This window comes from Ictidomys tridecemlineatus, unplaced genomic scaffold (assembly GCF_052094955.1).
Source record: "Ictidomys tridecemlineatus isolate mIctTri1 unplaced genomic scaffold, mIctTri1.hap1 Scaffold_576, whole genome shotgun sequence".
Classification (NCBI taxonomy): domain Eukaryota; kingdom Metazoa; phylum Chordata; class Mammalia; order Rodentia; family Sciuridae; genus Ictidomys; species Ictidomys tridecemlineatus.
In genome coordinates this window covers 70,994-142,732 of record NW_027523884.1, presented here as the reverse complement: position 1 = coordinate 142,732, position 71,739 = coordinate 70,994, and the positions used below count along the sequence as shown (strand labels likewise).

General features: G+C 42.3%; 2 protein-coding genes, 1 long non-coding RNA gene and 2 pseudogenes across 5 annotated transcripts; 2 read left to right on the top strand and 3 right to left on the bottom strand.

Moving 5' to 3' along the window:
• Positions 1-9,423: 9,423 nt before the first annotated feature.
• On the bottom strand, positions 9,424-11,948 carry LOC144374085 (uncharacterized). Its single transcript, XR_013433592.1, has 3 exons — positions 11,777-11,948; positions 10,489-10,694; positions 9,424-9,552 (listed from the first exon to the last, which is right to left on the bottom strand). It is a non-coding gene; the product is annotated as an uncharacterized LOC144374085 (long non-coding RNA).
• Positions 11,949-12,183: 235 nt separating this feature from the next.
• LOC144374089 (poly [ADP-ribose] polymerase 1 pseudogene) lies at positions 12,184-17,659 on the top strand (annotated as a pseudogene).
• A 3,757-nt stretch (positions 17,660-21,416) lies between these two features.
• Positions 21,417-31,533, bottom strand: LOC144374086 (intelectin-1a-like). Its single transcript, XM_078037036.1, has 7 exons — positions 31,476-31,533; positions 29,839-29,940; positions 28,107-28,354; positions 27,626-27,784; positions 26,533-26,653; positions 24,553-24,656; positions 21,417-21,588 (listed from the first exon to the last, which is right to left on the bottom strand). The coding sequence occupies exons 1-7, from the start codon at positions 31,531-31,533 to the stop codon at positions 21,436-21,438; spliced, it is 945 nt and encodes a 314-aa protein (XP_077893162.1). The 3' UTR covers positions 21,417-21,435.
• Positions 31,534-44,095: 12,562 nt separating this feature from the next.
• LOC144374088 (intelectin-2-like) lies at positions 44,096-56,974 on the bottom strand. Of its 3 annotated transcripts, none has more exons than XM_078037039.1 (7): positions 56,902-56,974; positions 55,475-55,585; positions 53,586-53,833; positions 52,657-52,824; positions 52,155-52,275; positions 49,486-49,589; positions 44,096-44,248 (listed from the first exon to the last, which is right to left on the bottom strand). In XM_078037039.1, exons 1-7 carry the CDS (start codon positions 56,957-56,959, stop codon positions 44,096-44,098), a joined length of 963 nt encoding a protein of 320 aa, XP_077893165.1. In that variant the 5' UTR covers positions 56,960-56,974. The 3 variants fall into 3 exon arrangements, with proteins under 3 accessions (XP_077893165.1, XP_077893166.1, XP_077893164.1); XM_078037040.1 differs by having other exon boundaries at positions 55,475-55,582; XM_078037038.1 differs by having other exon boundaries at positions 55,475-55,553; positions 56,885-56,959.
• Positions 56,975-70,403: 13,429 nt separating this feature from the next.
• LOC144374091 (starch-binding domain-containing protein 1 pseudogene) lies at positions 70,404-71,523 on the top strand (annotated as a pseudogene).
• Positions 71,524-71,739: the final 216 nt, after the last annotated feature.

Sequence of the window (71,739 nt, the reverse complement as noted above, 5' to 3'; positions counted from 1 at the left end):
TCTACAGGTGCTGCTCTCTGCCTGTCATGTACTGTGTGTCCCCAAGTCTCAGTTCATCCATTATTAATCATCTGTCATTGAAGACACTCAGTAACATACATGAGAGATCCTCTTGACCTGAAGGAGAAAGTATCTTAAACCAATATACCTGTTTGTGAAAGCAATGGTGAAACAGAGAAAAAAAGGAGATTAGACCCTGAAGGATTGAAAATGGCCACTGACACAAGAATCTCTTCATGGACTCTTGGCAACATGGACAGTTTCTTCACAAAGGTCTTGTACAGCATGCTTTCTACCAGCCACTCTGTCGTTACATAATTTTGGTGGGAAGGAGAACTCCTTTTATATGTCCAACCCCTGAAATCCTGGCCCATTCCTTTTCATGAAAACCTATTTAGTATCATTATATCAAATCAAATTTCCTCCCCTTCAATCTACTTCTTTCAGTTCCTTGAGGCTGGATCCCTCAATCATTGGGTACAATATTTATGTCCACTGTGTCTAAACTCCAGCCCGTCCTACATATAGTATCTATTAGGAAAAGTGGCCAAATCTGTGAAGTCCCTTGGGAAAGTCTCACCTTCCCTCAAGGATATTACATTTAAACTACCTTGAACTCAGACTGAAGGGCTTTGGGGTAGTTGGGTCTCAAAGTGGCTGTAATTCAATGTAGACTCACTCTCTCTACCACTTCCGTGAATGACTACAGAGCTACTACTACCCTCTAGGTCATCTGCAATAAATATTTTAAATTGGGTTAGAATTTTCTCCTGTTTTTGGTTGCCTGCTTTTATCAGGGAGGAACCTTGCTGACATTTTTCAAGGCTCACAGTAGAAGATCCTCTGCAACTATTGGAGCCATTTATCAAACTCTAAAAATATTGTTGCATGCCATTAGTGGGCAAGATGCAAAAGTCCTCAACAAAATATCAAGTTGCAGCTTAGTTATATTCATGTTGTTTCTGCAGGGCTTTCTGTGTACACAGAGGATAGGTCCAAGCAGAGAGGTCAGCACCACTACTGTAGTTACAGCTGTGTCCTGTTCACAATATACTCATTAGGGTCAGTGAACCCACACAGGATGAATATTAGTACGATTAGAATGCTCTTTTTCTTCATTTCAGATTCATGTTTAAAGGTGAATGTGTCCATCTCTATTTGGAGCAAATGGATGAGGCACTGGCTCTTCCCAGGGACAAAGTATACTGATTAATAGCTCAAAACCCATGTGAGAGGCCTTATGAATTCTTTGTTCCAGAGAAGCAATGTCTGTTTCTCTTTGAAATTGTCTCAATAACATTTGTAACATACAGAATTAGAAATGGGTGAACACCCAACCCAGCCTCCTCTTTGAAAGATCAGGCTGCACAGCAGTAAAAATATGTTGGCTGAGGAGTCAGGCAGACATGGGCCCTGTGTTCCCACCACACACTAGTGGAGATTTGGGGGCAGTGACCATGCTGAATCTCAGTGTCCTCAGCACTGCTGTAGAGACACCACCAACTGTGAATAGTGTCTCTTGAGGATTTAATGGAGTAGTCTGTATACAGAGATGCCTTGGCAGTGGTTACAGTTCACACATGTATTTTATTTCTGTTTCTGAAATGTTGTGACACTGAGATTCAACTTTTGCATCACTGCACCTCAGTGGAAATGGGAAAAAGAAAAAGATGGTTACACCTGAAAAGGCACTGACTAAAGCAAGGGTTGGAAAATAAATTTAGTCAGTTAATTTTACTATAAAACATTCTGATACAGTGAGACATCAGACTTCTGCTCTTCCTAAAAACTGATTTAATGAGTAAAGACTCCCAAGAATTTCAAAAGTTTATCTGAGGAAAAGTTGAACTCTACCTTGAGTGAGAGGCAAGAAGAATTTATTTTTTTCTCTACATACTCTATAAAGCTTCTACCACTCATGGCTCTTGTTCAACAAGAGTGACATTCCTGGGAATTGTGGAGAGAAATGCTCTCTGCTGGCTGAATAACTGGGTCAGTTCCCCCATCATGTACACTGGCCATTGACAATTTACATGAGAACATAACTCTCAGATGGAACACATGATTCAACATGTAATCTATGGAGGAAAGAATCATTTGTGCTCCGTTGGGTTGAAAACTACACCAATGTATGGTGGAACAGAAACAGGAATGATTAATTGAAGGATAGCCTTCTCAAAGGAAGTTGAGAAAGTGTGTTAACACTCAAGAACCATAAAAGACCTCCACAATGATTTTTGAATATTCTATCTCATGACAAGAAGAGAGGATTTCATTAGAAAATAAATGCAATTTCCAAGGACACTGCAGAAGGAATGATTTAACCCCTTTAAAGACTGAGGTCTGACCAATCCCTCCTGGAACAAGTTGTAGTGATGTCTGTGAGATGCTTCTAATCCCCTCCTCCTAAGTTTAGTCTACCTGCAACTGTGGCTGGCACATTGCAGACCAGGATTCAAAAAAAAACTGACCTGGCAAGAAAAATAACAAAGCTTCAGATCCACCTGACCTCTACACCTGCTGAGGAACAAAATGGTCTCCTGGCTCTTCAGGCATATGTCTCAGCCTAGATAGTGGAGTTGAGTGCAGAGAATTTGTGATTTACCAGGGAGACAAGTTGCATTCATCTGAATCAGGATAAGAGTACTCACTGGTTCCATCCACAGTAGAGCTGACTTTAGGCTCATGTGATGGGAACACAGAGCTTATGACAAGTTCTTGTGTGTCACATGAATTAGGATGACCAGAGTACTGAAAATATTTTTCATCCAGCTGGAGGTCATTCTCTTCCTCTTCGTGAAATTCACTGTTGAGATTGCTGAGACAGCTGAGGCAGGGAAGAACAAAAGATGAAATCACAGTGATTTAGAAGTTACAGTCTCCCAGCTGGTCCTGATTCAAAGCTGAAGGGTGGAGTCCAAAACAGGTGCCTCCCTTCAAAAATGATCCAGAAAACCACTTTCATCTCAAGGACATAGTTTAGGTGCCACGGTATGAGAGAGACCAAGGGCCACCAGTGCTCAGTGTAGTGATAACAAGATAACAAGCTAATGAGGAAGGAGGCTTAACTCACCTATAAGACACAGTCACAGAAGGATCACACAATGAGAAGCAAAGCAGGGGCCAACCTTGTGCATAAAGCATGGTGAATTTTAGACACAAGTGTCTGATCAATAGTCTCCTGAATTCAAGAGTCTCAGAGAAATTTTGCCTTCTTTGCACATCCATATTATGACATGATATCATTTTTATTCTATCTATTTTTCTTGCTATGGAATACCTGTTGATGAGCTCAGGCTAACAGTACAGAAATGATTTTTGAGTCTCATCCTGAGTTTGACATTTACAAAGGGAACATATGATTTATTTAAGATCTAGAAGTGCCCAAGGCTGCTCAGTTATTCTTGAGAAGACTTACTCTTACAATACTATAAAGAAGACAAAGAATTTTGCTGATGGGTTCCATCATCTTGGGTTGAATCAACAACTTCACTGCAATCAGCACTCCTACTGTGCCTTTAAGAAACTGACTACATTTGACCTCATGCTCTGTACTTTTAGGATTCCTGCACCCCTTTTATTTTATCCATTTTTTTCTTGCCCCTGGTCATTCATTGTTACCTGAAATAAAGTGACTCTTCTTTATCATTGTCCTCATTGTCATGGTGTTCTGTAAACATATTCAGAAATGCAGAGGTCATTAAATAACTCCCCTTCACTCATTCCAATACAGACACCTCCCGCAGAAGAAGACATAATTTATGTATATATAATTCAGGGAGCAACTAAGGGACTTAACCTGGGAGAACTCACATGTTGAGTTTAAAGAAATGGTTTGAAATGCTATGCTGATCCATCATGCACAACGTCTCTGACTGGGGGGATCATTATGGAATGCTCTTCATGTAATTGGACAAAGTCAAAATGCATTTTGGTCTCCTGATCCCTAGATACTCATCCAGGTTCTTCTGGATTTCACTAACTGCAGCTTCCTTCCTTCCACAAAGCTCATTCCAACACTTAGTGGCTCTGGGCCCCCTCACAATTCTCAAATAGAACCAGTTTCATTCTCTATGAAGAGGATTAAAAGCCCTGAGCCTCATTTTTCTCAATACTAGGGATTTTTTTTTTTTAAAGATTGCAAAGTTAACTTTGGCAGTGTACTAGAAGGAAATTCCTTTCAGAACTGTTCTGGTATAAATATTACTACCACCTGATTCTAGTATTTTAATGGAAGCAAAATTAACCATTTCAATGTTCTCTCTCTTTTATGTTTTTGGTACCGGCGATTGAACTTAGCGGCACAGGACCACTGCACTACATCCCCAGGCCTATTTTGTATTTTATTTAGTGATGGGTCTGAGTTGTTTACTGCCTTGCTTTTTCCTGAGGCTGGCTTTTTAAACTTTAAATTTTTTTTTTTTAGTTTTAGGTAGACACACAATATCTTTATTTTTTTATGGTGCCGAGAGTTGAACTCAGTGCCTCATGCATGCTAGGTAACTGTCCTACCACTTGAGCCACATCCCATGCCCTCTGAGTTGGCTTTAAACTCAAGATCCTCCTGCCTCAACCTCCTGAGCAACTGAGATTATAGGCTTGTGCTTGTAATCAAAGAATTAAACATGAGCAAGAACACTTAGGAGAGATAAGTTGTCCTAGGTTGTAAGAATAAGGTCATGCAGAGCCCTGATATGCACACACATAAATGGTACCTGTGAGTAGGTTACAGTCTCTACAACTTCCCTGATCTTGTTAGTTCTAGTTTACCATCCTGAATTTGTCACTGGACCATCAGAAGTATTATTAATAGAAGTGCATTTGTGTTTTAATGGGGTAGTCATGAGCTGCAGCTAGACAAAGGGAAACTTCATGCTCACCCAAGAGATCAGCACTGAAGCAGGTGGGCTGGTGGATAGCTGATGTTTCAGAGTGACTGGGGCAAGTGTTACAGCCCTCATTCAATATGTCCTGCAGGATTTCTTTCTCCTCCTGTGGGGCTTGTCTCAGACTGGAGGGATAAAGAGTACAATTAAACGAGAGGATTAAATATGAGTCCCAGTTGGTCTAAATAGAGGCCTAAGGGAGTGGTCACAGAAGGGCAAGAGGGTACTCCTTTCAAAGAGAAAGAAAATGATCCTCCTAGGATGTGGGCAGGGTGCACATGTCTTTATGACAGGAGATAGGAAGAGGGGCTCAATCTACTGACTAGAAAAGAGCTGAGGACAGAGACTCCACTCTCCCTGTGTGATACAACCATGAGCCACAGCATACACAGAAAATGAACTTTATGTGTGTGTTTGTGCGCACATTTGTATATGTGTGTGTGTGTGTGTGTGTGTGTATTCCCCCCACCCAAGGCTATGACATCCCTGCCAAAAAGTCTTATCAACCAGAAAGAAATCGATTTATATCTCATATTAAATGGACCCATACAAGACAGGAGATGTAGATTCTGTCAGGTTAAAAAAAAAATTAGTTAGTTTGATTATTTCTAGTTGGATAAAGACAGGAACCACAAGAAAAGAAAAACACCTCCTTAAAAGATGGACTTCTTCCATGGTTGAGGAATGCAGTCATACCAGCAGCTTGTGTTAGCCTTTGCAAGTGAATAGTGTGGACATTTTGTACCTCTTGGTTTGCTCATCTGGGGACCCTCCTCATATTTAACCCATCCTCTTCCAGGCTCTTAACACTCATTGTTACCTGGGAGCCAGTAATTCCTGTTCTTTTCCACTTTCCTCCTCTGCACCACTCCCTGAAATCAAATTCAGAAATGTCCAGTCAGTCAATGAGTAGTTTCTACATCACTCACTACAAACACAGGGGAAGCCTGAACTCAATGGAGAATCATTAGTCCCAGACCTTTACCAACACGGCCGTTATATGTCTGTGGATCTGATATGGTACAGACTGGATCCTAATACAAAAGATTTGAGGTATTCTTGAGGATGAAAAGGCATTTTCATGTCTCCAGTAGAAATCAGTAACTGGGAATTAACTTATGCCCACCCTACACTTCCCTGTAAACTGAAAGTTGCTATAGTCTTTGTGTTTCATTATTGCACTGTTAGTAAACTGAAGGCAAAATAACAATATCTTTACTTCTAGAAATGATGGATTTCCTTTTGATGAAAGAAAAGAGGAGAAAAAGTTTTGGAGAAGATCTTTTTCTCAGAGGGGAAACAGACAATCATACCTCACTTTAGTGACCATAAACCTATCTGCAACTTACGATATTTCTGGAACTCGTTGGCCAGGGTATACACGGTAGATTGACATAAGATGAATTTTTCTTCCAGATTACGGAAATTCAGTTTGTGTTCTTGTAATTCGGCTTGTAGTCCCCGAATGATTTCTTTCAATTTCATCTGAGGCTCTCCGTCAAGGTTCATTTCAGCCCCTCCATCAGGGGAAGGGCTGAAGAATACTGCCATGTTTGTACAGTAAATGTACAGCCAGGACCTGCAAAGAGGAAACCCAAACATGTTATGGGTTAAAAACAAGTGAATCCAAGAGCTGGATGCAGTGGCAAACGCCTATAATCTCAGAGGCTCAGAAGGTGAGACAGAAGGACCTAGAGTTAGAAGTCAGCTTGAGCAATGACAAGGTGCTAAGCCACTCAGTGAGACCCTGTCTCTTAATAAAATACAAAAAAGGGCTGCATATGTGGCTCAGTGTTTGAGTGCTTCTGACCCAAATATTTAAAAAAAAATAAAAATAACCCAAGTAGAATTCATTGGGATTAAGGGAAGACAGCAGCTGTCACGATTGACTTACTGTTGAGAACTAAGTACTCAGCAGTCCACAACACTTCAAACTCCTTCACCTTTCAAACAAGGATTCACAAACCTGAGTCTATAGCATGGACTCAAGACAGAAATGAGGAGGTAGGGCTGAGTGCGCTAGGTAACAGTCTAACAGAATCAGAAGGTGGGAGATGTCATGGAATGTGGGAGCCTCTGCCTTCCAATGGCCTCATGATGGCTGACCCACTGGTTTCCTCAGAAGGTCACTACAGATGTAGACCACCACTCATTGGGCAGTCTCAGTACTTGTGTACCCTCATGCCAATGTTACCAACTTTTCTTTGTTCTCTTCTCCAAACACCATATTTCACATTACTCCTACAGGTATATCTTGAGAATCCTCGAAGTAAAAATGGTTTCCCAACAAGTTAAAATTATCTACAGGACTACCCAGTGGTCACCTCATTATTTCCTTAATAATAAAGGGGATCATAAGGCTTTTCCTCAAGGGAACAATGCAAAACTGTCAATGTAACATAGTCATAATGTTCTTCTCTGAATATGCAGCCATTATTTCAAAATCCACTAAAAATACAGAACAAAGAGTAAACCATGAGTGTTTGAAATTGTGTTCTGCACTCTATTAATATTATTTTGTTATACTCCATTTTTATTGTGGCCTCTTTTCTCTGTTTAGATGCTACAGCTATCATGCCATGTGCATTTTAAGCAATATTTTGGAGAAGAGAAAACATAACCAGAAAAGATAAATCTCCCTTGGCCCACAATTAAATCAGCCTGCAAATTCCTTAAAAGTTTTCTTTCTTAGGCCATGCTCTTTTCAATTTCACAAACTTGCACCTGTCACACTCTCCTTCCTGAAAGTATGCTAGGTATTTGCTGCCTGCCATCTTAAAGGCACATGCCTGGTTCAGGAAGGAACATTTGGGATAGTATGACCTCTGCCTAGTGGGTGAATCTACTGTCCTCCCACTTAGGCAGTCTCCATCATTCAAGACCACACACAAGACGCAGATACCAGGAGAGCAGGTACAAATATCACTTGCCTAATGGAATCTCTCATGAGCTGGGCACCTTGGAACATCTTTCTGTGAGCAGGGCCTCTGGGCACCTTACAAAATGCTCTGCCAACTTGTGCTCTTCAGCCAGTTCCTCTCGATGACCCTCAGGGTCATGCTGGATGAGGAGGTCCTTGATATGCCTACTGAGGAAGAAAGAAGCATCTTCATCTTCCTGCAGCTTCAGGAGGCCAATTCTGGTGCCTGAAATTCAATCAGGAAATTAAAATCCCTAAGGTAGGATACAAGGAGAATTTTATAACTAGAACTCAATGAATGATGGGATAGTAGGATTTGGACACAGATTTCTATGACAATATCTCTTTGAAGCCTTCAAACCAATATTCTGGTACTTTTGGAGCAATTGTTCACACATTCTTGCACTTGCCAGTTTACCTCCTGCAGACTACTACACACCCAATGTTGGTACTTCATGTACTTTCTTGGTACTTTTCTTTTGATACTATTAAAAAATACATTTGTACATGTGTATATATTTATACATTTAGGCATATAAATGTATATGTATACACATGTACACGTACATATGTATAGATAAAAACATACATAAGTACAGATATATATCTAACTGCATTCCTTGCTTTGAGAGCCCTACTACAAAAGATGAAGTATGTGGAAGGAAGTCTGAATTTAACCCTGCATTTAGACTCTACATGAGAAGGTGGATGGGACCTGGGTACAGGAAATCCCGAGACTAATTCATGCAGAGTAACTCTACAAGTACCAAAAGGAAAACAACTTATGTGGGGAATGACATTGCTGTTTGGGTGAATGGAATTGGTAGTAATCAGCAGCTTGTGTGTACATGGTCGTGTTTCTCTCTGTCCTTCCACCTGGGTTGAGCTTGGAGACAAAGTGCTGTGCCAGCCTGTTCCTATCAGCAATTTGCTCTCAGAGGACCTTCCCCAGGGGACTGTCAGAGTCTTCCATGTGAGGAAGTCCTTGAGATGCTGACTGAGGAACAATTAGGCATCTCTCCCTTCTGGGGACTGCTGGGGTAACTGGGTGACAGCTCTCAAGCCTGAGCATGACTTAGAACAAAGAATTTCCTGACGCAGGTAGAAAGGCATGCATCAGAATGGATGCAGTATTGAGAAGCGATAAGGACTTGAGAGAGGTGTTTCTGAAGATATCATGAGGAGTCCTTCAGTGCAATTCTGACTCATTTAATGCCAGAAGCCCATGAGCATTCATAGTTTACTTGAACTCTATTTCAGTAAGTTCAGAAATAATAAGTTTTGACATTTAATACAGGAATATTGAAGAAAGCAAGCAATATCCTTTAAAAACACGCTTTGAAACTCTGTGCAATACGCACAAACATACAGAAGACCAATTTTTCCCTGGATCTGGAGGGAAGAATCTATACAATCAACATATCACATTGGTTAGCTCAGCACCCCTGGATGATCAGAATTACCTGGGGGCATTTGGCTCTTGTCCTTCATCCTTACCATGTTATTTATTTCCTGCCAATAAAACCAGACTGGGCCAGCCACATTAAACTACTCCTGCTTTACACATTGCAAACACGAGCATATCAATGTTCTCTGGGTACACTGGGGTGTCCTGAGAAGAATACTGAAGGAGAACTTAAAAGAAGGTACCCTGCACTTACCATAAAAACTGGCCTTGTTTTGGAGACCAGGTGAGTAGGCAGTCCTGTTCTGATAAATTATTGACCCAGATCCTGTCTCTGAACTCTGGAAAAAAGTCAAGCATGCACTTTTTTCCCCCCAAGAGATTCTGGTAAAAGTGCCTAGCTGCCTTCTAAAACACATGGGTAAGTTCCCTCAGCAGACACTTTGTTTCATGTTGGTTCAGATTAGAAAAGACACTGAAAATAGATTTAGATGGAATATGCAAACTCTCACAAAGGAAACATTTATTGGTGTGCCATTGACACAGTATCCTTGGCTATTAATGGATTTTGCAGGTGACAGGGTAAAGCCTTATCTTCAGGGAAAATGCCATACATAGGCAATGAGAATTTGGGACTGGAGCTTAGAGCCAAGCAAACATGGTACCATCTTGAAACATATAAGCGATTTTGCTGTCCTTCTTGGATAGCCACAAATGTTCAAAAGACACTGCGGAGAATTGATATTTTAACAGGACAAGTAGAGGAGAGATAAGAGGACCCACTGCAAAAGAGTCTTTTGGATAGATGATTAGGTACCTGCATGTTAAAGAACTAAATGAGATTCTTTGAATACATTCACTCTCCTCATCCCTGCCTGCAATGTTCCATAACTTGCATTTGCCAGTGAGTGCCAGGAGGGACAGGTGGGGCTAAAAGTTGGAAGAGTGCAAGCTACCTGACCCACCCAATGCCTGTACTTCAGACCTGGTCCTAGGGTTTGACTCATACCAATGAGTAACTATGGGACCTGCCTGCAGGGAGATCTCTCTACCCACATAGAGGGTTTAAATTGAAGAATAGGGAGGCTACCTGGGAACCCACCAGGAGCCACCTTTTTCTTTTTAATTTTTTTTTAATAATTGTAGATGGACAGTTTTATTTGTTTTGTTTTTATGCTCTAATCTCTTTAGTTTTTATGCAGTGCTAAGGATCAAACTCAGTGCCTCACACACATAGCCAAGCACTCTGCCACCAAGCTACAGCCCCATTCCACCACCTTTTTCATGGAAGCAGTGTATTCACTGGCCCCATCCAGAGTAGAGTAAACCACATGTTCCTCAGAGAGGGAGGCTGGACTCTTGCTTGGGAGGCCAGAAAAGTGAGACAAGTCATGACAGCTGGAATGAGCCCAAAGCACCTCTTTCAATGAGTCCATCAGCACTTCATTCATATCCTCCTCCACTTGCAGCTCCATGCAGAGACCTGTATGATATACAAAACAATTACATGGCTGCATTTTCTTAGTTTCAGAAGAGTATATCACTGCAGTGTTTTGTACAAACACTAGTTTTTCCTATACTTACACACAAAAAGCAACCTTCAATGACAATAAATATACTCTACGTGAATGGCAGTAGTGATAATGATTTATATGCTACATTCAAAGTTAGTAACATGAAACGCAAAAGTACTAAAAGAAATGATCTGAGCAAGTTTGACAGCCAGAATCGAAGATTATTGTCTTATATCATCTTGTTATTCTGAATAATTGTAATATATGTGTGTGAGGTTGTATATTCTGAACTTAGTCCTATCAACAAAATTAATTATTTGACGGAATTAATTATTTTGAGTTTCAACATGCACAGGCAGGGATAGAAACATTTTTATATGCAGATCTAGCTTCCAGGCCACAGGTCAGAACACCCAGCATCACATTTAATTCCCATTAGTAGTCCAGTCATTATTTTATTATGATTATACAGTCTTGTAAAATGTCCTTTTTTATGAAATGCAATCAATTTTCATCTAATAACATTTTAGATGCCAAGTATTTAGAAGTGACTCTGAAGAACAAAGTTATTTCCTGAAAATGTTCATACTAACATACAAATTAGCACCAGACTGAAGACAAGGACAAAACAAAATCAAATATAAAGACTGGATTTTAAATGCCACTACTAATACCAGATTAATTTTGAATATTCCTATTTGTACTGGAGTATTCATTACAAAAAGAACATTTCTAGTTTAACATCTTCAGAATAAAGTTTTAAATACCAATCCTTAAAATAGTTCATTTGAAAATATATAGAGAAATGTAATAAGCATGCATAAATGTTTTTTCATCAGATTTGATTACATACTTATTGTAGATATTTATAAGTTATACACCCCTGATTATCAGTAAAGTTTGCTAGATGTCATGAAGTAAAAGATCCAAAAAAAGATTCTAGAATAAACACTGCCACTGGAAAAGACACTGAAAAGCAGCCGTTTGCAACATTTTGAAAATCTGTTTTCATATTTCAGTTTTATAAGAAGTAGTTTTAAGTATTACATACATGATGATAAATTTATACTTGTCTCATGTAGTCCTGAATTTGGTACAAAAGAAACTACTTTAAAATCACATCAAGGGCTGGGGATGTGGCTCCAGTGGTAGCGTGCTCGCCTGGCATGTGTGCGGCCCGGGTTCGATCCTCAGCACCACATACAAGCAAGATGTTGTGTTCGCCGAAAAACTAAAAACTAACTAAATAAATAAATATTTAAAAAATTCTCTCCTCTCTCTTTTTTTAAAAAAAAAAATCACATCAAATCTCAAATCGAGAAAAGTAGTTTTGTTTTGTTTTTTCCTTTTGATAAGTGAGCATGTGTTTTGCAATCTCTCAATTCACAGGAGTACAAAGTTAGACCCTGAACATGTCTTGTGGATGTCTTTGCCTTCCTTCAGAGCTCCCAAATCACAATGAAGTATATTGTAACACAGTACTGAGATTCAATAGTTGAACACCTGCAAAATATGACTGATTAATTGGATAAAATGTAATCATATTTGTCAATATAATTTAAGATTAAAAATAATTCTCATATCTTACTACTGATTTTCAATATAGCCCATCATTTTGATTCTTCAATACTTGGTATATTTTTCTTAAAAAACATATTGGGAAAGGACAGTTTCATTGAGATAAGGACAAGAACAAAAATTATTGAGCTCTATGGAAACTTTGATGATTAAACAGACAGCAGTTCAAGCACCTCTTACTTTGTTAGCTAAAGGTACTATTGATGAGCACATCAGGTACTAGGAAGGTCAAAGTGCATTGTGCTAACAGACAGGAGAGTTGTATTTAAGGTAGTGTGTTAATAAGCACTGAAGAGATCCATTAGTAACTACAATGAGGTTATTTTAGTCAAAGGGAGTAATTAATAGAATTATGAATAATGGTTGTTATGCAATTCAACCCTAGAAAATGATATTGAATATGAAAAGACAGACTTGATATTATCCAATAATGTAGTGTTTGGCAAGTGTCAACGTTAGACTAAAAAAGAGTTGATTGTGTATATCTCTAAGTTAAATACTATTGCCTAATTGTTGAGTGACTTCTACAAGTGTTTTGTTTGTAAAAAGGTTATTTTTTTTTCTTTAAAAGTGGGAAGACACAAATTGCTATTTGCTTACTGTATTTCAAACTTTCACAAATAGTGAGGATGGGGGTTAAGAGCATAATGTTGGATAAAAATGCTCACCATCTCTAGCAGTCAGAGAAATGCAAATCAAAACCACCCTAAGATACCATCTCACTCCAGTAAGATTGGCAGCCATCACGAAGTCAAACAACAATAAGTGCTGGCGAGGATGTGGGGAAAAGGGTACACTTGTACATTGTTGGTGGGACTGCAAATTGGTGCAGCCAATTTGGAAAGCAGTATGGAGATTTCTTGGAAAGCTGGGAATGGAACCACCATTTGACCCAGCTATCCCCCTTCTGGGTCTATTCCCTAAAGACCTAAAAAGAGCATGCTACAGGGACACTGCTACATCGATGTTCATAGCAGCACAATTCACAATAGGAAGACTGTGGAACCAACCTAGATGCCCTTCAATAGACGAATGGATAAAAAAAATGTGGCATTTATACACAATGGAGTATTACTCTGCATTAAGAAATGACAAAATCATAGAATTTGGAGGGAAATGGATGGCATTAGAGCAGATTATGCTCAGTGAAGCGAGCCAAGCCCTAAAAAACAAATGCCAAATGTCTTCTTTAATATAAGGAGAGTAATTAAGAACAGACTAGGGAAGAAGAGCACAAGAAGAAGACCATCATTAAACAGGGTTGAGAGGTGGGAGGGAAAGGGAGAGAGAAGGGAAATAGCATGGAAATGGAACGAGACCCTCAGGTTTATACAAAATTACATACAAGAGGAAGTGAGGGGAAAGGGAAAAATAATACAAGGGGGAGGAATGAATTGCAGTAGTGGGGGTAGAGAGAGAAGAGGGGAGGGGAGGGGAGGGGAGGGGGGATAGTAGAGGATAGGAAAGGCAGCAGAATACAACAGACACTAGGATGGCAATATGTAAAGCAATGGAAGTGAAACTGATGTGAATCTGCAATCTGTATAAGGGGCAATATGGGAGTGCATAACCCACTTGAATCAAAATGTGAAATATGATATATCAAGAAATATGTAATGGAGGGGTAAGACAAGATAATACAAATGGAAGAAATGATTTACAGTAGAAGGGGTAGAGAGAAAAGGGGAGGGGAGGGGAGGGGAGGGGGGATAGTAGAAAATAGGACTGACAGCAGAATACATCAGACACTAGAAAGGCAATATGTGAATCAATGGAAGGGTAACTGATGTGATACAGCAATCTGTATACGGGGTAAAGTTGGGAGTTCATAACCCGCTTGAATCAAACTGTGAAATATGATGTATTAAGAACTGTGTAAGGTTTTGAACGACCAACAATAAAAAAAAAAAAATGTTCAAATGTTCTAATAAAGACCAAAAAAATGTAAATAAATCTACAAGTGCTGCAAGACTACTTATTTCTCAGTTCAGAAACTGATTTTATGACATCAATGACAGCTCATTGTTAAAAAAAAATTGAAGACTAACTCTGATAATAGGAATTTCTTAGAAGATACTGAAATTGATCTTTTCCTTCATTTAATAAAATTGATTCACTTTCTGCATTCCCTTCTGCTTTCTACCTTCCTTTAAATACATTAACAGATTAAATATATTAACAGACTTTCCCACGAAATATATTAACAGATTTGTCAATTCTTCGATAGCGCGAAGGGGAGGAGGTGGCAAGGGAGTCTAACAAGGAGTCCCGCCCCCTGCGGGTCCAGAAGCGAAAGTGGGGAAAGCGGAATCCCGGAGGGGACCGCGCTGTGCGCTCAGCCCTCGTCCAAGAGCGCAGCTGGCGCCCCGCCTACGCCTTCCCCCGCCTTAGGGACGGAGCGCAGGTGGGGGCAGCAGGGAGTCCAGCCTCGCTTTGCGCTGGTTGGACGCAGTTCACTGTCTGCGCTCAGCTCTCTCCAGCTCTGGGCGGTGGAGGCCAGTGAGAGTCAGCGAGGAGAAGGGGGTATGCCATGCCAACTCTGTGCCTTGGAAGACAAATGCCCAGACGTCCTTACTGACCAAGGCTCTAGAGCTCTGCAGGTTCCCAAGTCCTGCACCTCAGGCAGATGAAAAGGGCGCTCCACTCTTCTGCTTTGCCTCCACTGGCCACTTGGGGCAAAGTAATTTCTTTTCCTATTTCTCACTTATAATATTTCTTCTGAGGCCTAAGGACCGCCGCTTGTCACAGAAAGGAGAATCAGAGCTGTCATGGGGAAGACAGCTGGGGTTTGCATTGGTTTTCTCTCTCTCTCTCTCTCTCTCTCTCTCTCTCTCTCTCTCTCTCTCTCTCTCAACTTTTGCACACACCACCACCACTGCTGGTTTATCTCTTGCAAGAGAAAACATACCTTATACATATTTACATATATGTAGCCAGGGATATAGTAAATTCTAAATAAATAATAAAAGAATGAAAGGTAAATGAAGTATTAAGAGAGTTCTTTTTTCAAGTGACAAGAATTTTTGGCTAGCAGATTAGCAGTGGAAGAGAAATTAACCAAATCAGGATAAACTGAGTATTTATACAAAAAAGACAAAATTGAAGTGCCAATCATATAGTCAGAAAACTTTCTACTGAGAAGTTTGCAATTTTAATAAATACATATTAAATGGACATGTAAGTTATGTCCAAAGTATTGTATCTCCGTGTACTGTCAAGATTACAAAATTCACTTCTTTTATAGGGGAGAAAAACAGTGTTTTTATATGTCTGTCAAACATGATAAGACTTCCCTGCAGGTACTGAAAGATATACACTTAGCTTAGAAAAACAAAGAACACAAAATCAGATATTTTTATGTTTCATGGATTATCTTTTTCACTTTTTAGAAAAAGAAGGAATATTACATGATTACACAGGCCTCTCCCTAACCTCTTAAAGACTGAGTTGGGATGGGTGTCATAGGCATCACTTTCCTGGTCTTTTGCAAAGCCCACAAGATGGTACCCCTATTTTGCATGAATTAGGCACAAATAGAACTTGCCTTCTTGGGTTTTCTATCTATGTCCTTGATCTTCTTTGCCAAAATTTGGGTATATAGAAATATTTGTGCATATTCCAATCTATGACAGTTTTGTCATCTGTATAGTTTGTATTCAATTAGAGACCTTTCCTATGGAAGTGTTACTAATTTTTATTAAAAGATTGCTATTGTTCATGTAAAACATGAAAAAAAAATTCAGTGAATCTGATAGTGTGAACTTGGGGGACTAGATACTCAGAGCTATGACCAAGCAGAGGGATTCATGCAAAAAAGTATGTGCTTTCCTCTCCTGGGCTCAGTTCTGTTTCACACTCTCTTGCACTACAGATGATCAATGATGTCTCTCCAGCAAGTGCCTGTGCCTCCTGGGCATGCCAGTCTTGGCATCTGGCCTGCAGCACCTGGCTCCACATCAGGCCCCAGCTCACAAGCACTGCTGTGCAGTATTAGTGGGAATTGTTTTGTGTTGTTGGAAGGTTTCTTGGATACTCAGCAAGCATCAGCCTTTTAATTTTGGAGCCTATTGTCATTCAGATGTGTACCTCTGCAGGTGTACAAAGTATCAGATTTTACTGCCAGTGGGTTGTACTTGAGAGACATGTCTTAAATTGTATGATTTTTGGAGAAGTTTATATACTTTCTTGGAGACAGGATAGCCTTTTCTTTAATATCCATTTAAAATCTATTCATTTCATTTAGTGGGAGTGTTAACTTGTCACCAAACAGGACTCTACTTAAAAGAAAATTTAAAACTCTTTGGCTTATATGTGCAGGCTGGGTATGGTGGTACATGTCTGTAATCCCAGCAGTGCAAGAGGCTGAAGCAGGAGGATGGGGAGTTCCAGCCAGCCTCAGCAAGGGCAAGGTGCTAAGCAACTCAGTGAGACCCTGTCTCTAAATAAAATACAACATAGGGCTGAAGATGTGGCTTAGTGGTCAAATGCCCCTGAATTCAATCCCAGATACACCCCCCCCACTCGCCACCAAATTGCTTCTACACCCTGATGCCCCTTGACTATGGGATGAGAAAGTCCTGCTCCTGAACAATGCAGACAGTGTGCAGGCCAAAGTACAAATGCTGGACAACTTCCTGGACATTGGGATGGCCTGCAGTTGGCTTAGGGGTGGATCTGATGACAGTAGCAAGGACCCCATTGATGTCAACTACAAGAAGCTCAAAAGTGACATTAAGGTAGTTGACAAAGACTCTGAAGAAGCAGAGATCATCAGGAAGTATGTTAGGAACACACACGCACAATGCCTATGACCTGGAAGTTTGGATATCTCTAAGGTAGAGTGCAAAGGGGAGAGCCAACACTACAAACCCTTTAAGTAGCTTCACAATCGAAGGTTGCTGTGGCACAGGTGCAGGACCACCAACTTTGCTGGGATCCTGGTCCCCTGTCTAGGCATAGCCCTGCCTGAAGCACCTGTGACAGGCTACATGTTTGGCAAAGGGATATTTTTTGCTGATATGGTCTCAAAGAGTACCTACTACTTCCGTACATCTCAGGGAGACCAGATAGGCTAAGTCCTGTTGGGAGAAGTTGTCCTGGGGAACATGTATGAACTGAAGCATGCTTCACATATCAACCAATTACCCAAGGGCAAGCAGAGTGTCAAAAGATTTGGGCAAAACTATCCCTGATCCTTTGGCTAGTATTACTCTGGAGAGTATAAATTACTGGGATCTCATCAGGTGTTATCCACACCTGCCTACTATACAGTGAATACATTGTCTCTGATATTGCTTAGGTAAATCTGAAGTATCTGCTGAAACTGAAATTCAACTTTAAGACATCTCTGTGGTAAACAGAAATATGAGTTGCACCCTGGTGACTCTCATTTGAATTAACTGTGTGCTCATGCACCAACACACCCAGCAGAAACCTCAACTAAGCTGCCAATGGATGTTACCTTTACTAAATCTCCTTGGAAAGGTTTTTACATAAACAGGTTAAAAGGTTTTTCTCAAATTTTCAATGTTTCCACCCTTTTCTCTAAGTGTTCATCTTTAGTTTTAATTCTGGCAATGTGTGATGCATTTATTTTGAGCTAAACATAAAAACTAATTTCATACTAGAAATGTTACCATTAACAATATTTGTCAATATCATCAGTGATCATTTGCCTATTAAGTTTCTCAAACCAGAACTCTAAAAACACAAATAGTTTTTGGAAGTTACATACATTTTCTTTTTGTTTTCCTTTTTTGTATTTTTATTTAGAGACAGGGTGTTGCTTAGTTGCTGAGGCCAACTTTGAACTTGTGATCTTAGACTCCTGATCTGTTGGGATTGCAATGTGCACTACTGTGCCCAGCTAGAAAAAAAATCTTGTCTGGTCTTTTGGTGGTGATATGGACAGAAGCTAATTGAGCCATGTATGAAATCCTTGCTTGTGCATCAGTCCTATGATGAACCTGTCACCTGCTTACCCCACTAAATTCACATGACCCAAGAATGGAGGAAGCATGATTCCCCAAGGGACAATCAAGGTGCTATTACCAGAAAAAGGGGAAACAGAGGCTGGAAATCACAAAATAGAGTGGCAGGTACTGCCACCATTCCACCCAGACTCCTAGGGAGCCCTGGACACCTCATCACACACAGTACCCACCATAGCTTTCCAAACTTCCTGAGTTTGAAATAAGCTGAAGAAGCTGGTGGATTCCTTCTTGCCCTCTTCCTTGATTTTCTCTGGCCCAAGTATTTCTAACAATTTTAGGACACCTCTGACCTCAAGAAATTCTCTCAGGTACCAATTACTGTCCAGGGAGTAGAAGAGTTGAAATAAAACATTTGACAAATTCCTTGACACTGACCTCCTAAGGGAGTCTAAGTTCCTTTCCTCGCATATTTTGCCTCCTATCCCAGAAACGTCCATAGGTAAAGTGGTATGATACTTTGGATATTCTTCCTTCTAGCAGGAAGTGGACATCTCTTTATTTGGGGCTTTCCAGCCTCTGTTCCCCTTCTGCTGGTAATAGCACCTTGATTGTCCCTTGGGGACTCATGCTTCCTCCATTCTTGGTCATGTGATTTTAGTGGGGTAAACACTTGCCAGGCAAGTGTGCTACCGCTGAGTCCCAGCCCCAGCCCCCCATCTGGGTTCTTGATACAAGTGATAGAAAAGAATTTCAGCCCACACCCACAGAGGAATAGACAGAGATTAATTTAGGGAAGTAGATAAATATTTAAACAAGAGGGAATGAGGACAATTTCAAGAGATGCCTTTGGGGACGAAGCAAGAAATATACATTCAAGAGAGAATGTGGCCCATCTCCAGAGTGAAGGGCATGTTTGGGGGATACTGAGCTCTTCTTTCAAAGGAAACTCGAGGAGGGATGAGAATGAGATGGTGTGTAGTGATGATATTAATCTGGTAATCTCTCTGGTGGTCTGTTCAGCCTCAGGATCCTCCAGCTGCTGTGGTCTTCATTATCTGATGATGGATAACCTGGAAAGTCCCTAAATTATATGTTCCCCAAGGCATCCTATCTCTCTTTGCTTACTCTGTTTATTGGGGGAGTTAATGAACAGTGCACAGGTAGATTTACAGATTCCCCAAGAATCTGGGTGTGGCAGGTCTGCAAGGAAGACAGGCTGAGGTGGGGGTGGGGGTGTCACAGACCTGGAAAAGTGTGGGGAACTTCTGAATTTGAATCTTTCCCCCCTGTTCTTCCTTTATGTCTCCTACCTATTTCTCATTCCTCCTTTCCTACCTCCATTTACCTTTCCAATATCATCACCTCCTACTCTGCTCCGTGCTTATTCAGCTTCTGCTGCATGGGTTCCTTCTGCTCCCTGAACACAGCAGACTCACCTCCACCTGAAGTGTTCTGCCTGTGCTGCTCCCTCCGCCTGGGACATGCTACCCCAGACCCCTCCATGGCTCAGCCACTCACAGGGATCTACTCGAAACTGCAAACCACCTCTCAACACCTCAAAGTCCCTGCTCTACTCTCTTTTTTCTAAAATACCTGTCAAAGCTTGACATTCCATTTACTTTATTTATATTGTGTGCTTTCCAGGACTAGAGCACAATCCCCAGGGAGGCAGAAAGTTGGGCCTGTTTTGCTGCTCTATCCCCAGTGTCTAGAACATGACCTGGCATGTAATAGGCTCTTGGTTAATTCTTGTAAAAAGAATGAAATTTAGCTGTACATGGTGCCACACTTTTAATTACAGTGACTAGCGAGGCTGAGGCAGAATTGCAATTCCTGAGATTTGAAGTCCAAAATATAGGTATCCTCAGGACCATGTTCTTTCTGAAGAGTCTCAAAAAGGGTTATTGACTCTTTCTGCTTTCTTTTTGTTGTTGTTGTCCCGGGGATTGAAACCATGGCTGCATAACTACTGAGTTACATCTCCAGCCCTTTTTTAGTATTTTATTTTGAGATAGGGTCTTGCTGAATTGCTCAGGGCCTTGCTAAGTTTCTGAGGCTGGCTTTGAACTCACGATCCTCCTGCCTCAGTCTCCCTGAGCCACTGGAATTAGGAGCGAGCCCCACCACACCCAGCTCCTGGCTTCTTTTAGATGAGATCATCATTTCTTGTTGAAGCCGTGACATCACAGTGTGCACACCTACCTTTGATTCTGAATGTGAGAGATAGCAAAGCATTCTAGAAATGGTTTCTTTCTGTTTTATCTGATTCCAACTGGTTGAGCAGAATGAATGAGTCTGACATTAGCACCAAGGGACCAAAGTGAAGGGGAAATGGAAGCAAGAATTTCGTGTGTGTCTTAGTCATTGAAAGAGCTGGTAATGAATGGGACATTTCAGAGGGGATGGTGTCCTCTGCCTTCCAGAGGAGACTGGCGTTGGCTCTGGTAACTGTCACCATCTGGCATTCCTTGACCTGCGGCAGCATAATTCCATTCCCTGCTTCCATCTTCACAGGGCCGTCTGCCCTCTGTAGGTTTCTGTCTCGGTCTCTTCTCTCTTTCTTATAAGGACACCAATCATATTAGAGCTAGGGCCAGGCCTAACCTGGTATAACTCCTCTTTCTTTAGTAATCACATCTGCAAAGCCCTATTTCCAAATAAGGTCATATTCATAGGTTCCTGACATTAGCTCTTCGACATATCTTCTTAGGGAACATAGTTGAACCCCCAACAGCAGTCATCATCCTAGTCATCATCCAACTGTGTCTGCAATTTTAGATACACCGGGTCCAGCCTGCTGTGGCCTGATGTTTGTGTCTTCTCAGAATTTATGTGTTGACACCTAATCCCCAATGTGAGAGTATGTGGAGGTAGAGACGTTGTGAGATGAGGTCGTGAGGGCAGAGCTCTCCTGAGTGGGATTCATGCACTTAATCAAAGATGTCCTGAAGGTCCCTCACACCTTCTATAGGGGAGTTTACAGAGAAGACAGTGAGCTGTGCAGAAGCAGCCCTCACCAGACCCACAGATTTTTTGTCACAGTGATGCGAAGCGGACTAACACAAACACCAATTCCTAAAATAACATGATTTATTCTTTTTTCCTGTGCAACTAACATTCCAGTTCCTAAGCAAGTGGTTCTCCATCCTTGGGACCGCATCCCTGGGAGAAGAGCTCTGGGTCCTGTAGAATGAAGTTCTCAACGATAGAAGAGAAGCACAGCTGCCTCTGTTATCTCCCGGCTGCTGCTGTAACCAACATGAGTTCCATGTCCATTCCAGTCGAAAGAAGAGAAGTCTCCACACTGGATGGGATTACCCTCTGGGAAGAATCCTCCTCCACCAATGCAGTGCTAGGAAACAAGGAGAGGAGGAGTGGTGATGAGAGGGCTGCTGGTGAGTCCAAAGACCTTATGACCAAATCCAGAGGAATCTTTGCTGCTCATCAGTTCTCCATGGGCAGTGTTGATGTGTGTGTCTCTGATAAAAACTTCTCTACCCCCAGCTTTAGTGACACACCTTCTCCTCCTGGCTTTCCTTCAACTTTTCTGAACATTCCTTCTTGGATTCCTTGGCTGGTCTCTTCCTTCAGAATTCCTTAAGTGCTCCTCCCTAGAAGGAGACACATCTCCCTCTCTCTTATAGATTGTCTGATCCTCTTTGGCTACAGTTACTAACAATTCACTGATGGTCCCAAAGCTCTGTCTCCAGTCCATTTATTTCTTGGGCTGAAGACCTCAAACTCTGTCACTGGGACCTCTCTGAAGGCACTTCAGGCTCCCCTTAACTGAAACACAGTTAATTACATCCAGACATCATTTAATATGGGGACACTTACTGAGAAATGTATCATTGGGCAATTTTGACACTGTGTGAACATGATAGTGTATTTACACAAACTAAGATGACCATGATGTCACAAGGTAATACGATCTCTTGGGACCTTTGTCATATTTGCAGTATGTCATTGATCAAAACATTGTTATGCAGCAGCATATGACTGTATGTCCTTAGTTGACCCCAAACCTGCTCATCATCCAGACACCCTGATGTAATAAAAGATATTCCCTTACCCCAATGAAAACCATGAGTTTATTTTAGACTTGTTGCCTTTCTATCATCTGTGTAAACTGGACATGAATCTAGAATCTCTGGAATTCTCAGTACCTCCTTTTCATCCCTTTTGGCAATACCCTGATTCAGGCCTTCATCTAGACTATGGGGAACCACCTCAATATTGGTCTCCTGATCTTTAATCTCACCCCACTAGAATCTGTCACCACTGTGCTACCAGCATGATTGTCACAAAGACAATCAAGTCAATCTTCCTGTTCAAGTATTTTATTGGCTCTCATCAACTATAAAGTTCAAAATCTTTGTTGTGATGTTAAAGTCTCTTCCTAATCCAGTTCCTGTCACTACCCCACATACATCTCATGCACCAAAACTGCAAAACAGCTTGCTGCCCCCTGAATGCCATATGCCCTCTGAAACACTGATGATTCTGAACACATTATTCATTTCCTAAATTGCATTGAGAACTCATAAAGTTCTCTCTCTCCAGCTCTCAAGACTCAGCACAGAAGTTCCCTTTCCTGCAATCACTTCCTTGACACCTCATCAGAGTTAGGTGTTCTTACAGCCCCTGGTTATTTGTTGTTGTTGTTTTTGTTGTTGTCGTGTTGTTTTGTTTTGTCTTATTTTTGTTGCTGAGGGTTGAACCAAGGACCTCACATATGCTGGGTAAGCATTCAACACTGAGCTACATTTCCACCCCCATGGTTTATATTTCTATTAAGACCTTGGGTTCATCAGATAGTCATTTCACCTTTGTGTGAAAGTCTGCCCTGTTGGATGAGAGCAAGGAATATATCACCGTTGTGTCTCCTGTTCTAGTACAGTGTAGGTGCCCAGGGCAGGTAAGAGCAGGTATGTGCTGGCACATGTGCACACTACATTACACATGCCTGAAGCCATGGCTTTGAGGTGCCAGGGGAGCTAGATAGTCACAACGGACCTGCTCCTTTAGTGTTTCCATACTGAATATTCCCCATCCTAACCCCAGGGTCCTCCTTGATGGTGAAGCTGCCTTGTCCTGCTCTGGCAATCAGTCCCCCTGGTGACCTCTGGCCAGAGAAAGCACCTGTGGTAGGGAGCTGGGATGGCCTGAGTGAGGTTCTAGCAGAATATGTCCAGGACTTTCCTGGTAATGTGTCAACACATGGTCCATCCATGCAATCCCTGGACAGGGGTGGGAAGGCCAAGGTTGACTCTGGTAGCTAAAACTCAGGTGGAGAATAACAACACCTCATGTTTCTCAAGCACTCTCAGCTTCAAAAGGCTTTCATGGGTTGTTCCTGATCATAATCCTCACCCTAAATCCAGGTAACAGAATATTTAATCCCAAAGGCTGAGAATACAACAATGGTGCATTTGAAACTTCAACCCTTGATTTTGATCCTAAAGAGTACAGGACATCTGTGCCTGGACAGGAGGTCCCACAGTCCTTGTCCTGAGCCTCAGCAAGGAGAAAGGAAGTCACATTCTCATACACATACACATGCTCACATAAAGATGAGTATTCTAGATGTTAATATTAACATTTTTCCAATATTAATGTTATATTTGCAGTAGCCTTATGACCTCAATACAGGAAGTACTTCTTAAAGAAAACAGAAGCTGAGTCGGCACGGTGGCACATGCATATAATTCCAGTGACTCAGGAGGCTGAGACGTGAGGAGGGCAAGTTTAAGAGTCTCAGCAATTTAGACAGACCCTGTCTCAAAATAAAAGGTAAAAAGGGGATGTAGCTCAGTGATAGAGCACCGCTGGATTCAATCCCCAGTATAAAATAAAAAAGAAAAGAAAGAAACGATGAAAGAAAACAGGCACAGGAATACTCACCATAAATTAAAATATTGATAAAATGGACTCCATTCAAATTCTGTTCATATGACACCATCAAGAGGGTAATGAGATATGTAGTAGCTAAGAGGATAAAGGGGGAAAGAAGAGCATCTCACAAAAATAGAAGGGAGACCAGTAGAGTAGAGGAAGAGGACCAGGGAAGGAGGAGGGGAGGGAAAGAGGTACTGTAAAATGAAAGTGATCAAATGATGTCATGTGCATGTGGGAATATGTAGCAACAAAGCCAACTGCTATGTATAATACATCAAGAAAAATTGGAAAAGGGAGTAAAGAGAATAAGGGGGGAAGAGATCAAGTTTGATGCACAACGACACAGGCACATACACATGTGCACACGCATACGCACACGCACACATGCGTGCCTGCTGCTGTCTCCCCAGAAACTCACGTGCTCCGTGTTGCAGCCAGTGACTCTCATCCCAGCACACAGAGCGTTGGCTGCTCTCTCGTTATTAAACACCCGGAACTGGACAAACCCTGCAACAAATTCCGCTGAAAAAGAAGATGCAAACAAGAGCCAAGTATTAAAAAGAGTGACTAGAGCAGGACACAGCGGCACACATCTGTAATCCCAGTGTCTTAAGAGGCTGAGGAAGAAGGATCACAAGTTCAAGACCAGCTTCAGCAATTTATTGATACCCTCAGTAACTTAGTGAGATCCTGACTCAAAATGAAAACTAAAAAAAAAAAAAAAAAAAAAAAAAGACTGGGGCAGGGCGCTGGGTTTGCAGCACAGTGATAGAGTGCTTGCCTAGCATGTGAGGCACTGGGTTCAATTCTTAGCGGCACTGCATATAACTAAATAAATCAATAATAAATAAATAAAATAAAGGCCCATCCAAAAAAGGGGGGAGTAATTCATTTATAAAACAAACAAACAAACACTGGTGCAGTAGCTCAGTAGTAAAGTGCTCCTGGGTCCAATTCCCAGTATCTAATAATAATAACTAGAAGCATTTTTTTTTAACCAGAACAAGATGCCCTAAGCCAAGAGTTTAGCTGACAGCCAAACATCCAAGCCATAGGGATGGAGCTCCACACCATGTGGCCAGTGGTTGGTGAATCCCAGACCTGAACTTGGCCTTGAGGGAAGCTCTCTCATCTGGAGTAAGAGGCTGGAACTCACAGAAGACTTGTTTTCCTAAAGATTGCAGGAGACATTAGACTGGACAGAAAGCTCACTAGGCCCACCACAGTGGTGCGACCTGTAATGCCAGTGGCTCGGGAGGCTGAGGCAGGAGAATTGCAAGTTCTAAGCCAGTCTCAGCCACTTAGTGAAACCCTAAACAAAGGGGGGGGGGCTAGGGATGTAGATCAGTGGTAGAGTACCCTCGGGCTCAATCCCCAATACCGCCAAATAAAAAGAAGATAGATAGTAAGATCCCTATGTAAAGATGAGCAGGGTAAGCAATGTCCTATGCAGCCACCTGTTGCTGTTTACACCCCTCTCAGCCAGTGACCATGGGATGTTTTCCCAGCATCACTTGCTTTTCTGCTTTCATTCAAATACCAAAAGTAAATGGCTCTTGACTTTTCTGGTCCAAAACTTCATTTCTATGGTTTCATTGTATTGAGAAACATCTTTTTAAAGAAAATTAATAGCTATCCATCAAAACAAAAATAAATATTAGCCAGATGCAGTAGCATGTCTGCAATCTCAGTGTCAAGGGAGGCTAAAGCAGAAGCATCACAAGTTCAAAGTCAGCCTCAGCAGCTAAGCAAGGCCTTAAGCAACTCAGCAAGATCCTCTCTCTAATAAAATATAAAAAAGGCCTGAGATGTGGCTCAGTGGTTAAGCACCCCTGGGTTCAATCCCCAGGACCAAAATAAATAAATAGATAAATAAAAATAAATCTTCCTCACCACTTTGCTAGTTCTTTCCTGTAAGTATTAGCCTTCACCTTTTCTTAATTATTATAAGAGGCTGCACAGGGAGGAAGGCTGGGTTTATGCCCCATAAAATGGAGAAAATGATAATCCTAATTTCATAGTTTTCTCATGATGTAATAACACAAAATCATATCAAATTCCTAGGAATGAGTCTGACATATTTTAACAGCTCAATTAGTGAATACTAGCCTTTGGTCTTTTGGTGGTGGTACTGGGGAATGAATGCAGGGGTGCTCTGGCACTAAGCCACATCCCCAACCCATTTTATATTTTATGTTGAGACAGGGTCTTGCTAAGTTACGGAGGCTGGCCTCAAACTTGCAATCCTCCTGCCTCAAGCCTCCAGAGTAGCTGGGATGACAAGAATGCACCTCTGACCCTGTCTAGCAGTTCTTTATTATTGATATTACCCTCTTTCCCTCTTTCACCAAGAGTTCAAGAAAGGACTTCTGATTGGACTTTGGGAGCAAACACTCACTTTGACCAATAGGTGAGTAGTAAGATGCGGTCTTCTGAGCATCACCAAAGTCGTAGACCACAGGTATTGCTGGGCCATTGTCATTCAAACAGTTCCCTAATCCATACTTCACTGGGTATTTCTGCAGGAACCAAAAGGAAAAGTTTTGTAAGGACAGTAGATATGCCGCCATTTTGGACAGAAAATGGATCCCTTCAAGTCAACTGTCATTACTCAGAAACCAGTCTTAATAATGACGACTCCTTCTCCCCATAGCAGGATCTCCCCAAGAGTCCCAAGTCCTCTGTGTCTCTTCCTCTTTCTTCCCACTCTTCTCTCCCTTAGGGCTCTTCCCTTGCCTGGCTCAGAGTCTCTGGGATATGCATGATATTGCACTGAACTCATAAAATATCACTCAAATAGTAGTGACTTTGTGTGGGAGGCCACCATATCATGTGACCAGTGTTTTTCCTCTCCTGATTGGTTGAGGCACTGTTGGTCACTTCCAGTGATCTGGCCACTTTGAAGTAACTGAAGAGGTAGCCCCGATCTTGAGGGTAGAAATAATGCAACCGAATGTGTCTTCATGGGTAGGCGTGCCTTCCTGCAGCCCCATGGGTCAAGCTACACTCACCTGTTCCTTTGTGATATTAACCCCTTGCCCTGTTTGGGATTGTATGTTCCATGGAAACTCCCTTTGTGTGTCCCCTTCCCTTACTCTGTCCTTGGGTGTGGCCTTCCTAGATGTCAGTCAACCTGCTGACAGCAGACATCATGAAGCTACACTCAACTCCCTGAAACCTGACCCCTTGCCTCATTTGAATGGTTTCTCCTCAATAAAAGGGGTCAGCGCGTGCTCCCTCACTCTCTCTTTCTGTTGACCCTTAAGGTCAGAGGAGCTGTCATAGCACCCCCAAAGAAAAAGGTATTTGTGTCTCTTGTGTGGTTATTTCATGCAGCCCAGTTCCCCTGGAGTGACCCGTGACTGTTTTAGTCTTGAGCAATGTGACAGCTTTGATTTTTCCAGCCACTCAATCAGGACATGGCTCCAGAGAGCTGATTAGTCCCCCCATCCTGAACACTTAAGTGATCCCCAGCCAACAGCCCTGTGTACCTGGTAGAGGCCAAACAGATTATGTTCCAGATTCTGGAAGAAGCCAGTCGTGGTGCGGTACCTCAATAGAGAGCTGTTCCGCCAGTTCTTCATGGGGCTCTTGTTGGGCACATGCCAGATGCCCAGGTCCGCAGCCTGGATGTCGTAGTAGCCAGGGTTCTGGAAAGCAACCAACACTGAGAATGACCAACCCAGAAGGTCTCACATGGGCAAAAGACACACATGGGCTTTGTCAGCTGAGCTGACAGCTCTGGGCTCCAGGTGGACAGATGGCCAGCCGTGCTCACACACACCCACCTCCAGCAGATCATGCCCCCTCCCACCCCACTGCCTAATGGCCTTGTGGGAAGAAGCTGGGACTCAAGGCATGTGACTGTTTCTTCTGCTCCAGCCCCATGTCCACAGCCCCCCTCCCAGCCTCCCTCCTGCATGCTGTGGCCCAGCTACACTGAGGTCCTCACCCTTTCCCAGTGGCACCCACCTTGTAGTCGTCACTGGTGGCCGCCTCTGCAGACCCGAAGGTGTTGTAATTGGCCCAGTTGCCGTCCCCCTCTGGGTAGTCTGCTCTGTTGCCCTGCTGGCTGGACCACCGATCGCCCACCGTGCACTTCCCAGCCATGTTGTTCTCGTGCACACTGGCCACCAGGGTCCAGCCACCACCCGCAGAGGTCATGTCACAGAAGGTCTGGTAGATGGCACCATTCTTGGCCCGGAGGAAATACAGGCCATCTGTGGAGAGAACCAGCCCCGAGCCTCCCTGTCTGCGAGCTCATGCCATCTCAGTGCCATGACCAGGACAGCTCTGGGAACTGGAAACATGGCCTAAGGGCTCCTCTCCTGAGTCCTGTCACAATGCATCCCTGGGTGTAGTGGAACACCCCCAAGTTTGAATAACACAACCTACTGACTGAGGCAGAACACAGAATTATTTAAGCTCTCAGCAATGTTCCTCTCAGAATTAAGCACAGAATTTTCATATGACTCAGCAATTCCACTTCTAGTACATGCCCAAAGGAATTAAAAACTGGATCTCACAACAGTTATTTGTACACTAATATTTATTCTAGCATTGGTCACAAGACTCATAGAAACAACCCAAGTATTCCACAGATAAGTAAAATATTGGGTGTGTATTCACGCACATCATTTACCATCTATACTGTGCATGAAAGGCCAAGGTTCGTCGTCGGAGATTAAAATGCACACACACAGATAGCAGTGACAAAGATGGAGCACTTTACTGCAAGCTGGTGCTAGCTTATATAGAAAGTGAGAGTCAGTTATCTTAAACCAGGAAGCTCCCGGGGCCAATCATAGTAAAGGTCAGGTCATCATCTACTGTGCATGCACCTCTGCCCTGCATAAGATTCATGGGGGGCACGAACTGTCCATGTGTACGGAAGACGGGAGGGTCAATTAGAAGGTTTTCAGAACAACTTGTTATCCGCCCACTGGCAATTTGCCCACCGCCATGTTTGAAAGGCCTGGGGAGTTCTTAGGGAGACTCCCAACAGTGCTGATATTGACATGTATCTATACACAATTGATAAAATGAAGTAATTATTCATGCTACATGTATAAACCTTGAAAACATTATGCTAATTGAGATAAGCCAGATGTAAAATAAGCCAGCTACCTTGTGATTCTACTCATATGAGGTAACTAGAAGAGGCAAATTCACAGAGATAGAAAATACATCAGCAATTACCTGGAGCTTAGAAAAGGCAAAATACAGATTCATTACTTAATAAAGAGTATCTGTTTGAGGTAATGAAAATTTTCTTCAGGTGGATGGTGGTGATGACTACATAGCATTGAGAAAGTAATTCCTGCCACTGCAATGTACACTTAAAACTGCTTAAAATGAAGAAGCTCATCCAATATATGATATATACATTTTGTCACATTCTTTTAAATTAAAAAATATCCAGCTTGGTGCAGTGAAACATTCCTGTAATACCAACAACTCAGGAGGCTGAGGCAGAAGGGTCACAAGTTTGAGATCAGCCTCAGAAACTTAGGGAGACCTTGTCTCAAAAAAGTAGGCCAATGGTCGGGGGCAGGCCTTGGGATGTAGCTCAGTGGTAAAGTGCCCAGGTTCAATCCCCAGTACCAATTTTTTTTTTCAATAAGTGAAAAACCAAACAAATAGACTAAATAAATAAATAAATAACTTCTCAGAGGATAAAATCCTGATAGGGCTCCATACTTACCATCTGCATTAAAGCATTTCTCTTTGATTTCTTTGCAGCTTCTAGGCAGAGATGCATACAGTGAAGACCAGGTCCATTTCTTGGAAACAGCATTGCCCACAGCTAGAGAATATGCAGAGTTTCATTCTCTTTGCAGCTTTGACACAAAACCCAGCCTTCCCTTGCCACTAATCCCCAACTCACTCCACCTCTGTGGCAGAGCCTTGCGGCCTGGGTTGAAAGACCCTGAGCATCATCCATCAGCCCATCTGAGCCAGCATCCAGCACAGGTTTACCTCCCTCCCTCCACACGACCTCGTGCTGGGCCAAGCCCTGCCCTGGGCACAGGGCATTCAAGAAATTAAACATCCCCAGGAACTTACCTCTAGAGGGAGGTGCCAAAACCAACAGAAAATTTTATTAAAAGGAATGAAGGATAAGCTCGGGAGAACAAGAGAAAGACTCTGCGATGAGAATAGAGAAGTCTGAAGGGAGCCGGGGGTTGTCTGGAGTAGGATGACTTAGTGACAGAGGCTTTCTAGTTCTGGTGACACTACAGTGTACTCTGAGAGAATAGACATGATTCATCAGTTGGAAGAAAGAAAAGAGAATTCAAGGCAGGAGAAAAACATGTCCAAAGACCTGGAGAAAAGAATGGAGCAAAGCCCGGCTTGAGGAGGAAATAGGTAGCTTAAGGTGGTTGAGGCAGAGTGTGAGGTGACAGAGCTGAGACTCTAGCCAGGAGACCAGCAGGGGCACAGAATGAAGAACCTTGTACAGGAGCGTCAACTCTGCAAACCAGTCTAAAAGTCTGGAGGGCTGGGAGGACCACAGGCTTTCAAGTCAGAGGGATTCAGGCCTAAGTAGCTCAGGCTTCCAGGGCAGAGTCCTTGGGTTCTACCTGCCACACCTGAGCCTCAGTTTCCTTCTGCCTCAGATGAAGCTAATAACTAGTATTTTGTAAAGATCAAGTGAGATAATATGTAGAAACATGCTTTTCTCAGCCAGCCATGGGGGTAAACACCTGAGATCCCAGTGACTTAGGATGCTGAGGCAGGAGGATCACATATTCAAGGCCAGCCTAGGTGACTTAGTGAGACCCTATCTCAAAATAAAAGATAATAAAACATGCTGGTGATGTGGCTCAGTGGTAGAGTCCCCCTGGGCTCAATCCCCAGTACTCTGGAAAGAAACAGGTGTTTATCTTTAAAAGATAGATAAATTAATTAATTTTAAAAATACAGATTGTAAAATGCCATTGCTCTTCTTATTATAGAGAGGAGTATGAAGAGAACATTCTCTGGGCACACAGCATGTCACACAATTGCCATGGAAACTCCAAGGTCCATGCAGGCCATCATAGTGGAAAATGGCAAGGAGAGGCCACACTTCTTACAAGGGTCCCCTCAGGACCACACAGAGACAAAGAACCAGACCCAGGATATGTCTTAGCAATAGTCTCACTGCTAGAGACCAGATCCCTCCAGAGGCCAGAAATCAGCCCTCAGACTACATCCAAGGTGGCCTCTGTGCCTCCCAAAGATGTCATCTCTGGCTCAGGAGAGTCCCCTTCCTGGAAGCAACCCTGCCTAGTGTGTGTTCTTTGAAAGCTGTATGCAGGTGAGCTAGGGGACTGAACCCCTGACAGGGAGACTCACCAGCACTGCATCCTCTGCTGGCCACAATGAGAAACAGCAGGAAGCTGAGTTGGGTCATGATAGCCTGAAAAAAACCAAGATGAACTTCACTGTCTTGATTATATTTTTTTTCTTTATCCCTGTCCCCACTCGTGTCTAATCCTACAAAGACTCAAAGTGCTCTCTTCTCTCTCTCTCTCTCTCTCTCTCTCTCTCTCTCTCTCTCTCTCTCTCTCTCTCTCTCTCTCTCTCTCTCTCTCTCTCTCTCTCTCTCTCCACACATCTCTGGGAACTAACCCAGACCTGAGCTGAAATAAAGACTCTTTAAACTCACAGAAAGCAAACCCCTTCTGCCAACACAGGGCCAGGAGCTGAAGTTGCCTGCTGAATGGAGACTGGATCTTTCTCTGCAGAGGCTCCTAATGAGAGGTGAGAGCTGAGCTCTTTATGGAGAAAGCCTATGGCAGGTCTCCAGACTCACCCTCCCCTGGCATGATGCCTAAGGAGGTGAAGTCTCTGGTTATGATAGGAAAGATAAACAGTGACAATTCATGGAATTAGCAGGACAAATATTAGAGGTCAACTACTAGCATTGTTCTTAGATTTCTAAATTTCATGTACGTGTGTATTTCAAAAAAATAAAAATAAATGAGACTTTCGAGAGTTGAGGATGATTTTGGGTTTTTCTTTGTGCCTTTCTTTCCCGATAAGTAAAACCTTTTTCTAAAATTAAATATTTACTATCATCATAATTTTATAGAACAAGGAAACTTTAACAACCAAATAGGGAAGGTACCATTTCAGGATCAGTAGAAGCCTTTAGCTTGAAGAAATGTCATTCCATACAAAGTTTTGCTATTTTGTCCTTAATTTCCTCATTTTGTCACAAACTATTGAAACTTTACTACCACTACATGTGGGATTAAGTCAGTAAAAAGCCTCTTTGATGCTTCAAAGCTCCTATATCATTCCTGTTCCAATGTTATCCAAATCCCATCAGCTTATAATAGAAGTGATTGGCTCCTCCTCACTGACACCAAATCCCTAATTCATTACAGTACTGATAATATTGCAACCCATAGAAAAAGATTGTGAACCTCTCTTTAATTAAACTAATATTTTTATCTTTGTAGGTTCAAAGTTCAGATTTATACAAAATAATCAGAGATATGGGGAGAATAAAATAAAACAGTGCCCATGAAGGAATGCCCACTTCTGCCCCTCTCCCCTCCTTGCACTGTCTGCAGTGGTACCAGCAATCTCCTGCTCAACATTATCGCCAGTCTCAGACCTTTCATGAAGTCCAAGGTCATCAAAAAGAGGAACAAGAAGCTCATTCAGCTCTAGTCAGACTGATATGTCAAAAGTATAACCAATAGAAACTCAGGGATAGCCACAACTGGGTACCGAGAAGATTGGAGAGTCACAGCTTGATTCCCAACATTGGTTATGGGAGCAACAAGGAAGTAAAGCCCATGCTTCCAGTGGCTTCTGGAAGTTCCTGGTCCTCAATGTCAAAGATCTGGAAATGCTGCTACTGAGCAATGAGTCTTATTGGGGTGAGATTGCTCACAGTATTTCCTCCACGAACCTCAAAGCCATCGGGGGAAAAAAAGAAACCCTACTGGCCCTCAGAGTCACCAGCTCCAATGCCAGGCTGAATAATGAAGAAAATGAATAGGAGACTCCTGTGTGTATTTCACTTGTACTTAAATAAACCCAGAAAAAACTGCACACGCACGCGCACACACATACACAGAAAATATGTACTTCTTTTAGTAGTTTTTAAATTAATTTCTGAGATGTTGTTTTTCATATTTTGACATCTTTAGTATACATTCCATCTTTATGGAGAAAGCATAGGGGCAGAGTCCAGGTCTCCAGACTCACCTCCTGGCATCATGGAAGAGTCTACTACTGATTGATTGAATCAAAGAGTCTAGGAAAATGGTAGACCTGTCTGAGGGACATTATCCCTTCTAACCACCAAAATTAAGTCAGTGACTGTGTCTCACTGATTGTACCTCCCACTTCCTCTGCTATCTGTTCCCCATGCCACCTTCTCCAAATCCCACTGCCCTTAACTCTTGTTTAGTTAAGGTCTCGATCATTTAGGACACATTCAGTGGTGATTAATAGAAACCCCATCTCAAAGTGGCTTAAACAAAAAGTAAATATATCACTTCAGGAAAAGAAATCTAGAATGAGGCTAGGGTTCAGGCTTAACTGACTCATTAGCTTCTCTCCACCAGGCTCCATCCTACCACTGAGTTCAAGATGGCGACTGCTATTCCAGGCATTGCCTACAAGCCGAGGAAGGAGGGCTCATCTTTTTCCTGTGGCTCTTTTCAGGAGAGAGCAAGCTTTCTCCAGAGTCCCCCAGCTTCCTGTTCCTAATGTCTCATTGGCTGAAATGGTCACATGTGACACTAGCTCCATGGGGCTTCCTTTACCCACGCTCAGACTGGTGCTCTAAACAATGCCAGCCTATCTTCTCACAGGACTGGAGACTAGAAGTCGAAGGTGCACATGCCCAGTTCTAGTTCCTTCTGAGGTCTGATTCCTTCTGAGGCCTCTCTCCTTAGCTGTAATAGCCACCTCTCTGTGTCTTTACATGGTCCAATCTCTGTGTGCAATGCATTCCCGGTATCTCTCTTTGTGTCCAAATTTTCTCATATAAGTACACCAGTCATATGGGATTAGAGTCCATTCTAATTACCTCATTTTAACTTAATTGCCTCTTTAAAGACCTTCTTCAAATGTCATCACATTCCTACTCAACATATGAAAGTGAGAACATGCTTCATTCAGCCCAAACACACACCCATTCCTGAAGTAATCCCTGGCCAGTGGAAAAGAACTGTCCAGTTTGCCCAAAACCATTCATCTGGGCTTGTGATTAACACTGGTGAGTCATATAAAAAGGCTTTCTCTGGCCTCTATTTCAAACCTAATTCTCTTCTGTCTCTAGTATTGGCCCCCTTCAATCCCTTCTCCACACTTGTACCAATGTGGATCCTTGTAAAACATGAACTATTTCTACAACCCCGTTAAAAATATCCCTGTCCTCTTGCATTAGCTGGACAACCAAGGTCAAAATCCACGCCATAGGAGTTGTGTCAGTTACTTATTGCTACATAACAATCCACTCCACAATGGAGTGGCTTAAAACAACAGCAGCCATTTCTTTTGCTTATGCATCTGCAATTTGATTGTGGCTTGTTTCTGTTGTACATCAGCTGAAACATCTTAGTGTCTTCTCTTATAAATAGACTCACTTATAAATAGACTATCAGGTTGGGATTTTAGGATTGAACTATTCAGACATCTGGAAGCAACAGTGAGCCCGTGGCTGGTGGCCAGGGGGGTTGTATGGATGCTGGACACTTGCTCTCTCCAGTCTTTCTCTTTCTCACTTTGGGTCTTATTTTTCTTTTAGCTCAACTACCTTCATTACTGAATTTCCATATGCTGTAGAAAACAGGAATTGGAGGAGTTAAGAGGATAACTGTAGGACCAGTGAGGACTATTTTAACATTGGCAATGACAAGTTGAGGGCAGAGGAGAAAAATAGCAAGAGATAGCAATGGTAGCCAAATGCACTTTCCACTTACAATACAACCTATGTTGGGATGGAGAGGGGGCTAGTTTGAGGCTAGATTGTATGCAGTGGTGAGCTGAAAGTTATTGGGAGGTGAGGGAGTGCTGATAGGTGTAGAAAAGAATTCGAGTATTTGCCTAAGCATGCCCAAGGCCCTGGGTTCAATATCCAGCACTGCAAAAACAAAGAAGATGACTATTTTATTAGAATATTTCTTTTGGCGAACTTAGAATCATCATCATTGGCCAGTGCATGTCAAAATAATTCAAAATGTACTTGAGACAGGAAATTGACAGTATGTGTGTGCACCAAGAGAGAAGCTCCACCCCACGTCACTCCAGCCCAGTATCTGTCTCTAGTGACTTGGTTATACTTTCTTATTTAAAACAAAAGTAAGCTTTGCTACACACACACACACACACACACACACACACACACACAGAGAGAGAGAGAGAGAGAGAGAGAGAGAGAGAGAGAGAGAGAGAGAAATATAGAACTTAATGAATTGCAAAAAAGCAAATACCTGTATCATTATCATCCTGGTCAAGAAATAAAACTGTCAGTACCCCAGGAGCTTCCCATATGCTCCTTCCAGATTATAAACCTCTCTCTTCCCCCTTAAAATCATCATGTGCCCAACCTTTTTTGACAATCAGATTCTGAGCCCTTGCCATACTGTGAAAGATATAGATTTATAGCCAGGCATGGTAGCACACACCTTATGTCATCAAAACTACTGAGGTAGATAAGGCAGGAGGAATTCAAGGTGGAGGCTAATCTGGGCAACCTCATGAGACCCTGTCTGAAAATTTTTAAAAATTTTAAAGGAGCCAGGTTCAGTGGCTCACACCTGTAATTCTATTTTTTTTATTGGTTGTTCAAAACATTACAAAGCTCTTGACATATCATATTTCATACATTAGATTCAAGTGGGTTATGAACTCCCATTTTTACCCCAAATACAGATTGCAGAATCACTTCGGTTACACATCCACATTTTTACATAATTATCTGTAATTCTAGCAGGAGGATTACAAATTCAAAGCCAGCCTCAGCAACTTAGTGAGGTGCTTAGCAACTTATTAAGACCCTGTCTGAAAATAAAATATATTAAAAAAGGACTGGGGATTTGGTTCAGTATTTAAGTGCTCCTGGATTCAATTCCTGATGTAAAAAAAAAATTAAGGGCTTTTGGTTGTAGCTAAGTAGTAAAACTGCCCTGGGTTCAATTATAGACTTATAAATTGTCTTGGTACCTAGTAGTGCAAGACCTCTTACCTGATCTTCAAAGCTGTCTTGAAGTTATTTTGTTTGTTTTTCAGTGAAGGGATGGAACTCAGGGCCTCACAACATGCTAGGAAAGTGCTCTACCACTGAGCTACATCCCCAGTCCTTACATATAACTTTTTAAATCTACTTAAATCACACATATACACATACAACACATAGAAATTTGGGGGATTTTTACATGAATTACATTGACTCTATAGATCATTTTGGAAAGAACTTATGCCTTTAAAGTATCAAATGTGGTGTATTTCATGTTTATTTGGATTTTTATTGCTTTCTCGTAATATCTATAAAGTTCTCTATAAGGAATTTTGCATATCTTCTATTATATTTATTCCAATGTATCTTACATTTTTGAAGTTATCCTTTTAAATTTTATTTTTCAATTGCTCAATGTTTATATATAGAAATACAACTGATTTGCAGGTTGATTTCATATTCAGCAAACATGCTTTTCTCTCTTATGACTCTGATCACGTATCTACAGATTATTTTAGATTTTCTGCATGACAGCTGAAAAATAAGAAGTATCATTTATTCCTTGCCAATCTCCATACTTTTTGATTCTTTTTTTCTGGTCTCCTGCACTGTGGTTACTTTTGGTATCATGTTGAGTAGCTGAGAATGAAGTAGAGATCCTTCTCTTCTACCACACAAGAAAGATTTCAACGTTTCACTTGTCAATACTATGTTGCTGTATATTTTTATGAGCAATATTTATCAGATTATGAAATCTCCTTCTTCATTTTCATCAAGAATGAATAGTTAAAATCTCTGTGAATGGATGTTTTATCATGAATGAATCTTGGATTGTATGTATCACCTTTTCCATCTCTCAGGATGATCATATTATTCTTATCCTCAATTTGCTACAAGCCAATAAAAGCTTCCTTCTAGAGTGACACTGGTCATCAAGCTGCATTTTAGAATCATTGCTCCATTCCCACATCCTCTAACACCTGCTACTCCAGGGTCCTTTCTCATCTCCCTGAGCTTAAGTGTTAATTATAACTTTCCTCTCCCATTACTGAAATGAAATGGATCATTTCTTCCTGAGTGTTACCACATCCCTCATGCAGGGTTATATTAATGCAATACCATAATCATTTGATTGTTTATTTTTCTCTCACAGCAGTTCTTGGGAAAAAGTTCATGTGTCACTCTATTTGTTAAGCCAACACTTTTCCTGTAGATTTATATACCTCCTGATATATCAACAAGAGGAAATAGAATTGTATCTGGGACTGAGACAATTGCTCACATAAAATGTAGACATCCTATTATACTAGATTTAATACTTTACTATCTCTGATATTAGATGCATCTTCATTCAATGGCATATCATAGTTTATATTTGATCTTGAGTTGTATGTAAAATAATTCTGCAGTCTATCATCTTCGACTTGATGAAAAATGCTCGCTCTGACATTAGCAGAGAGTTGGTATGCTGCAATGAAGAACGTCGTGCAAGCCTGAAGACCTGAGTTCAAATTCAGGATATGTGACACTGGGCAAACTACTTCATCCCTCTCAACTTCAGTTTTCATATCTACAAAATGTGGGTAATAAGCTCTACCTCAGGGAAAATTGAAATTCACTGCATTAGTGTGATTCTGCAATCTGTACAATCAGAAAAATGAGAAATTATGCCCCAATTGATTCACATGTATGAATTGCCAAGATCATTGTAATGTCATGTGTAGCTAATAGTTAATAAAAAAAGAAAAATAAAAATAAAAAAAAAGAAAAATTAAAATAAAAAAAGAAATTCACTGCATTAGACAAAGGGGAATAAAGGGAAGGGAGGGGTATTAGAATAGGGAAGAAAGTTGAATCAATTGGACATAACCCTCCTATGTTTGTATATGAACACACCACCAGTGAAGCTCCATGTCATGTACCACCACAAGAATGGGATCCTAATCAGAATAAGATATGCACTCCTTGTTTGTATAATATGCCAAAATATACTCTATTGTCATGTATATCTAAAAAGAACAAATTTTAAAAATGAAAAAGAATAATAATCTCTACTCACAGGAATGCTCTAAGGAATGACAAGAGCAGAATAAAAATGTATGCAAACATGAAAAGTATGAATATCATCAAGAAAAACGACCTCAGAAAACCTTGACTTCTCTTTTTTCCCACTGACGACAGAAGCTCACCTCAGCAAAGAAACTCGGAACTCAATCAAGAAGGGTGTATAGACCATGAAAGGGGTGTTATATTTTGTCAAATGCTTTTTCTGCATCTATTGAGATGATCATATGGTTCTGGTTTTTAAGTTTATTAATATGATAAATTATATGTATTGATTTCTGTATGTTGAACCAACCCTGCATCCTTGGGATGAATTCCACTTGATCTTGGTACACTGTCTTTTTAACATGTTTTTGTATGCAATTTGCCTGAATTTTATTGAGAATTTTTGCATCTATGTTCATCAGGGATATTGGTCTGAAGTTTTCTTTCCTTGATGTATCTTCATGTGGTTTTGGTATCAGGGTGATATTAGCCAGAAAAACTAAGGATAATAGGAACATACTTCAACATTGTAAAAGATATCTATGCTAAACCCAAGGCCAACATCATTCTAAATGGAGAAAAATTGAAAGCATTCCAACTAAAAACTGGAACAAGACAAGGATGCCCTCTTTCACCACTTTTATTCAACATCATCTTTGAAACTCTAGCCAGAGCAATTAGACAAAAGAATGAAATTAAAAGGATACAAATAAGTAAAGAAGAACTCAAACTATTACTATTGCTGATGACATTATTCTATTTCTAGAAAATCCAAAAAAATCTACCAGAAAACTTCTAGAATGGGGGAAAAGATACACTCATACATTGCTGGTTGGTCTACAAATTGGTGCAACCAATGGAAAACAGTATGAAGATTCCTCAGAAAACTGTGAACAGAACCACCATTTGACCCAGCTATTCCACTCCTTGGTTTATACCCAAAGGACCTAAAATCAGCATACTATAGTGATGCAGCCACATCAATGTTTACAGCAGCTCAATTCACAATAGCTAGACTATGGGACCAACCTAGGGGTCCTTAAATAGTTAAATGGATAAGGAAAATGTGGTGTATAAACTCATTGGAATATTACTCAGCTTTAAAGAAGAGTTAAATTATGGCATTTTCCAGTAAATGGATAGAGTTGGAGAATATCATGCTAAGTGAAATAAGCCAATCCCCCCAAAACAAAGGCCGAATATTTTCTCTAACATGCAGATGCTAATTCACAATAAGGCACGGGGTGGGGGGCACTAGAGAAGAATAGCATTACCTTAGATTACGCAGAAGAAAGTGAATGGAGGGGAGAGGAGGGGATGTGGGAAGAAAAGACAGTAGAATAAAACATTATTACTTTATGTGTATATGTGACTGCCTGACCCATATGATTCTGCAACATGTACACTCAGAAAAATGAGAAATTAGATCCCATTTATGTATGATATATCAAAGGGCATAAATGCATTCTACTGTCATGTATAACTAATTAAAACAAATTTTAAAATCAATATAAAAAGAAGGGCATATAAAACCTGCATTTCATATAAAACCTTCTTCTTCATGCCAAGCACACTGCATAGCATTCAAGAGGATTCAGGGAATATTTGTACAAGAGAGAAAGTAGGAAGGAAGGAAGGAAGGAAAGGAAAGATGAAAGGAAGAAAAGAGAGATGAGGGAAGGAGGAAGAAAGAAAGGAACCGAGGAAGGGACAGATGGGAAATGTCCACAACAGGTTTTAATCCCAGTGGCTGGGGAGGCTGAGGCAGGAGGATCGAGAGTTCAAAGTCACCCTCAGCAATTTAGTGAGGTACTAGGCAACTCAGTAAGACCCTGTCTCTAAATGAGTGTCCTTGTTCTTGATGACTATCTCTCCCTACCTCGGAGTTACAAGACCTCCCCCCAAAACAGTCTTCAGTCACCACAGCTATGGTGCACTCTTCCACCACTGGAAGATTAGAATACTAAAACATAAAGATTAGTATTCTAGATGTTAATATTAAAATTGTTCCAATACTGGTGTCATTTTGGCAATATCTTTGTGACCACAACACAAGGAAGTACTTCCTAAAGATAACACAAACCGAGTGGACACGGTGGCACATGCATATGACTCCAGTGACTCAGGAGGCTGAGACGTGAGGATGGCAAGTTCAAGGCCAGCCTCAGCAAGACCCTGTCTCAAAATAAAAAATAAAAAGGGGATGAAGCTCAGTGATAGAGCACCCCTGGATTCACTCTCCTGTATAAAAAGAAAAGAAAGGAAGAAGAAAGAAACCAAAAGCATACTAACTATGAACTAAAACATTGATAAAATGGACCCCGTTCAAATTCTGTTCATAGGGCACCATCAAAACAGTAACCAGATATGTGGAAGCTAAAGAGAATACAGGGGAAAGTGGGTCGTCTCATGAAAATAGAAGGGAGACCAGTGGAGCAGAGGAAGGACCGGGAAAGGAGGAACAGAGGGAAAGAGGTGCTGTAAAATGAAAGTGACCGAATATGTCATGTGCGTGTAGGAATATGTAGCACCAAGGCAACTAGTGTGTATAATACATCAAGAAAAATGGAAAAGGGAGTAAAGAGACCAAGTGGAGAAGAGAGCAATTTAGATACACATGGCACATCCTGCACAGGCCAGCACGTGCCCCTGGCCCCACACATGCGTGCAGGCTGCTGTCTCCCAGAAACTCACCTGCTCCGTGTTGCAGCCAGTGACTCTCACCCCAGCACACAGAGCATTGGCTGCTCCCTCCTTATTAAACACCCTGAACTGGACAAACCCTGCAACATATTCCACTGAAAGAGAAGATGCAAACAAGAGCCAAGTATTAAAAAGAGTGACTAGAGCAGGACATAGCGGTGCACATCTGCAATCCCAGTAGCTCAGGAAGTTGAGGCAGGAGGATCAACAGTTTGAGGGCAGCCTCAGCAACTTAGTGAGGTCCTACCCAATTCAGTGAGACTCTGCCTTAAAATAAAATTTAAGAAAGGACTGGGGATGTAGCTCAGTGGTAAAGTACCTCTGGGTTCAATCCCTAGTACCAAAAAAAAAAAAAAAAAAGAGTGACTATAGGCAGGCGCAGTGGCACACACCTGCAATACCACTCACTCAGGAGGCTGAGGAGGAAGGATCACAAGTTCAAGACCAGCTTCAGTAATTTAGTGAGACCCTCAGTAACTTAGTGAAATCCTCCCCCAAAATTAGAAATTAGAAAGACTGGAGCTGGAGTTCAGTGGTAAAGTGCTCTTGGATTCAATTCTCAGTACCTAATAATAATAACAAGAACAACAACGATAACTAGAACCTCTTCTTTTTTAACCAGACCAGGATGCCCTAAGCCAAAAGTTTAGGCCAAACATCCAAGATGTAGGGATGGAGCCCACACCCCTGTGGCCAGTGGTTGGTACATTCCAGCTATGAACTTGGCCTCCAGAATCTTTTCCACAGTGTCTAAGCCATTTCATTTCCAACAGTGCACAAGGATCCCAAGGTCTCCGCATCCTGGCCAACACTTGTTATTTTCTGGATTCGTTTCTGTTTGTTTTTAAAGTAGCCATTCTCATGGGTTATGAAGTGGTGTCTCACCAGAGCTTTGGTTTGCATTTCCATAATGATTAGTGGGGCTTGGCACTTTTCATGTGCTTTTTGGCCATTTGTATTCCTTCTTTGGAGAAATGTCTGTTGAGTCTTTTACCAAGTTGTGAGTTTTGTTGTTTGAGGTTGCATTGTTGAATTTTAGGAGTTCATATAAGATATGCAAATATTTCCTCCACTCTGTGGTTGTTCTGCTCTGTTGATAGTGCTTCTAAATTACAAACACACACACACATACTTGGGTACTAGGGATTGAACTCAGGGGCACTTTACCACTGAGTTATCAGTCCTTTTTATTTTTTGTTTTGAGACAGGGTCCCACTAAGTTTCTGAGGCTGGCCTCAAGCTTGTGATTCTCCTGCCTCTGCCTCCCCAGTTGCTGGGATTACAGGTTTGTGGCACCACGCCCTGCCAAATGCACAAAATGTTTAATTCTCATGAAGGCTGATGAGTCCTTTCCTTCTTTAGTTGCCTGTGTCATTGGTGACAAGTCTGAGAAATCATTGCCAAACTCACTACTATGAAGACTTTGACCTGTTTTGATCTAAGACTTTTATAGTTGTCGGTCTTACATGTAGATTACGGATCCATTTTGAACTAATTTCTGTGTGTGTGCTGTTAGGCAAGGGTCTAGCTTCATTCTTTTGCATGTGGATATTCTCTTTCCCCAGCACCATTGGTCAAAAAAGGTCCTCTTCCCATTGAGTGGTCCTGGCAACCTGGTTCCAAGTCATTTGACCATAATGTGAGGGCTCATTTCTGAGTTCTCTGGTCGATTCCATTAGTCTCTGTGCCAGTCTTTATGCCAGTAGCGTGCGGTTTTGATCACTGTAGCTTTGCAGCACATTTTGAAATCAGGAGGTGTGGACTTTGTAATTAATTGCCAAGAGTAACTAAACTATTTTCCTGGATTCCATGAGCCACTCTCACAAATTATTGAACCCAAGAAGGATGTCTCTCAGCCAGAGAGGAATACAATTATTCCACTTAGAGTAGTGGAGATAAGAAAAGGCTGATTATAAACATGGTGACATTCTAGAGGAAAACACAATAAAATGCCCAACATTTAACCAAGGGCCAGTACTGATGTCATCCCGTCCCACCTGTACTGATAACCCAGTGGGGATGATTGGGTCACTTGGCCCCTTTGAACAAAGCCCTGAAGATGGGATCCAGGAGGGTTAGCCACTACCCTAGAAGAGGCATCCTCAGAGGCCTGCAGCCCCATCCTTCCCTAAGGAGAAACCCACCACCAAGGCTGTCAGACACCAATCCCCCACACAAAAAGACTATTTTCTTCCTTAGGAGTTTCAGGTAGAGGATGCAAATTGAGCAGTCCATATGGGTAAGGTAAGAAGGAGTAGGACAAAATGCCTCCTCCCTGCCCTTTACTCCTCTGGCCATTTTAAAGGGTTACCTGAAGGGCTTTGGGGGATTTCATATTCCCCTGTCAGGATTCCTGAGCCCTAACAGTCCAAGCACGGAGGTGGTGGAAGTTGAATAGTTGAGAGCAATAGACAGTCTTTTGGAATCTCCTGAAGTGCTTTACTCCCTACGTAAGAAGATCCTGTGTTAATTCAGGAATACTCAGAGGTGAAGTAACTGGATTGTGAGCACTGTAACCAACCAGTCCATCCTAATCTGTATGAACTGTCTGGGCAGTAACTGTAGGCAGGTGGGGCATGGCTGGAGGAGGTGGGTCACTGGGATCTAGTGACCCTAGAAGGGTCTTCTTCCCAGAGGTCCCTTCCTACTCTATTCGCTCTCACACGTGTGTCTCCCCCCTCCACTTCTGCCATAAGTGGAGTAACTTCCCTCCACCACACCTTCCATCATGATGTTCTACCTCACCTTGGGCCCAAAGCAATGGACTTGATCCACCCTGGACTGAATCTGTGAAACCATGAGCCAAAATAAACTTTTTCTCCTCTAAGTTGTCCTTGACAGATATTTTGGTCACAGGGATGCAAAGTCAAATAACGCAAACACCAATCCCTGAATTAGATGATTTATTCTTCATTCCTCTACTCTAATGTTCTAGTTCCTGGGCAAGTGGTTCTCCATCCTTGGGACCTTGGGACCGCATCTCTGGGAGAAGAGCTCTGGGTCCCATAGTCTGAAGTTCTCAACGATAGAAGAGAAGCACAGCTGCCTCTGTTATCTCCCGGCTGCTGCTGAAATGCACCTGAGTTCTATGTCCATCTGCGTCAAAAGCAGAGAAGTCTCCACACTGCTTGGGATTACTCTCTGGGAAGTATCCTCCTCCACCAATGCAGTGCTAGGAAACAAGGAGAGGAGGAGGTGGTGATGAGAGGGCTGCCAGGGAGTCCAAAGACCTCCAAATCCAGGGGAAAATGCGGTCCTCCTCAATTCTCCGTTGGCAGTGTTGATCTATTTCTCCCAAGAAAACGTCTTAATCTTTAGCCTTAGTGACACATTATCTCCTCCTGACTTTCCTTCGACTTTTCTGCACATTCCTTCTTGGATCCCCTGGATGGACTCTTCCTTCATGAAATCCTTAAGTGCTGCTCCCTCACAGGGGGACACATTTCCCTCTCCTTGATAGGTTTCTGATCCTCTTTGGCTACAGTTTTAATTGCAGGGAGCTGTCACATAGGAGATGAGCACATACCCTTAGCCTTGGGCGATGGAGGTGTGGAACTGGCTTCTGATGTGTACAAAGCAGGTGGACCTCACCTCCACTCAGCAGGGGAATGAAGCTCTGGAGATGGGTGTCCCCCAATGAGACTGAGCTCTACCCCCCTGAAACCCAATCGCTTTCCTCATTTGGTGGAAAACTTTCTCGAGTCTCCTCTTCAATAATTAGGGCTTCAGAACTGCTCCCCTCTCTCTTTTTTGTCTGCCTCTCTTGCTTCTTTTGTGGGAGTCGGGGCTAAGGAGCCATCGCTGAACCCCAAGAAAAGGCTACTTTCTGTGTCTGTGTGGTTATGTTATAGCCAGCCCAATTCACCTGGAGTGACCCTGACTGATTTAGTTGCGTGTTGCAACAACTAACAACTCACTGATGGCCCAAAGCTCTATCCCCAGTCCATTTGTTTCTTGGGCTCAAACTCTATCACTGGGACCTCTCTGAAGGCACCTCAAGCTCCCCTCAACTGAAACACAGTTAATTACATCCAGACGTCATTTAACAATGGGGACACTACCTGAGAAATGCATCTTTGGGCAATTTTGACACTGTGTGAACATGATAGTGTATTTACACAAACTAAGATGACCATGGTGTCACAGGTAATATAATCTCCTGGGACCTCTGTCATATTTGTAGTCTGTCATTGATCAAAATATTGTTATGCAGCAGCGTATGACTGTGTATCCTTCATTGACCCTAAACATGTCCATCTTCCAGACATCCTGACTTAATAAATGATATTTTTTTACCCAAATGAAAATGATGAGTTCATTCTAGATGTGTTGTCTTTCCATCATCTGTGTTCAGCTGGACATAAGTTTAAAATCTTTGGAATTCATCAGTACCTCCTGTTCCTCCTGTTGGCACTCCCCTATTTCAGGCTTGAACTATTGCGACCACCTCAGTATTGGTCTCCCGGTCCTTAATCTCATCCCACTAGAATCTGTCACCACTTTGCTACCAGCATGATTGTTACAAAAATGATCAAGTTGATCTTCCCTTAGTACTTTATTGGCTCCCGTCATCTATAGAATAAAGTTCAAAATCATTGGTGTGATGTGAGGTCCCTTCCTAATCCAGTTCCTATCACTACCCCACATACATCTCATGCACCAAAACTTCAAAACAGCTTGGTATGCCACATGTCCTCTGAAACACTGATGATTCTGAACACATTATTCATTCAACATAAATTGCTCTGATACCTCATAAATTTCTATCTATGCATCTCTCAAGACAGCACAGAAGTTACCTTTCTTGCAATCATTTCCCAGACACCCCCAACAGAGTTAGGTGTTCTTGTAGGTCCTCATTATTTATAGTTGTTGTGGGGTTTTTTTGTCTTATTTTTGGTGCTGAGGGTTGAACCTCAGAAGGTGGAAAGATCTCCCATGCTCTTGGATAGGCAGAATTAATATTGCCCAAATGGCCACACTACCAAAAGCATTATAGAGATTTAATGCAATTCCTATTGAAATCCCAATGACATTCTTCATAGAAATAGAAAAAGCAATCATGAAATTTATTTGGAAAAATAAGAGACCCTAAATAGCTAAAGCAATCCTTAGCAAGAAAAGTGAATAGACCTTAAACTATACTACAGAACTATAGTAACAAAAATGGCATGATATTGGCACAAAAATAGATTTGTAGACCAATGGTACAGAATAGAGGACACAGAGACAAACCCACATAAATACGATTTTTCTCATACTAGACAAGGGTGCCAAAAATATTCACTGGAGAAAAGATAGCCTATTGAACAAATGGCGCTGGCAAAACTGGAAATCCATATGTAGCAAAATTAAATCTCTATCTCTCAACCTGCACAAAAATCAACTCAAAGTGGATCAAAGACTTAGGCACTAGCATGGAGACCCTGTGCCTACTAGAAGAAAAAAATAAGCCCCAATCTTCACCACGTCAGCCTAGGATCTGACTTCCTTAACAAGTCTCCTAGAGTGCAAGAAATAAAATTAATAATCAATAAATGGGATGGATTCAAATTTAAAAGTTTCTTCTTAGCAAAGGAAATAATTTATAAGTTGAGGAGAGAGTGTACATATTGGGAGAAAATCTTTACCACATGCAACTCCAATAAAGCATTAATTTCTAGGATATATAAAGAGCTCAAAAATCTTAACACCAAAAATACAAATAACCCAATCAATAAATGGGCTAAGGAACTGAACAGACACTTCACAGAAGAGATACAATTGATCAATAAATATATGAAAAACTGTTCAACATCTCTAGCAATTAGAGAAATACAAATCAAAGTACTCTAAGATTTCATCTCACTCCTTTCAGAATGGCAATCATCAAGAATATTGGCAACAATAAATATTGATGAGGATGCAGTGAAAAGGTGCACTCATACATTGCTGTTAGGACTGCAAATTGGTGTAACCACTCTGTATGAATTAAGAAGGAAATCAGTATGAAGATTCCTCATAAAACTGGCAACAGAACCACCATTTGACCCAGCTATCTTACTCCTTGGTTTATACCCAAAGGACTTAAAATCAGTATATTATAGTGACACAGCCACATCAATGTTTGTAGCAGCTCAATTCACAATAGCTAGACTACGGAACCAACCTAGGTGTCCCTCAATAGATGAATGGATAAAGAAAATGTGGTGTATAGATTCAATGGAATATAACTCAGCTTTAAAGAAGAGTAAAATTATGAGATTTGGCAGTAATTGGTTGAAGTTGGAGAATATCATGCTAAGCTAAACAAGCCAATCCCACAAAACCAAAGGCCAAATGTTTTCTCTAATATGTGGATGCTATTTCACAATAAGGCAGGGGCACTAACATTTCCTTAGATTAGGCAGAGGGAAGTGATGGGAGGGGAGGGAGGGGATGTGCAGATAGGAAAGATAGTAGAATGAAACAGACATTATTACTGTATGTATATATGTGACTACATGAGAAATTATATCCCTTCTATGTGTGATATATCAAAGTGCATAAATGCATTCTACTGTCATGTAAAACTAATTAAAAACAAATAATTTTTAATCAATAATTATGAAAATTATTACTAATTTCCATATATCAATTATATTTACTTCCTAAGAATGTGAATCTTTAAAATGCAAGATTTAAGAGAACATTTATTCAAAACCAGAGTTCTCCAAATTAAAGTTGTATGATAATTCAAAATATAAAAATACCAAATTAAAAATTCATTTATATAGTTCAGGGTTCTCTGACTGGACCTATTACTAATAACATATATTTTAAAACTTGTATGTTACTCTCTACACTGGAAAGTAAACTTGGTTGTATATTCAAAGGACAATTGAGAGATACTGACTTGTTTAGAGGGTAAGATATAAAGATATTTTAAGACCTTCTCTCAAGAAAGGATTGAAGTTCTCTTAATTTGTCCATTTTGCATTCTAGATGTAACATTAAAATGGATCAACTAGCCTACATACTATAAAATTACAAATGATCAGGGAAAGTGCTTCATTTTCATTTGTTATTAGGTCTAATCTCAATTACTCTCATGAAACAAGGCCTTAAGAAATCACCTATTAAGGGAAAGAAATTAAGGAGACCCCCCTCCCCAACTTAATACAGATAAGAACTAATTCAGGGAGATTTTCAGAAGATCCAAATACATATATTGTAATATTTTACAACTTATGCCAGATGTTTGACCTCACCTGGAAAGACATTATGCTATTACTTAACCAAACTTTAGCCTCCAATGAGGAGGCCACCCTAAAAGTAGTTTGGGGGAGACCTACATCTTGCCCATGCCCCAACAGCACAAAGTCTCAACTTGAAAGTCTTTCGTGGGTTGTTCCTGAATATAATCCTTACTGTAACTCCAGGTAACAGAATGTTTTATCTCAAAGGCTCAGCATACAGCAATGGTGCATTTGAAACCTCAACCCTTGCTATTGGTCCTAAACAGCACAGGATGCCTGTGCCTGGACAGGAGGTCCTGGAGCCCTGGTGCCTGAGACTCAGCAAGGAGGAAGGGAAGTCACAGTCATATATATATATATATACACATGCTCACATAAAGATGAGTACTCTAGATGTTAATATTACAATTTTTCCAGTATTAATGTTATATTTGCAATAGCCTTATGACCTCAATACAAGGAAATATTTCTTTAAGAAAGCAGAAGTTGAGTGCGCACGGTGGCACATACATATAATTCTAGTGACTAAGGAGGTTGCAACATGAGGATGGCAGGTTCAAGGCCAGCCTCAGCAACTTAGCAAGACCATGTCTCAAAATGAAAAGGGGATGTAGCTCACTGATAGAGCACCCCTGGATACACTCTCCTGTGTAAAATAAAAAGAAAATGAAAGAAAGAAAGAATGAAAGGAAGAAAGAAAGAAAGAAAGAAAGAAAGAAAGAAAGAAAGAAAGAAAGAAAGAAAGAAAGAAAGAAAGAAAGAAAAGAAGAAAGCAAGCCAAAGCATACTAACTATAAACTAAAAATATTGATAAAATGGACCCCATTCAAATTCTGCTTATATGGCACCATTAAAAGAGTAACCAATATGTGGAAACTAAAGAGAAAAAGGGGAAAGTGTGGCATCTCATGAAAACAGAAGGGAGACCAGTAGAAAAGAGGAAGGACCAGGCAAAGAGGAGAAGAGAAAAAGACTAAGTGAAAAGTGGTCAAATTATGTCTTGTGCGTATAGGAATATGTAGCACCAAGGCCAACTGGTAGGTATAAATACACCAAGAAAAATGAAAAAAGAGAGTAAAGAAACCAAATGGAAAAGAGAGCAATTTAGATACACATGGCACATCCCACACAGGCCAGCATGCCCCCTGCCGCCCCACGCCTGTGTGCAGGCTGCTGTCTCCCAGAAACTCACGTGCTCCGTGTTGCAGCCAGTGACTCTCATCCCAGCACAGAGAGCATTGGCTGCTTTTTCATTATTAAACACCCTGAACTGGACAAATCCTGCAACAAATTCTCCTGAAAAAGAAAATGCAAACAAGAGCCAAGTATTAAAAAGAGTGACTAGAGCAGGACACAGCGGCGCACACCTGCAATCCCAGCAGCTCAGGAAGTTGAGGCAGGAGGATCCCAAGTTCAACACCAGCACACCAGTGTAGTGAGACCATCAGTAACTTAGTGAGATCTTATCTCAAAATTAAAAATTAAAAAAAGACTGGACCTGTAGTGCAGTGACAAAGTACTCCTGGGATCGATTCCCAGTATTAAATAATAATAATAACAACAACAACGAGAAGCATTTTCTTTTTTAACCAGATGAAGATGCCCTAAGCCAAAAGTTTAGGCTACAGCCAAACATCAAAGTCCCACACCCTTTTGGCCAGTGGTGGATGCATCCCAGCCCTGACCTTGACCTGGGGGAACCTCTGTCATCTGGGGTAAGAGGCTGGAACTCACAGAAGACTTGTTTTCCTAAAGATTGTGGAGAAATTAGACAGTACAGAAAGCTCACCAGGCCCACCAGGGTGGTGCAGCCTGTAATGCCAGTGACTCAGGAGGCTGAGGCCCGAGGATCATCAATTCTAAGCCAGCCTCAGCAACTTAGTGAGACCCTGTCTCAAAAAAATAAATAAATAAAATTATCTGGGGAGGTAGCTCAGTGGTAGAATACCCTTGGGCTCAATCCCCAATACCACTAAATAAAAAGAAAATAGAAAGAAAGATCGCTATGTAAAGTTGAGCAGGTTAAGCAATTGTCAGATGCAGCCACCTGTTGCTGTTGACACCCATCTCAGTCAGTGACCATGGGCTTGTTTTCCCAGCATCACCTGCCTTCCCACTGTCATTAAAGTCTAAGCAAACAGTAGGGTGCAGCAATCAGTGTGGCCAAACTAGAAGGTTCCAGCGAGGGGTGAAGGGAGATAAGAAAAATAAAGACTCACACACACACATATGATTTTGAAGATAAAGCTGGGGTCGGGTGGAGTGCTGCTCTCTGATGGAGAAGCAGATCTGAAGCGTTACTCCAGCAATCTCCATTTATATATGTCTCATTATCAGGTTAAAGACTCTGCATGAATTATTCTTTGTATTCAGGAAAATTACAGGACTGGAAACACTTATGCAGCTTTTCCACAGTTGCAATGTGCAATGTTAGGAGCTTTGTGGAGTGCTCAAGAAACTCCATTTTTAAAGGTACTATTAGAGGACAGGCTCAGGAGTCACAGAGCTGGTGAAAACATTGTGGTTGTCAGCAAGAGAGTTCCTCTACTCCCAGAAGCTGTGTGCCTGAGATCATGGTGGAAGCTGATAAGACTCATACACAGAGCCTCCTCATGCAGGGCATTCCCACAGCAGCTAAGCATCCTGTGCCCTGGTGCAGAAACATTCCAAGGCACCAGGCATGCCCCAGTCATGAGGTCATCAGAGACCTCCAGTCTTAGTCACTTCTCTCCACAGTAGGAGAGTGGTAGCTCAGTGGTAGAGCTCTTGCGTAGCATGTGTGAAGCGCTGGGCTCAAATCTCAGCACCACATATATAAATAAATAACATGAAGGCCCATTAACAAACATATAAAAATTTTTTAAAAGGCAATGGCTTTTGATTTTCTGATCCAAGACTTAATTTCTATGGTTTTATGATACTGAAAAAAATGTCTTTTTTTTTTTTTTTTTGGAGTAGGGGATATCAGGGATTGAACTCAGGAGCATTTGAACTCTGAACCACATCCGCAGCCCAATTATGTATTTTATTTAGGGACAGGGTCTCGGTGTGAGTTGCTTAGTGCCTCACTTTTAAGAAAATTAATAGCTATTCTTCAAAATAAAAATAAATCTTCACTGGATTCAGTGTTGCATATCTGTAATCCCAGTGGTTCTAAAAGCTGAGAAAGGAGGATCATGAGTTCAAAGTCAGCCTCAGAAAGTTGGCAAGGCCCTAACTCAGTGAGACCCTGTCTCTAAATAAGATATTTAAAGGGGCTGGGGGGTTGCTCAGTGGTTTAAGTGCTCCTGTGTTCAATCCCCAGGGCCAAAATAATAAATACATAAATAAAAAAAAATCTTCCTCACCACTTTGCTAGTTCTTTCCTGTAAACATTAGCCTTTGCATTTTCTTAACTATTATAAGAGGCTGCACAGGGAAGTGGTTAGGAAGGCTGGGTTTATGCCCTGTGAAATGGCGAAAATTATAATCCTAACTGCGTAATTTTCTCATGATGTAATGACAAAATCATGTTAAATTCCTAGAAATTACTCTGACATATTTTAACAGCTCAATCAGTCTATACTAGCTCTTGCTTTTTTTGGATGGTGGTACTGGGGATCAAATGCAGGGCTGCTCTGGCACTGAGCCACATCCCCAACCCATTTTATTATTTATGTTGAGACAGGGTCTCATTAGGTTACTGAGGCTGGCCTCAAACTTGCAATCCTCCTGCCTCAAGCCTCCAGAGTAGCTGGGATGACAAGTATGCACCTCTGACCCTGTCTAGCAGTCCTTTATTATTGTTATTCACCCTCTTTCCCTCTTTTACCAGGAGTTCAAGAAAGGACTTCTGATTGGACTTTGGGAGCAAACACTCACTTTGACCAATAGGTGAGTAGTAAGATGCGGTCTTCTGAGCATCACCAAAGTCGTAGACCACAGGTATTGCTGGGCCATTGTCATTCCAACATTTCCCTAATCCATACTTCACTGGGTATTTCTGCAGGAACCAAAAAGAAAAGTTTTGTAAGGACAGTAGATATGCCGCCATTTTGGACAGGAAAGGGATCCCTTCAAGTCAACTGTCATTACTCAGAAACCAGTCTTAATAATGACGACTCCTTCTCCCCATAGCAGGATCTCTCCAAGAGTCCCAAGTCCTCTGTGTCTCTTCCTCTTTCTTCCCTCTCTTCTCTCCCTTAGGGCTCTTCCCTTGCCTGGCTCAGAGTCTCTGGGATATGCATGATATTGCACTGAACTCATTAAAATACCACTCAAATAGAAGTGGCTTTGATTTTCCCAGCCACTCACTCAGGACATGGCTCCAGAGAGCTGATTTGTCCCCCAACCCCAAACACTTAAGTGCTCCCCAGCCAGCAACCCTGTGTAACTGGTAGAGGCCAAACAGATTGTGTCCCAAATGCTTGAAGAAGCCAGATGTGGTGCGGTACCTCAGCAGAGAGCTGTTCCGCCAGTTCTTCATGGGGCTATTGTTGGGCACATGCCAGATGCTCAAGTCCGCAGCCTGGATGTCGTAGTAGCCAGGGTTCTGGAAAGCAACCAACACTGAGACTGACCAGCCCAGAATGCCCCACAGGATCAAAAGACACACATGAATCCCCTCAGCTGAGCTGACAGCCCTAGGCTCCAGGTGGACAGATGGCCAGCTGTGCTCACACACACACACCTCCAGCAGATCATGACCCCCACCACCACCCCGCTGCCTAATGGCCTTGTGGGAGGAAGCTGGATATCGCCATCTATCTGAGCTGGTGACCCATGCTGGGTTCACAGAATCTGACTATTCCAATAACTTAAGAAAATGACAAAGAAAGCACACAAACACACAGATGTACTTTTTCAAAATCAGGGGGTGGCTCTGTGACCTTAGGGGTCTGTGGAAAGAGAGAGAGCCACTGGAATTCTTTATTCTTATATAGGGGACACACAAGGGGAGATTCCATGGAACATTCTATCCCAAAAAGGGCAAAGGGGTAGGATTAGAAAGGAAGAGGAGAGTGTAACTCAACCTCATGGGGTGACACCAACTCCTGAAGCCACACCTTCCTTATCCCAATGGAGGTAAAGCCCAATGTATTGCGGGTTGCAATAACTGTTCAGTATCCCTTTACTCAGGACTTAAGGGTGTGCACACAGCTTCTGTTCAGAGAGGCTCCCGACACTGGGATGCAAGACATTAGTTATTTCTCTTCTGCTCCAGCCCCATGTCCACAGCCCCCCTCCCAACCTCCCTCCTGCATGCTGTGGCCAGCCACACTCAGGTCCTCACCCTTTCCCAGTGGCACCCACCTTGTAGTCGTCACTGGTGGCCGCCTCTGCAGACCCGAAGGTGTTGTAATTGGCCCAGTTGCCGTCCCCCTCTGGGTAGTCTGCTCTGTTGCCCTGCTGGCTGGACCACCGATCGCCCACCGTGCACTTCCCAGCCATGTTGTTCTCGTGCACACTGGCCACCAGGGTCCAGCCACCACCCGCAGAGGTCATGTCACAGAAGGTCTGGTAGATGGCACCATCCTTGGCCCGGAGGAGATACAGGCCATCTGTGGAGAGAACCAGCCCCCGAGCCTCGCTGTCTGCAAGCTCCTGGTCCATCTGAGCCCTAAGACCAGAATTCCCTGGGAGCTAAAATTGTATTCTGAAGGTTCTCACACTGTTCTCTTATCTCCAAGGGGAGAATAAGAATCCTCCATGGGTATCTCGTGTTTCTTCCCTTCTAAAGCAGAGGTGTTGACCACCATTGTTCTGTATTATCTTCTCAAAGAATTTATAAAGCACATAGAGAAAGATGGTTCCTTCGTTTAGAGACAGCCTCCCTCTGGACAGGAGAGGCCAGAAATCCTCATGGAGCCTCATCTCAGCAGAGATCAGAATGAGGCCCTGCACTTCTCAGAGCACATGCCTCCTGCGCTTTAATGTGGGACTCAGATTCCCCAAGTTCAGAGTGGGCCTCTTCTCCACAACCTGCAGGGGGCTGGTCCCTGTGAGCACCTGGCACATTTCTCCCTTGGCCCCACAGGCAGCTCACCTAGATCTTACCAGAGAGCCCGTGATTCCCCCCAAACCACGGCAACTTGGGAAGCTTGTGAGGGGCTCCTCCGTGGTCACCCCTCCCCGCCCCCCTGACTTCCATGGAAGCTGTCGCTGCTCAGCCGTCAGGACAGTTCTCATTGCCTCCCAGATTCTGAGGAGCTCTGAGGCTTTCTGCTTCATCTTACCTGTGCCCCTTAGGGTTCCGTTGCAGCCTATGAGACTGCTGACTGCAACACAGACTGGCTCCTCAGCATCAGAGCACCCTGCGACCCACGTCACATCGTCAACCGGCCCTTTCTCCTGGGCCCACAGGACAAGGAATCAGAAAAGCTGACACCTTTGCTAATCTTGATCTTGCCGTTTCTGTAAGAAACTACCTGACTCTACAAAGAGCTCATTTGTTTGCTTTTTCTTTCTTTTTTTGGCCTTGAACTTGTGATTCTCCCTCCTCAGCCTCCCATGTCACTGGGGTTATAGGCATGTGCCACTGCCACCAGCTTGTTTCTTTACTGGCCACATTTGTCAGCCTGCTTGACAAACTAACTACATGTAGAGATATCACCTGGCCAGGCACAAGAAGATATTGATACTCTGGCTTCTGCTTTGATGGACTAAGGAAGTTCTATGTCTCTGCCTCAGGAATCTCACGCTTTGTGCCATCATCCCTGAACCTGCAGCAGACTAACTCGATGGTTCACAAGTAGAGGAGGATCTTAGGTCCTCACAGTTCTTGCCACCACCCAAGATCACTGGCAAACTGCATGTTCCCTGTGTTCAGAAGATCATGTGCTGCATGGAACACAAACACCTCAAATTCCCACCAGAGTCTGGTCACAGTGGTGCACACCTATAATCTCAGCTATTCTGGAAGCTGAGGTAGGAGGATCACAAGTTCAAGGCTAGCTTGGGCAACTTAGTGAGACCCTGTCTCAAAATAGAAGAAACTTAAAAAGCTGGATTTTTAGCTCAGTAGTAAGAGTGCCTCTGGGCTCAATCCCCAGTGCAGAAACGAAGAAAGACCCACTGGAAACCTCTTTGGGGTGAAAATTGGAGCTAGAACAGATTCTGTTCCTCTTGATCTCCATGACTAGGCTGTGTTGCACTAAAAAAGGTTCTTCAAAGAGAGAATGCTGGGTTGGTTCACTACTTACCTCTTGCTTTCTGGCAAGTATTTTTGATTTCCTTGCAGCTTCTAGGCAGGGAAGAAAAGGAAGAGGCACATTCTTCGTCCTCCCAGAACATCTCAGGAGAACGGGCCACTGCTAGAGAATGTGAGAACAGTTCTCATTAACAGGTCTGGTACCACTGAGACCGTCCTTACCGGACATTAGTTTCCACCCAGCCCACTGTCTCAGCTCGTCGCTGTTCTGAAATTCCAAGAAGTCAGGGACTCCCTCTGCTAAGACTGTGTGATCCAGAAGTTAGCACAGGCTGAAGAGTCGGAGTCTTCTACTCCACCAACTTTACTTAAATCCCTAATGTGTGCACCCCCCAGACACTGGGCACTCAAAGACAATTTGGCACACTTCTTCAAGAGATTGCATCCTAGAGGGAGGAAGGACCCCCAGAGGGACCCAACTGAAACTGGGTAAGGAGAGGCCCACCTGTGGGGACAGGAAAAGACAACTTGCTGAGAAGGGACCAGAAGTCCCTCAGAGCAGGTTGATTCTTACAGAATGAATAGGAACTGGCTATGAGACAGGAGGGAAAGGGGAGAGAACACTCCAGAAGGCATGCAAAACAGCATGAGGGGATGACCAAGCAGAGACCCATCTGCTGAAACCACAGGTCAGTGGCCTCCTTGGCTGGACCATAGGATGTGATGGGGTTGAAAACTAAAGCTGAGGAATTAGCAGAGACCAGTGGGGAAAGAGCCTTGTCTATTGCTCTAAAAGCACATGAAAGAAGTCAAGCATGGTGGCTCCCACCCATAATCCTAGCCACTCAGGAGGCTGAGGCAGGAAAATCGTAAGTTTGAGGCCAGCCTCAGAAACTTAATGAGACCCTGCCTCAAGATGAAAAATTACAAGAATGGCTTGAGATGTGCTCAGTGGCAAAGCAACCCTGAGTTCCATTCCCAGTTCCACCAAAGGAAAAAAAAATGCCATCAATAAACTCTTCTTACTCGTGGACGGCAAATGAAATAGTGTATGAAAATGTGCCTTTTCACTTGATGATGGAATGAACTGAAATAAACAATAGACCAGGTAACACTGGAACACATCACCATCATGTCTGTCATGAGAAATGGAACGGGAAGGATGGAAGTTAGAGGAAGATTCCTGACACCTGGGGCTACCAGCTCCCTCTACAGATCCAAGGCCAAGGCCACAGGAGCCAGAGCAGCTGGGAGAGGACAGTCTCTGTCTCTGCCCTGACCTCCTTGCAGCCAGACCCAGGAGAAGCCAGAAACCTGCCCAAGTCCACATCTCAAGCTGGCAGCCATGGGTGTGCTCCGTGCGCCTCCACGACTCCTCTTCTGGCCCAGGGCTTTAAAACCCAGCCCAGCTCTACTCCCTGTGTTGCGAGGCGCCCCAGAGGGGAGCAGAGGGAACTGATGCTCCTTGGAGTGATTTACCTGCGCTGCACCATTCGGTGGCCACAGAGAGAAACAAAAGGAAGCAGAGTCTGGTCATTGTCCTGTAAGGAGAAACAAGACGCCAGGATCACTGACTGGGCCACCTTGGTCTTCCTCCCATTCTTCCTCCCTGACTTTGCTGAGTCCAAAAATCTCCAGAGGAAAGTGATCAACCATCTGGAACTCCTGAAATAGCCTCCACCCTGTTGACCCCTATAAACACCCAAGGGGCCATGGCTCCTCCGTCCCTGAGACTGACACCAGACCTGAGCTGGTGTCCTCACCCTCCCCCACCACCATCCATGGATCTTGTCTCACACCCAGAAACATCTTCCTAGCCAGGCTCTGCAGTGTGCATCTGTAATGCCAGTGACCTCGGAGGCTGAGGCAGGAGGATCCCAAGTTTGAGGTCAGCCACAGCAACTTACCAAGAGCTTGTCTCAAAATCAAAAATAAAACAGACTGCAGATGTAGCTGTGTGGTAAAGCACCCCTGGATTCAACACCCAGAAAGAACCCAAGAAAGAAAAGGACCCTTTCCCATCCACCCAAGTAGCTCCCACCTTCCTGCCTCACAGACCACAGAAGCTGAAAGTCCTTCCAGGTGGAGACTCCCAGCTCCCTTTGCAGAGGGTCCTGATGTGGGTGAGGTGCTGAGCCCTTTATGGGAAGAACCAAACCACACAAGCCCCGCCCAGCCCAGCTGCTTGCCCCTCCCCCTGACACTCTTCCCTTTGAAGGTACCAAAGCTTTATTCTCTGGAAATGAGATGGGATGGGTGACGGCCGGAGGAGCAGGGAGCTGTGCTCTTAGTCACCCAGGTGACACTTACCATCTGGCAGGGGAGTCCTGCTTTGTCAGGCACACCAGAGGGTGTGTCACCAGACTCTTGGGGTACATCAGACCTCACAGTCCTTCCCTGTCACATGCCCTCCCACCTCAATCTGATGCCGCAGCTCCCCACACACATATTATCCTTCAAGGCTCTCCTTGAGCTTCTCTGAGACCTCTCCCCTAAGACTCCCACCAGACAAAGCTGATGGCTTCCTCCTTGTCCTCCCACTCTGCATTGTCCAAACACTAATTTATCACACAGATCTCACAACAATTCCATTGTTTAACTAATTTTTTTTATTTAGAAATTATTTAAAAATTAAAAATGTTGCAAAAATTAAAATAATACAAAACACATATATATCCTTTACCTACATTCACCTATTCTGAATATTTTACCCATTTGCTTATCATTTATTTATTCTCTCTTTCCATACACATACACATGCATGCACACACACACTCACTTTTTTTTTTGTCTGAACCATCTCACAGTAAATTACGTACAACATGGACCTATAGCTCTAAATAAATGTCTTTTAACATGAACATTTAGCCCTAAATAAATGTCTTCTAACAATACAATAATTCTCACATACAACCACAATACAACTAACACTTTCATAGTATTGTTTTTTTGTTGTTTTTTCTTTGTTTGTTTGTTTTGTTTTGTTTTGTTTTGTACCAAGGATTGATCCCAGGGGTGCTTAACCACTGAACCACATCCCCTGTCCCCTTTCATTTTTTATTTTGACACAGGGTCTTGGTAAGTTGCTGATGCTGGTCTTGAACTTGCAATCCTCCTGAGTTGCTAGGATGACAGATGTGCACCACCACGCCCCGTGTATCATTAATTCTTCAGCATAACTGATATTTCTCTGGGGTACAACAGCCCAGAGGTTATGTGGGCTTTGTAATGGCACTGAAAGTTCTCCGGCTTTCATCCCCTCCCATTCTAAGGAGACTCCTGGTCCTCTTTGAAACCCATAATTCCCAGGGGATGTGGGCTAACAAACAAGAAATCTCCGTTCTACACAAACCCCAGCCCCTAAGTCCTCCCAGTGCTGCTCAGTCTGAGGCCCCAGCTGACCACTGACGGTGTGACATGGTGTCCTGCTGCCTCTGATGCTGAGCCTGTAGTGGGGAACGTTGCTGCTCTTCAGACACTGCTTCCTCTTCAGCACCAGCACATCTCATTGTCGTCCCAGGCACAGGAGCCACCCACCTTGGTCAGTGTTGGGGGAGCAAACCGGCCGCTCTGTCCATGGCACCAAAGCAGGACTTGCTGTGCATCTGGGTGACCTCAGGGAAACTGTGTTTTTCAGTGTTTCTTGCTATTGCTCTCTCTTGGACCCAGATGGGAGTCAAAGGAGGTGAGGATATGTGGGGACAAGTGCATGGAGTACTGCATATGTAGCACATGTTAGGGGCGCCTGAGTGGCAGGCCACTCCCCTTGTGCTAGGCACATAAGCGCAGGCCGCTTACCCCGTAGGCACAGAGCCCTAAGCATGAGGCCACATGTTGCAATCTCTGCACTTGCTTTATGGTGGGCTCCTCCATTGCTTGCCCCAAGGACAATTGGCCAGAAATTCTATTGGTGGCTGCCTGTAACCTGCTTAGCTACTGCCCCAGTGTATACACATGGTAACTGCAAAATAAAATCAGACCTGCTTCCTGCTTGGTCTCTGGAGGTCTTGATTCATGACTCCGCAGCTGCACTCTGCACTACCCTGGTCCGTGGACCTCCTCGATGGATGAAAAGAGCCCACGCAAGGATAGAGGACATGGCTCTGGTTTGATCCCCAGCATTAAAAAAAAAAAATCATTAGTTTAATGAAAGAAACTGACTGCAACTGGTACTAAAATACACAAATGTTACATATGGTTCATCCAAAAACTTTCTTTTCTGGTGTGTGTGTGTGTGTGTGTGTGTGTGTGTGTGTGTGTCTTTTCAGTATTGACCCCAGGTGTGCTCTATCTCTGAACTTACAACCCTAACCTTTATTTATTTATTTATTTATTCATTTATTTATTTTGAGGCAGGGTCTCACTAAGTGGTCCAGACTGGCCTCAAACTTGCAATCTTCCTGCCTTGGCCTCTCGAGTCACTGGGATTACAAGTATGCATCACCACACCAGCTCAATAAATTTCTCAAAAGAATAATGTACAAGGAAAAATGTAAAACTCATGCTAGGGGTGTGTCTCGGAGGCAGAGCATGTGATTAGCACATGTGAGGCTGTGGGTTTAATCCCCAGTAACAAAAAAAATTAAAACAAAAATTTAAGCCAGGATTAATGGTGCCCTTCCTATAATCCCAGTGATTTAGGAGGTTGAGACAGGAGAATTACAACTTCGAGGCCAGCAATTTAGAGAGAACTTATCTCAAATTTTTTTAAAAATCTGAGTGAGGGGATGGCTGGGGATGTGACTAAGTGGTAAGCCACTTGCCTAGCGTGCATAAAACCCTGGTTTCAATCATTTGTACTGCAAAAAAAAAAAAAAAAAAAAAAGAAGAAGAAGAAATTAAAAGTTCTCCGCTTTGCTCCATTACCCCAGGCCATGCTTCCACCATCAGAAACTCAGGTAATGTTCTAATACTCACAACCACCAGGTGTTTCCCACTGCTTTCAAGAGACAACAGAAGGGGCAAAACAACCCAGAGAAAAACTCCAGTTGCCACAGTCAGATGGTAAGGAGCAGAGGAGGCCAGGCCGGTGGCACACACTGTGATCCCATCGCCTGGGGAGCTGAGGAAGGAGGATGGCAAGTTCATGGCCAGCCCTGGCAACTCAGCAAGGTCCCACCCTCAAGACAAAAAATAGAGGGGGCCTGGAATGTAGCTCGGGGGAACACCCTGGGTTCCATCCCCAGGACCCACCCCCAAAATGAAGTAGGTGAGAACCAAGGTCCTGACTGAAAGGCAGATTCCCAGGAGAGACCCAGGCCTCCTCGGGACTCCTCGGTCACCCTGGGGACGGTGCTGGTGCATGTCCACACCAGAACCAGCCATGCCCAGGAAAGGTGAGTCCAGGAGCCTGGGGGAGAGAAGAGCTCACCCTAGACCATGGGCTTCAGATGTTCCTTATCCACGTACTGCATTTCTTTGTAAAACCTGGAATTTTTCAATTTCGTTTTTAAATTCTCTGCAGTTAATTTTCTTGTGTGATGTGAGGTGAAGATCTAAACTGATGATTTTCTACTTTCAAATTTCTTTTCCCAGTGTTATTTGTGTATTTTTTTTTCTATCATAGTTAATGCTTTCATAGTCATTAAATACATCCCTAGGGTCATTTTAATTGTTTTTACCCTGGTACTATACTGTTTAAATTATTATACCTTAATAATATATTTTGATACTAAGAAAGACTAATATCCACATTCACATGTATATAGTATTTATTATGTAAAATTTTGTTTAACGTTTACTTGCTATTCTTCTCTGTATATTTATTTCTAAATAACTTTAGAGATCAATCAAAAATTCCACTTTACCATATTATTCAAAGACAGCTCCCATTGACTCCTGATCACATATGTATAAAGAGGGCTCTGGGTATAGCTCAGGGGCAGAAAACTTGCCTAACTTGCACAAGGTCCTAGGTTCAATTCCCAGCTCCACAAATAAATGAACAAACAGAAAGAAGAGTACATATATCCTGAGTTGGTTATTTATTTACTTTTACAAAACTGCTAAGCATTTAATATTTATCAAATATTCTTTGAAAACAAGATTTTTGATCACCAAATATTCAGTTGCATCAACTTTTTTTAGTAACTTAATTGTCTCATTGTTGAACTGTTAAGCTATTTCCAAGTTTTTACTATAATAAACAACAGTGCACTAAACATTCTTATACATGTATCTTTATTTACACATACAATTATTTCCCAGACATAAATTTCTAGAAGTGAAATTTCTGGGCAAAATAGTATGAACACTTTTTGAAGTCATCTTTATTGTTCTGAAAACTTGTGCCAATTTTTATTCCACTAGAAATGAACAAAGGCCGCTGTTAGTGTATCAAGGATACATTTTGATGAAAAGACTAGAAAACCTTTTCATAGTAGATTAACTAGGTGAGGGGATTACTTGTCATAAAACAAAAATTCCAAGTGTAGGTCAGGCAGGTGGGAATTAACAATGTTAAAAAAGATATTTGTCTACTTTGATCTTACTGCTTCACCATCCTATGTACATGATTTTTCACTTCCTGATCACAGGATAACTATGGTCTCTCCAGGCATTATATTTGTATTCCAGGAAGACTAGGAATATTAATATTTTGCTACCAACATTAGAAGAAAGGAAGAGAAAACAGAGGTTTGAATGATGAACTGAGTTTATAGCCGGAAATTATAATTTACTGATTTTTGTTAACTTTGAATTTTTTTAAAAGCAAACTTATAATTTGCACTTCTTTATTTATTTATGAAGTTGAATATTGGTAACTATTTTTGGCCAGAGGGGGGTAATGAGGATTGAACCCAATGGTGCTTTACCACTGAGCTACATCCCCTGCCCTTTTTATTTTTTATTTTTAAGACAGGGTCTCACCAAGTGACTTGGGCCTCACTACAATGTTGAGATTGGCCTTGAGCTCACCTTCCTCTTGCCCCAACCTCCCAAGCTGCTGGGATTCCAGGCACATGCCACTGTACCCAGCTTCAAATGTTGATCCTAATATGAACCTTGTTTTTTCTATTTATTTATATCTATTTATAGATCTTTTTCTTTATATAGTTTAGACCTATTATTTTGTGTGTGTGTTTCTAATTTCCTCATTGGATAGAGCAGATATCACAATTTTTCTTTGCAAAGAATCAGACAACAAACACTACAGACTTTTTGACCACATAATTCTTTCTTGCATACTCTTTACTTTTTTGATTTGTCTATTTGCTCGCTTGCTTGCTTATTTGTAACAACCTCTGAACATGTAAAGATCATTCTTAGATCGCTGACCATACAAAACCAGGCCATGAGCCACATTTGCCAAACGCTGATCTTGAACAGATCGTGACCTTCATGTTATTCCCCTCTGTTTTTTCACCCTCTTACTTCCTCCTGAAATTTAGCATATGACCTGGCCTGCAGTGGATTCTCAGTATAATTTTTTTTAAAGAATGAATCTGATCTCTGCTTGCTAAATTAGTATTCTCCCTACTGAGGCTTAATGATTGTGTTAAAAAAAAAACCCTCCATTGATAGCTTTCCAATGTCTGCTGTGAGAAATGCAAAATTCTTGGAGACACCCACACCTTCTCAGTGGCCATTCCTACTGAGATAGATAGCTGGGGACACTGGAAGTCAAGTAAACGCTGGGTGCTGAAAATATACCCACCTTGTCTCCAGAGGAAACAGAGAGAAGTAAGGAGAACAAAAGTTCCCCTCACAGGGCTGGGGATGTAACTAGGTGGGAGAGCCCTGGCTGAGAATGCACTAGGCCCTGGTTCAATCTCCAGCACCAAAGGAAGAAAAAAGAATTCCTCTCACCTAGAATCCTCCCTACCATCCTCTTATAGTAATCACTCTCCATCTGCCCAAGAACCCTTAAGAGAAGAGTCTGTCCCTTTGAATTACCTTGGTTTTCTCACAGGTAAGTTAGAAATAAGAATTCAGGTTCACAGTTCTTTATCCAAAACTCAGCACCAGCTGAATATTAGAAAATTTGAGGATTTTCAGAAGAGTTAGGTTGAGACAAGCATGGTGGTACACACCTGTAATCTCAGTGACTCTAGAAGCTGGGGCAGGAGGATCACAAATTGGAGGCTGGCCTAGGCAACTTAGTGAGACGCTGTTCCAAAATAAAAAAATAAAAAGGGATAGGGGTGTAGCTCAATGGTAAAGTGCCCCTAAGATCAATCCTCAGTATCAAAAGCAAAACAAAAGAAAAAGGAAAAAATGAAAGAAATCGGTCAAACATACCATATATAGCCCAACATCTCTAACAGAATCTACAGTAGCCCTCATAATTGAATATGGTACTCATTTTTGGAATTATGGATAAAGAATTATAGATTTGTACTGACCTGATAAGACTGATAAAGGGTTCAAAATGAGATAAGAAATGGTCATGCCCTTTGCACAGTACAAAACACTGACAAAACATTAGATCATATCAAATTCTTAGTAAGTGTGGGCTGGCTCACCATCTGCTGCCTAATACCTGCTCCCCAGATAGTGTGGCATCAAAGGAAAGTCAAAGCAAGCCCTCCTGATATGCCTTTTGTGGCTGGTGGAGTTGAGAGGATGAGGGGCTGGGTGACAGTAAGGTCAGGGGCAACCACCACTGTCCCCAAGGTCTATTCTTCATGTCACAAATAAAAAAAACAAAAACAAAAAACACTGTTTCTGGCAGTCACTAGTTAGTTGGTCCTTTAAGTTTGTAAGATCGATGCCATCCCATGACTATAAATTACCAGGATGATGCCAGTCCAACTGTCTAGACATTTCTCTATCAATAAAACACAATTTTTAACAGGACTCAAGTTCCTTAGCTATTCTACAATATAAAGTCTTCTAGCCAGGCACAGCTGTGAACACCTGTAATCCCAGAAACTCCAGAGGCTGAGGTTGGAAGATCACAAAAATTACAAGTTCCAGGCCAGCCCCACTGACTTAGCAAGACCTTGCCTCAAAACAAAAAATGAAAAGTACTGGGGATGAAGCTCAGTGGTAGAGCACCCCTAGTTCAATCTCTTACACCACAAACATTTTTTTAATTAAATTAAAAGAGAAAATAACATCTTCAAAAACTAAAGTGATAACAACTGCATGAAAAATAAGTAAAAATATTATTAAAGCATGTAAAAAAGTTCCAAGTGTGCATATTTATTATCAAATGTTTCAATATGACTCAGTATTACTGATTGATTTATCTGTGACAAGAACTGGAAACTCATAATTCTTGTACAAATTATAAAGTGTGCCCTGAAAATTCAAGAAATAGAACCCATTCCATGCTTGTAGAACAAGACTAACCATGAAAATTACTCCATCTCTGATTTTTGTGCATTTATTTCCATTGGTTGGACTGGAAAGAGGAGCGTTGGGGGAAGTACACATACCTCTACCTAACTGGTGAACCCAGACCTGTCAGTTGACTTCTGAAGGTGTCACTATTCTCATCTGGGAAGTAGAAAGAAGGGGTTTGAGGTTTGATAGATCCAAAGTGAGATGAGGAAAATGCAAGAGGGACCTTCAAGGACACACTAGGGAGCCCCGGGGCTGGACAGCCTGTGGCCTCACTGTTAGCCCAGGAATGCTTGTTACTCTTACCCAACAAACAGCATTGTGTATTTGGGAGACACAATCTTCAATTTTTTTCCATACTAGGGATTGAATGAACCCAGGGATGCTCTACCAACAAGACACACCCCAGCCTTTTTTATTTTTTTACTTTGAACGAGGGTCTCACTGAGTTGCCAAGACTGGCCCTGAACTTGTGATCCTCCTGACTCAACCTAAAGAGTAGTTGGAATTACAGGCTTGCACCACAACTCCTAGCTACGTTTCCTATTCTTTTATTTATTTATTGCACCAGAGATTGTACCCAGGGGCACTTAACCACTAGAGCCACATCCCTAACCCTATTTACTTTTTTATTTTAAGACAGGATCTAGCTATGTTGCTTAGGCCTTCGATAGGTTGCCGAGGCTGGCTTTGAACTCCCAGTTCTCCTGCTTCAGCCTCCCGAGTTTCTTGGATCACAGGTGTGCACCCTCATGCCTGGCCACGTTTTCAATTTTTTCTCCAAGTTGGAAGAGACTTCTCTCAGCCACAGAGAACAGCAGAGTCTACGCCGCCTGGCCAAGAGGCTTGCTGCAGCATCAGAGGTGAAACAAAGAGCAGAAGCACCCATTCCTGGGCAGAAAGCAGAGGAAGACCAGATCCAAGGGGTTCCCCTGAGCATGCGCACATGCAAGGATAAAGCAAGACAGCACCCCGCATGGCAAGGAGCAGACCCTGACCATCCCCTTGGGAGAGCGCTGTGTCCTTGGTTGTAAAGTGGGGATGCTAACACCTCTCACAGGGCTATCATGAGGATCAAATGGGGTGGTTTATCTAGAACACTTCGGGAACCATAAAACACTGTACAAACACTAGACATCGTCTTTGACATTGTCTAGAACACACCATCTCTTCCCTGGAGCCTGCTCCCCAGACAATGGGTCATCAAAGGGGATCCTCGGTCAGCCCACATTTGACATGAATGAGCCTTGTTGTGTCCAGTGGCCCCCAGGGTTGGGCAGGAGGAAGAAGTGGGACTGAGAGGGCATCCTCTAGAAGCTGGCCTGAGGAGGTCCCCCAGAGGCCTAGGACATCCTTTGATGTTTAAACAGTCCCTATTTCTAGGAATCACTTACTGATCCTTGTGGCTACTAGTTAATGCTAGATCTTTACCAAGATTGGGATTGGATGCTGGGCACAGTGGTGCACTCCTGTAACCCCAGCAAGTCAAGAGGCTGTGGCAGGAGGATCACAAACTTGAGGCCAGCTTGGGCAATTTAGTGAGGCCCTGTCTCAAAATTTAAAAACTTAAAAGGGGTAGAGATTTAGCTCAGTGGTAAAGTATCCTTGATGTTAACCCCAGTACCCAAAATTAAATGAAGAAATAAATAAGATTGGGATTGGAGTAAAATATTGCTGTGTCTTCCTGGTAATGACAATTTTAAAATTGGACTTCAAAAATTATTTGCAAAAGTTCTTTGAATTTTAATTTTTTTTCTCAAAATTGAAATGCTTTTAAAACTGTAAACAAACAAACAAAAAACTTCATTTGAGCAGCTGGGCGCAGGTGTATGCCTGTAATCCCAGCAGCTCTGGAGGCCGAGGCAGGAGGATCACAAGTTCAAAGCCAGCCTCCTCAAACTTGGTGAGGCCTTCAGCAACTCAGCAAGACCCTGTCTCTAAATAAAATATATTTTTAAAAGGGATGGCAATGTGGCTCTATAATAAAGCACCCCTGGTTCAATCCCTGATGCCAAAAACTATTATAATAATAAATTTTTAAAACTTCAATTGAAGCATGAATTCAACTCTTTTTTTTAAGTTGGCTGTGACACATGGTTGACACTTTCCCCTTTTTTTGTTTTTTGTTTTTTTTTGGTTGTAGATGGACATAATACCTTTACTTATGTTTATGTGGTGCTGAGGTTTGAACCTACTGCCTCACACATGCTAGGCAAGTACTCTATCACTGAGCCACACAGCCCCAGCCCATGAATTTAACTTTGAGAAACTTATATTTATGATTCAACAACAACAATAAAAATTCAACTTGCGATCCTCCTGCCTCAGTTCAAGTTGAATTCAATTAACAAATGGGCAGGAGCCAGCGGGGAGCTCAGTGGTAAGGGCTTCCTAGCATTGTCAAGTGCAAGTGTTGGGTGGAGTGTCTGAAAGCATAGTGCTCATACTGAACTTCAAAGGATAGTCCTATGAATGGTTTGTACATGCTCAAAAAGCATGCAGGGCACATTTCAGTCTGAGACTTGCTTTCATCAGAATATAGATGACCAGCTATTGGTTCTGCTTGTGCAGATTCAACCAAGCCTAGATCCAAAATATTCCCCAAAATGTTGCGTTGGTACTGACTACGTACAGATGTTTTTTCTTTTCACTAGTCCTTAACAGGGATAACAGGGCTGGGGACATAGCTCAGTGGTAGAGCAGGTCTAGTGTGTGTGAGGCATTTGGGTTCTATCTCCAGCTCCTGCCAAAAGAACACAGTGTAACAAGTATTTACCTAGTGTTTACACTGTATCAGGGCCTGTAAGTCAGTAAATTTAAAGTATATAAGAGGGCTGAGAGGTCAAAGTTCAAAGCCAGCCTGAGCAACTTCATGAGCTACTCAACAATTTAGTAAGAACCTATCTTAAAATAAAATTTTTTTTAAAAAAAGAAAAAGGACTGAGATGTATGTAGTTTAGTGGTAAAGCACCCCTGGGTTCAATCCCCAGTACCAAAAAACCAGTATGCAGGAGGATGTGCACAGGCTATATGCATGAACTACTCCATTTTATACAAGGCACTTGAGCATCCTCAGATTTGGTCTGGGAACCAGGGAAGGGGGGCATTCTTCAAACCAAGCCCTGGAGGGTACAAGGGATGACTATATCATTCAGTGGGGACGTGCTGGAAAAGAAGACTCATAGCCCTTACCTGCCTCAAGTCATTGGAAACCACTTACATGTACCAAAGAACCTGGCCATTGTGAATAGCCTGTCTGAATTAGGTCAATTTGTTAAGTCCATTATGTACCTTTAGTAGATCATTATCTAGGAATCTGAATCACAAACCATGGTTCTCCCTCCAATGTCATTTCAGTGGGTCTCATGGTAAAGGTCACTATTAGGAAGCTGAGTCAATATTTTTATTCACTAGTCTGTCCTCAGTGCTTAACAGTGTCTGCCATTAGTAGGTGTTCAATAAAATTTGTTAAAGTAATGCTTTAATAAGTAAATGTGGAGCTGAGGATGTGGCTTATTGGTAAAATGGTTGAGTAGCATCACAAGGCCATGGGTTCCATAAGAAAGAAGGAAGGAAAGAAGGAAAGGAAGGGAGGAAGGAAGAAAGAAAGGAGAAAGTTCAAGAGCAGCCCCAACACTTCAGGGAGACCCTGTCTCAAAATTTAATAAATAACAAGTTTGGGGATTTAACTTAGTAGTAGAGTGCCCCTGGGCTCCATCCACAGTACCACAAAAAAGGGAGGGAGAGAGTATGGTTAACAGAGCCCCATTCCTCTAGAATGAGTTAGGTGCATCCTAAATACACCTCTGTCACCAGGTTTAACGAGCTCCATTTAAATAATTGTTCTGTTGGGGTTTTGCTGGCTAGACTTAATTCTGTTGAGTAGGGTCTCCTTCATCTTTGTATTTCCATCTCACAGCACAGTGTCTAGCCCAGAGCTTCTGTAATCGTGCACCATAGCACCCTGGTCTGGAATAAACAGGCTACAGGTACCCCAGGAGATGCTGACGGTCAAAAATTTTTCATAGTGATACATAACCCAAAACTGTTTTCACAACCATTTTAAATTTTTACTTCAGTTAAAATTATATTGGAGTGACTGACGATGTAGTTCAGTGGTAGAGTGCCTGCCTTAGCATACGTAAGGCCATGGGTTCAATCCCCAGCACTTAGGAGATTTATATATTTGAATGTTATTTGTATGATACCCTGTGTATAGTTTCTAAATTCAGTACTTATTATCTTGGCAGAAGACAATAAGGCAAAACACACAACACCAGAGAACATGTTTTTATGGGCTGCCCCAAGGAGCACCTCTCCAGGCAAAAATTATCTTTTTTTGACTCATGATTCAAAAGTCTGCAAGCACTAGTCTAGCAGGATTCAGAAAAAAAGTGTGAGTTACGAATCAAATTATATAAGATTGCATGAACAAACTGATGAATGAAACCAATCATCAACCTCCCTCAGACTGAATTTTCAAGCTGCAAATAGAACATTGATTATCTTTTAGGATTATATAGATTAATAGGCAATGGTATAAGTGAACTTTCAGCTATAAATTCTAATTACTGATGCTTTGGGCACGAAAAACTATCTACCTTTTCTCTAACTGATTACTCTTTCTTAACCCTCACCCATTAGCCATAGATCCTGCTCTTGACAGCAAATTATCATTCACATTTTTTCCCCTTCAAATCACTCTCCAGATTAAAAGCCTTGGGCAGCTACACTTTGCTTACTGAGCCACAGGAACTAGACTTAGAATTAAGTCATTCCGTTATCCAGTTGCTACTTCCTATGTTCCCTATGACAGATCTAAGAGAATCCCCCAAGACTCACCTGCGGTATACCAGCCAGCAGGGGTGTGTGGTCCCAGGCCAAGCGATATTAGGTAAAAGTTTACCCAGAGGATTCAATAGCAGCAGCATAAAGGGGAAAATTCAATAGGTGAGGCAGGGAGCCAGAAGTCAGAGCTGCAGAAACCCCATCAGCATCAGGTTTAGAGGCAAGGAAGGACACAGCCACGTCTTTCAGTAAGGATGGACTGACTTCATCATGTTCCTTAACAAACTTCAAAACTACATTGGCATAACACCAGCTAGTGCACAGTCAGCTGCAGGTCCAGGTGACTCTCCTAGGTAATTGTTGTCTATGGAGCAACTAGTTCTTCCACCATGAGGTCTTTGGGGTTGCAGAAAGGGAATGGCAGCACCTCGCTTGTAATTCACCAACTCAGAACATTGAACCAGGAGGACCACAAGTCCAAGGTCAGTCTGGGCAACTTAGGGATACCCTGTCTCAAAAATTTAAAAAGGGGGCTATAGGTGTAGCTCAGTGGTAAAGTGCCCTTGGGATCTAACCCCAGCGCTGAAATTAATAAACAGATAAATAATAAGAAAAAAGAGGAATGACAGATCTGAAAAATGGTGTGTGCTTTGCTTTGCTTCAGGCTAGAAATGAAATATGTCTGTTCTGTTCACAGATCATTGCTAAAACTTGTCGAATGGTCCCTTCTAATTGAAAGAGGACTGGCACATATGGAGGAATCCAAAGATACACCCACAATCTCTCCCCTCCCTTTACACACATGGAATCTTCCAATCAAGAATTGAAGTCTAGGTGGCTCTGCCTGTGAGATCCGAGCCCTGGTCCAGATTCTCATAGTCCCCCGCGGCCACAGCCTCTCAGCCATGGTCTCCGTCTGGGCAGCCCTGCTGGTCAGAGGGGGTCTGGCAGGAGCGCTTTTGGTTTGGCTGCTGCGGGGCGACACCAGGGACAAAGGGAAGGACGGGGGCAACAGAGCAGCATAAGAACGCTGATATTGCGGCTCCCGGAAGCGATCAGGGTGCTGGCAGTGGTGCATTGAGCCCCGGACCTTACAAGCAGGAGGTGGTCATCAAACCACAGCATCTTCAAGAAAGCAATGGACATTTGATTTCTGAGACCAAAGGTCTTGGTAACCTACAGGAAGCATCACAGAGACTGCAGAATCCTTCTGGAGAATACTGGGACAGTGCAAGACAGCATGCTCCTGCTAGACAGATCCCAGACACACAGTCTCTAGCTACATCTGAGATGGATAACTCCAGGGATTACTCTCAAGTTTTAAGAAATAAAAGCCTTGAATCTCACACAGGAGAATGGAGATTCCCAAAAGAACATGACACACCCGCTAAAGCAGCTACATGGTTTGCAGAGGAGTTGCCTTCTAGCAACCTGCTCATGGTCAGAGCTACAGAAGTGAGTCTTGCAGTTGGACAGCAGGACCTCACTGACCATGAGGACTGGGAAATGGTGTCTAGGCACTCATCCTGGGGAGATGTAGGTTTGGGTGGCAGTCTTGAGGCCTCAGTGGACTGTGGCAGAAGCACTCTTATGGAGGCAAGAGGTTGGGAAGTGAATGGGAAAACAAAAAAGGTCACAAGAATGGCTTCAGAGTCTCGGCCAGTTAATATCAGGTTTCAGGTGCATTACGTCACAGGCACTGATAGGCAATTCATTGCAATAACTGGAGACCATGAGAATCTTGGGAGATGGAACACTTACATCTTACTCCACTATCACCAGGATGGGTTTTGGTCTCATTCTGTTTTCCTGCCAGCAGATACAGTGGTGGAGTGGAAGTTGGTGTTGGTAGAGAATGGGGGAGTTACTCGCTGGGAAGAATGCAGCAAAAGACTCTTAGAGACTGGTCACGAGGATAAAGTGGTTCGGGGCTTGTGGGGGATTCACTGATTCTGCCTGCCAAAAAACAGGCTGTAGCAGAATGTAGAAAAGGCTGAGGCTATGGAGCACACTGAATAATTTAAAATAAAGGCAGCATGACTCCAAATTTAGCCATCAGAGCTGTTTTGAATTCAATAGTGGCTTTTGTCTGATGTCAGAAATATATATATATATATATATATATATATATATATATACTGGGGCTGGGGATGTGGCTCAAGGGGTAACATGCACGCCTGGCATGTGTGGGCGCTGGGTTCGATCCTCAGCACCACTTACAAATAAAATAAAGATGTTGTG

Excerpts from the sequence above, each read along its gene's own strand:
- LOC144374086 (XM_078037036.1), bottom strand. The coding sequence starts at position 31,533 with ATGACCCAACTCAGCTTCCTGCTGTTTCTCATTGTGGCCAGCAGAGGA. Across the intron at positions 27,785-28,106 it reads CCACCAGTGACGACTACAAG|AACCCTGGCTACTACGACAT; the intron begins GTGGGTGCCACT and ends GTTGCTTTCCAG. Across the intron at positions 26,654-27,625 it reads ATCTGTTTGGCCTCTACCAG|AAATACCCAGTGAAGTATGG; the intron begins GTACACAGGGCT and ends TGGTTCCTGCAG.
- LOC144374088 (XM_078037039.1), bottom strand. The coding sequence starts at position 56,959 with ATGACCAGACTCTGCTTCCTTTTGTTTCTCTCTGTGGCCACCGAATGG. Across the intron at positions 53,834-55,474 it reads TACTTGCCAGAAAGCAAGAG|ATGGCCTGTATCTCCTCCGG; the intron begins GTAAGTAGTGAA and ends TTCTCTCCACAG. Across the intron at positions 49,590-52,154 it reads CTACTCACCTATTGGTCAAA|GAGAATTTGTTGCAGGATTT; the intron begins GTGAGTGTTTGC and ends TTTCTTTTTCAG.